The sequence below is a fragment of the Lonchura striata genome, chromosome 2, assembly GCF_050655825.1.
Source record: "Lonchura striata isolate lonStrDom1 chromosome 2, ASM5065582v1, whole genome shotgun sequence".
Lineage (NCBI taxonomy): Eukaryota > Metazoa > Chordata > Aves > Passeriformes > Estrildidae > Lonchura > Lonchura striata.
This window is the reverse complement of record NC_140704.1, coordinates 31,205,963-31,273,123: the sequence shown is the minus strand read 5'-3', so window position 1 is coordinate 31,273,123 and position 67,161 is coordinate 31,205,963. Positions and strand designations below refer to the sequence as shown.

At 38.0% G+C, this 67,161-nt stretch overlaps 1 protein-coding gene across 9 annotated transcripts; it reads right to left on the bottom strand.

Annotated features, from left to right (window-relative positions):
* Positions 1 to 6,904: 6,904 nt before the first annotated feature.
* On the bottom strand, positions 6,905 to 48,584 carry ABCB5 (ATP binding cassette subfamily B member 5). 9 transcript variants are annotated; one of them, XM_085567729.1, is made up of 29 exons: positions 48,398 to 48,564; positions 47,568 to 47,634; positions 46,453 to 46,540; positions 46,270 to 46,318; positions 45,251 to 45,395; positions 44,750 to 44,816; positions 44,344 to 44,535; positions 43,043 to 43,214; positions 41,934 to 42,058; positions 39,416 to 39,590; positions 39,007 to 39,120; positions 38,036 to 38,146; positions 35,571 to 35,696; positions 34,142 to 34,345; positions 32,727 to 32,897; positions 30,136 to 30,297; positions 29,462 to 29,686; positions 27,418 to 27,564; positions 26,788 to 26,892; positions 25,865 to 25,942; positions 25,296 to 25,379; positions 23,238 to 23,441; positions 22,465 to 22,565; positions 21,044 to 21,184; positions 20,407 to 20,563; positions 17,984 to 18,181; positions 16,894 to 17,100; positions 15,786 to 15,932; positions 6,905 to 15,276 (listed from the first exon to the last, which is right to left on the bottom strand). In XM_085567729.1, the coding sequence occupies exons 2-29, from the start codon at positions 47,614 to 47,616 to the stop codon at positions 15,079 to 15,081; spliced, it is 3,942 nt and encodes a 1,313-aa protein (XP_085423855.1). In that variant the 5' UTR covers positions 47,617 to 47,634; positions 48,398 to 48,564; the 3' UTR covers positions 6,905 to 15,078. The 9 variants fall into 9 exon arrangements, with proteins under 9 accessions (XP_085423855.1, XP_085423873.1, XP_085423866.1 ...); XM_085567747.1 differs by lacking the exon at positions 34,142 to 34,345 and having other exon boundaries at positions 48,398 to 48,569; XM_085567740.1 differs by lacking the exon at positions 44,344 to 44,535 and having other exon boundaries at positions 48,398 to 48,565.
* Positions 48,585 to 67,161: the final 18,577 nt, after the last annotated feature.

The window sequence follows — 67,161 nt, the reverse complement described above, 5'->3', positions numbered from 1 at the left end:
GTTAAATAAAGAGCATCTTCCAATATTTAGAAGGATTTTTGGTACAAATTTTCTGTGTTAGGCCAATGATGAATATGACCTGTAAATCCAGAAAAAAACCCCCATTTTAAGGGTGTAGAATAAAGACTGGCCACCATCACCAGAGTTCATAAAACATGACAAAATGAAATCTGTAACTCCTTTAAAGTCATTATATTATAGTCCATGAAGTTCCTATTTAAGGCTAGTAATTCATACTACTACTCTTGAATATAAAACAGATGCTCAGACCAGAAATTATTATTTCACTGGTGCCTTTATCTGGTATATCTGGTATTAGAGCACCTCTAGGATGGCTAATTAATATATAAATTTACATATATTCATACACATATATACATACATATATGTCTGTATGTATATATGTATATACATATACATATACATATACATATATCAATTTAGCTGCAAAATGTTTCCATTTGAAGTGGTGGAGCCACCATCCTGAAGTGTTCAAAATGTATGGATATGGCACTTGAGGACACAGTGTAATGGTGAATGTGGCAGTGTCACTAGACTGACAGTTAGACCTGATGATCTTAAAAATCTTTTCAATCTTAATGATTCTATGAAAATTCTGCAAATTAATTTAATTTTTATTTGCATTTGAAATGATGAACCTACTTACACACTTTTATGTATTTGCAATTACATAAATACTACCACATATTTATTATATACTTCTAATAATATATTAAATGAACTAAATTCATTGTTTCATATGATATATATGTATGTGTTATAAAATTAATATTTTCTTCTCTCTGAAGATATATATACATTTGTTTCTCCAGAAAGCGTACAGAGATTTGGGTCAGTATATGGTATTTTCTTAATTATTTAATTAAAATCCTTGACTTTAGAGTATAACTTGAGATTAGAGCTCTGATCTATTTTTTCATGCTGTATTTACAGGCTTGCTTTAGACTAATAAGCATGATTGTCTTTTTGCACTTTTCCTTTGAAATACCAGCAAATTACATTTATTTTCTGAATAGATTCCACACAGACCTTTCCTGTCCTTTCCCCAAGATTAATATTCTTGACTCCTAGAGCAATTCTGCCAACTCTCCAATTGATGTATTGAAAAGGTTTCCTTTTTAGTATCTTATCTGTGTTTCTTGGTGAGCCATTTGAACCTGAGTTGGCTAAAACATAAGTTCAGTGGGATGTCTCCTCAATTTTATACAGAAACTTTTTTGGATTAAAACTTTTTACTTTTTTTTCTTTTTCTTGCTTTTTTTTCCTTTTTTTTCCCTTTATTTTTCTTTTCTTTTTTTTTTTTTTTTTCTGGGTTAGTGAATTTACAAGAAAATTCTGATAGAAATAAACATTCTCATGCTGACAAAAGTGAATAAAATGTTCATGACCATACACCATGAAAATAAACTTCATATTTTGACAGTAAATTTGAAATGATAGAAGGAACATGCCTGAAGACAGCCTGGAGCCTGGATAAGAAAGATATTTTCTGAAACAATACAATTATTTTTAAATGACAAGCCCATTATTTTCCAGAATTGGGAAAGTTGCTGTACTTGGATAAAGGATAGATGTGATACATTTTGAAGATTTGTTATTTAGGATATTTCTCCTACAATTTTCTTTCATCTCAGCAAGACACATGGGTAAGCATGGCTAGAGGTGGACCCTGTGTTTCAATCCTATAAAACAACATTCTTTGCAGAACATATTGGAAAAATAAAGGAATTTAAAAAATACAAAAAGTTGCATGTCCATCTGTCCTTGCAATAATGCCCATCTTCAAGTACCCAGAGACCATTCCAGCTCTCCAAATTCATCACACATGTCAATACCTGTCAGGATTTCATTTTAGGGAAAAAACTAAAGATTAAGACTTCTTTCCATGCCCAGGCTCAGACTGGTAATGGGGAGGTCATGGGTTTGATCCTGTATGAGCCATTCACTTAAAACTCAATGATCCTTGTGGGTTCCTTCCAACTCAGAAAATTCTGTGATTCTGTAAATCACAGAAAACCCCAGGAAAAGCCACCAAGGTAAATTTGGAGCAAAGTAGAGAAGCTGTTGGACTACCCTTTAATTCTGTTGATTTTTTTCTCCTCACACTTGTCTCCATGCTAATATTTCTTTAACATTCATTTCACTGGCCGGTCCCCTTAATCCTCATGTGGCTGATGCAATGCTTTGCTTGATGCTCCCCAGGCAATGCTGTGCTGGAAAGCTTTATTATGGAAGGACCTGTGTCTAAAAAAGAAGCCAAGGAGGAAACAAGATGGGTTTTTCTGAACTCCAACAAGTTGCTTTTGCCTGCCAGATTTTGCTGGTTTTGCTGCAAAGATTTTTAAAAGCCAAACTTATCTGCATAATTGATGAAGAAAGTATTGCAATTTAATTAACATTTTATAAAAAAAATATAGGTCATTAACAAGATACCTTGCTGACTCTGGCTTCTTCCTTTGCTTTGTAATGGTGGATCATCTAATCTGTGTGTGCCATTGTAGCTCCTAAAACAATGACTCAGTTTACAGTGAGGATCAAGAGCCACATGCCTGGATTCGCAAATATAACCAGTTATGAGATGTGTAGAAAGCACTCAGATGAAAGCAATATTTTAATTTTAATAAGAAAAAGAAGAAGTGAATGAAGCTTTGTGAAAAACTGTGAATTTGCTCTCCCTTTCCTTTCTTTGGCTCTGGCTCCAGGGACTCCTTGGCAAGTTGTTACCTTGCAGAATGATTACTCATAGAAAGGGGGAAAAACTTGTCACCCAGGGAGTATTATCCTGTCCTGTATGCATAAAACTTTTCACTCAGGACAGCTCTGATGCCACTGACAGCCCTGACTGCTCAGTGAGAAGTTTCTTGCATTGCTACAAAGGAAAGCCAGTCTTCTTCTAAAGGCAGCATATGTCTCTGCTTGTGCTCCATTTTATTAGTCATTAGCAGTAAATGCATCAGTTATTGCTTCTCCTGAGAAAACAGCAATGGGAATCCCCACAGTCTCCCCACTGTGCTTGACTACTCTGCTTTTGATACAGAAGATTTCATGAGGCTGATGATGTGCAATCTTACTCAGGTTTCTTTACAGACAGCTGGCTTGAAGGTGAGAAACCTAAAATTCATTCATACAATAAAACTTGACAACACTTTATTACCAGAAACAGGTAAAATAGAAATTAATATCTACTTTAAAATCAGTTTTATAGAATCTCTTCTCTTTTCCCCCAGGTTTCTCTACTGACACAAGGAAAGCAAACCAATGTTTCTTGGTTAAAGTATATAATCCTTTAAGTTTTCCCAACATCTCTTCAGACCAACAGGGTAGTAGGTAAATTCCTTGCAAATGAGATAATCAGAAAATAATGTTACTGAAAGAAGTCTTAAAAAACTCTAAAAAACCTAGCAGAATAGGAGGTTTAAACTGACTTAATACTCCTGAAATACTAAAGCACACTTTATTCCAGGAACTCAGTTTATCTTCTTGCATTGAACTACACAGTTGGGATATAAATATGAGAAAAAAGAGGAAAGATAACCAGGAGTTAGTATCTATTAAACAATATACTCAGCTAAAACCATTATTTTCGTGACTCAGGAAGCAGGCAGCTTCAGTTAGAAGCAAACCTCTAAACACTCAAAGCATGCCACCCTAAATCAGAAAAGTTGAGACTACAATGATAAGCAAGGAATAAAACCACCTACTTATTGTCCCCAGCCAGGCAAGAAACAGCAGATAAAATCTCTAATGTCCATGTGCTAACTATTACCTTGACTAAGTCTCACTTGTTTTCTCAGTGAACAGCCTTATTGACAAATAGATGTAGCACAAGATTTGACTGCAAAATTCCCTGAGACTCTTCCTCAGGAAAGTTACTACTGCAGTGCAAATTTTGTTTTTTGAACATATGGGCATGACAAGTCAAGTGATCTAAAAATTCCAACCCAGGACTTTCAAAATTCATAAGCTAATAATTGCCTTTTGGGGTGGGTAATCTGAAGGTTGAAAAACACTGCAGTACCCTGTGGCTGGATTTGCACACAGCCTCTAGGATTTTACATCTAAAGGTAATAGTTTTACTAGCAGTCTTGTTTCTGACTTCTTGGCCCTTGGAGAAGCACTGGCTTTCCAAGAGAGGAGAGATTCTTGAAGTCTTTCCCCAGAATGCAGCATGTCGCAAGATAATGTTGTTGCTACAAATGAATGTTTACTCAAGTGGAAATCTCTTAAAAAACAAACCCATGCTGAAAAGAGGGGGCCCACTGTGAGCGGGGATTGCAGAAACACGGACTCTGCGGTTCATATTGTGCAAAGGGAATAGGCCATTCACAGCCTAGACTGAATTTGTCAGTGTCCTACTGGCAAGTTATCCCAGAGGCTCCTTACAGGGCAGCTCTGCCAGCTTGCGGGGCTGTGCCCTGGAGTGGCAGCGCGCTACTGCGGCAGCGTGCGCCGTGCGCTCACGCCTGAAAATACTGCCGCAAAATAAACCAGCAGAGACCAGGACACTGTTTGTGTGCCAACAGATGTCAGTGTTACATATCTTATGTAGCTTACAGCTCTGGCAAATGCTAGCTCTGCTGGGAAAGATCTGTGTATGTGTCCTGTTTAGTTTCACGGGCTCTTGTCTGTGCTTTTTTTTTTTGCATCTAAGCCTGTCCATATGACAAAGAGGAAGTAAGCTAGGGCATCTGCTGGCTAGTTCTTCATCATAGTTAGATAGTTATAAATAAGTTTTATCTGTCAAGTAACAGTAAAAGCAGACTTCTTTCATTGATTTGATTAAATTAGCAGGCCAGAAAATTAGCAATACCCTCTGCAATCCTGTTGCTAATCAGACTTCAGAGAGAGAACAGAGGTGAAATGGAGGAGCTGCAGAGCTGCACAGAGCATCCCACAGCTGCTCTGATGGCTCAGTTGATGCTGATACTATCTGCTCATGTGATGAGTTGTTGTGGGCACACATAACCAAGAGCAGGACTTGGCATGTATTTTTGGCAACCCCTGGGTCTGACTCATGCTCTAAGAGAAATGCCAGAGCACTCCTCTGCTAAAGCACTGGGAAAAGGTGCCTCTTCTGCACTGGACACGTCAGCGGGAGACTCCACTATGCAGGAAGGAGAATTTTTCAGGGGTTTTTGTTCTCTCAATAGGGGTTTGTTTTCCCTTACTTGCCACATCATTTGTTCTGGCCAATTCTTTTTCTACTGCAGCCCCCACTCATGCTCCTGCATCTGTGGTTACATAGCAGAAAATGTTACTATAATTGATGTGCCACTGCAGGATCCTGTCCTGCCTGTGCTCTCATTCTTGACTAGTGACTCAGCCTTTCTTCTATTCCCCCTTATGGCAATCAACATACATCAGTGCCTTTACCCCAAATGGAAATGTTTTGATAAAGGACAATTGGCATACCCCTTGCTCGGTGATGCCAGGTAGAACACAAGCAGCTTTGACACTACCACCACAGGAGAAAAATCAGACATTTTTTGGCCTCCTGAATTTCCTGTGTCTCATTAGACTGTCCAGTGCACATCTGTAACAGTTCACAACTGGGCCTGTCAGCACATGGTTCATTAAAAAGCCAGGGCTGGCAATTTCTTTTGGCTGAAATCCTTCCTTTCAGCAGTAATACAAACACTGCTCTGTGCACTGCATACCTTCCTGGGAGCTTGAAGGGAATGAAAGCAATCTCTTATCTGAAAGTTCACTTCGCTGTGGGGGGTCAGTGTGTGCTCATGTGCAATAGCCTCTGCTCTCAAGAGTGGGGAAGTTGAAAATCCCCAAAGATGAGACTCTGACCTGAGGAAGTTGCCTTGTAAATTACACAAAAATGCCCAATGGGTGAGAGGTTTTTTTCTCCTGAATTTTTTTTTTTTTGCTTTCCTTTTATTTCCTCCCCCAGTCATATTGTGTGTCATGCAACTCACAAGATATATACAAAGATAAAGATATATACAAGCTATATATAAAGATTAAAAAAAGGATAAAAACAGATGAGAATTTAAGTCAGGGCTATTATATCCAATTCTCCTTTTCTCTGTCCAAGTTAAAAAACCCTTCTGGTAAATTATTGGAATTTAATTCTTGGAGCATGTGAGCTACTAAACTTACATCAGAAGCCAGAATTCCTTAAGCTTAAACTGCCTTGAAACCTTTCTTATCCCAATAACAAAAACTGGACTTCTAGACTGAGAATCATTACCTTGCTCTGTTAATGCTGCTCCTCAAGAATCTCAGATATATCCTGCATTGGGGATCCAGAGAATTTCTCATGAAAATGTAGCTCAGGACCTATTTTGGCTAAAAACATTGATTTACAGGAACTTAAAAATATTTTACTATCTTCTGAAGCATTAAAATGCCCTGAGAGATTTTGGACCTGTGTTTAGAAAGGAGGAAAGGTGGCACTTTATCAATACGGGGAAGTTGGGTTTTTTAATAGTAAAAGTTGTTTTTTTTAATAGTAAAAGTGTTAAAATCAGATAATCAAATGAAATCAGGATGAAAACATAGATGACACTTTCTCCCTCCAGACCCAGGGGCAAGGCTTGCTCAGGAGGCCACACAGGGCACTGCCAGCAGCCCTGGACCTCAGTGGTCTTCCACGGGAGAATGGTGGGCAAGAAGCAGCACTGCAAGGGTTCCCTGGGATCGTGCAGGTGGTGGCTGTGCTGGGCAGGTTCAGAGTGGTACAGACATCCTCATCATGACAAAACCAGTTTTTGTGTGGCCAGCACTGGGAGAGGCATGCTGAGGGTTATTATTGTGTTTCTTGTGCTTGAAAGTATTCTGACAGGACTGAAGCTGGATGGTGCCAGTCATTTCACAAACAACTTGGGGAAATTCCTCCCCCTCTCTTGACATGCTTGCCATTTATTCTGAATCAAGATAGGACAAGAGAATATGATGAGCTGAAAGAAGGAAGGCCATGGAAAAGATGGATGGCTAATGTCCTTGTAGAACATAATTTACGCCTCATGCCTCATGAAATATTTCCAGAAAACACCCATGTCTGACTATCATTCAATTCAACCTTGAATGGTTGCCAAGTTTCTTGAAAGGTTAAAATAGTGGAGAGTCCTAAGAAAGATTTGAAGACACCTCTGTGTTTCTTTACTTATCCATGTATTTCAAGTGTTTAAGGTTTGGGGTTTTTTTCCTGTTTTATTTTTTGTTAGATTGATCTCACTTGGGACAGGATTTTCCTTGCTTCATCAGAACAAGGCTGGTACATTTTAGGGGTAATTGTCCAAATAATAAATATGGTAACAATTATAGTAAAGTCCCATCTGACTCTGACTTGCCATCAAATTAGGTTTACATGCAGTAACTGCATTTCAGTACTGGAAGTTCCCAGATATTTCCAGTTCTAACAGTTGATCAGGACATCTTTATCTCCCTGCACAGTAGATAAAACACAGCAAGCCAGTTTTTGTGTGTCTCTGTTTCCATAGAAAAAATTTCAAGTAACGTCTCACTAAATGGGGCCATGCTAGTCTTAATGAAGGATGAAGCTACCAGGATACCTTAGTTTCTTTCTGCATGGCAACTTTTGCCACTGAAGCATTGACTAAAACCTGGGGCAATCTGAGAAGAAATAGTGCAGATGAATGAAAATTCCATCAGATTTTGGGGAAAACAAATAGAGCTATTGGTATTAAAAAAAAACCCAACACCTATGTATGTAATGCAATAGATAGTTTTTAGCAATGTTCTGCTATTAACAAATCACTTGTAATCAAAGAACACAACCTTTTATATGCAATGTTTAAAAAAATCTATATTCTTGTGCTTTTGTGATTTTTTAATTAAAAACCTGAGATTCAGACAAACTATGACTAGTGTTAACACAAGTCTATTATAAACACCTGTGGATGTTTATGTGAACATGCCAGTCCTGGTGGCATTATGATTGAGTGTACTTAACATGAAAGATGATAAAATGCAGTTTTATGTGAACTATACTCTCCATAAAGATGAAAACAAGCAAAAGAAGTCACAGCAAAAGCTGAACTTTAATTAAATGCATTTTAAATATCACTACACAACCCATTTCTTCACTGGTGCTTGACAGCACTGTGTGATGATGCCTAGGGTGGGATAAGCTGTGCTGCCATTGGCTTGACACAGTTTTTAAGGACACTCAGTGTGAGGGTGTTGGCCATGGTGGGTGGCACTTCTGGGCTCTTTCTGCACTAAGCATTTTCTAACATTGAGTGGGGTCCTGAGCAGCAGCGGGGCATTTCTGTTCCCCATTTGTTCAAGAATGATGTGCAACTGTAGGATGGATGGGGAAGAATGAATTATGAAGCCTTCACAGGAAAGCTATGCTTTCTGGAAGAAAGGAAGCCTCTGGCAAAGCAGAGAGATGAAGAAAGGTTTCATTTTGCTGTAAATATTTTCAGATAAGCTGTTTTGAGTTGTGTAGGTTTTTCATAATACCATCTCTCATGAAAGCCAGGGGTAGTTGGACAGACCCTCTGCTGCTTTCATAGCCTGAGCTGTCTGGGCTTTTCAAGTGCAAGGATTTTAATCGCTTTCTCAGGAGGCACAGCTAAAAGGCCTAGACATAAAACTAACAATGGTTCTTCTACTGAAAAATTGAATAAATACGTGTGAGTCACTGGCATCATGTGGGCAAGTGCCGTATGTGAGTCAAGGGAGAACTTGAGTCTGACTAAGCTGAAAAGAGAAATTGCATCATCAAAGCTTGATGAGAGAGATTTGCAGGAGAAAAAAATAGTTTTGACTCTGCAAAATTGAACTAAAATGCTGACAGCAAATGGAATTTTCCCATTATTAATTTGATTTTTTTTCTTGGATTATTTTCAAACTTCTTATCATAAAGCAATCTACAATGTATATAAGTATACAGTAATATATATTTTATAAATATAGAACTATATAACCATTTAAATATGCTCTCATATATAGTTGAAAAATTTTTGCTCTCCTCTTTTCTATAAATGGTGCAGATTAGACATTTTCCTGTTAGAAAAAGTATATTCATAACTGTATTTATTTTTAAAATACAGTTATGAAGTGATACATCCAAAGATTAAATTATGGTGGTGGATGCAGACAAATTTAACAGAATCAAAATACAGCATCACAGTGTGCATCTAAATTTATGAGTATAAATATTTGCAGTGAGGCCCCAAGATATACCCTAAAAAAAAAAAAAAAAAAAAAAGAGAGAGAGAAGGAAAGAAAGAAAGAAAGAAAGAAAGACAGCAAGCAAGCATTAAAATATGACACTGGAAGAGTCCCAAAAGAATTGGCATCAATTAATGGAAAATGTTGTTCCAGGTCTCAAAATATGTGTGATATAGGAAATTGAAGAAAATAGTGTAAGTTTATATTGGGAATCCTATTTTTTCCAACTAAAACTACATTACTGAATATTGAAAAGAAAACCAAATTACATATATCTCTTCATATTGCTCTAGAATAAGAAAAGTCACCCATTATAACTTTGCTTCCATATTCAGTATTGCTGATATACACTTCATTTGTAGTAAACACGCATAGTGGATTTATAACCAAACCTATTAGTGCTGTATAAAGTGATAATTTTTTGGTTGAGTTTGAAGAAACACACACCCTGCATTGTCAGGGATATGTTCATATGAGTAACAGATGTGAAAATGGGAACTCTACTTATCATTTTTAGTATGATTTCAGAAAAGGCTTTATATGTAGATGCCAGAGACACCAACTATTTTGGTTCCTGAAAATGTTAACTCCTTCTTTAAAATTTTCCACATGCCATCCAAGAGGGGAAAAAAATGCAGATTGTCCAAATTCAGTCATGGTTAAAAGCTGGTTTGGGTTCTTCTACAATCTGTATGTTTACTTTCAATTTTTGCACATTCTGGATAAATATTTCCTGTTTCCTGAATGTTCTCCCTTCACTCCAAAGCTTCTTGCACAGTTAATATCTAGATGAAGAAAACTTGGCCTTCTTTACTGCATTGACCCTTCCTCTTCCTCAAAGCACTTGTCTGCAAGACTGGGCTCCCCAGTGCCTATCTGGAGAGGCCTGGAGGTCCCAGGTAAGGATCTCCAAGAATTATTTGTGGGACTGATAAATTAACCTAGCAATCTCTTTAAGAAAGGTAAAACATTCGGAGTTGAACTCCCATCCCCTGATGTAAATGTAAATGCATACTCTGAGTAAAAACTGATACTCTTCTTTTCAGTGGATGGTAAGAAATAAGCCCTTCCCTGATGTAGTTCACGGTCTGTTCAGGCAGACATTTGGAAACAGAAAAGTCATGTTCTAGAGCACTATAAAGGAATCTGATTGATTGCTTTGGACCCAAATGTCTGCAGTTGAGTGGTAAGCGCCCCACAGCCATGCCCCTTCCCCCTTGTTGCCCTCTTGGTAGAATAACGTGCATTCTCCATGAATGCTGCTCACAGTGGATCAAATACTGAGGATATCCTCTTCTCCTTGGGGTGAACTTGAACAATTATTTCCACAAAAATAACCATATTCATATAGTCATTCTTTCAGACTTCAAGGACCATAACAAAAGGGACTATTCCAGTGGTGATTGACTGCAAGTTGGTTTTGCCTTGGATAACATAGGAGAGAGAGGGCAGTAAAAACACATTCTGTTCATAAGGATTAGAAAGAAATGAGAATGTTACTGCTATGGAAAGAAGAAACATATATTGGTCAATTTTAACAAGTCCACAAAATCTATTTGTTGAACAAACATGACTTTAAAACATCTTTCTGTGAAAGCATTCAGAAAAGACTGGCATCTTCAGGAGAATTACAGGAAGGCTCTGCAAGTTTGCTTTGGAGCTTGTGATACTGATGTCACTGAGCAGACTGGGGATAACTCCAGCAGATGTGTGAGCTTCCCTAAGGGCAAGAAAAAAAAATATTTCCAAATAACATTTGGAAATATTAGCAAGATATGCTTCAGGAAATAGTTTCTGGACTTAACTGCTGATGAACCAGGTAGGCAGTAAAATGCTAAAATGAGCTAATTGCTAGGGTTTCAGGTAGATAGGAGCTGCCTGCACTCTGGATAACAAAGCACAGCACAGAGGCAGATGAAAGCAATCCAGTGTAAGTTATTAATTTACTGAATGCAGTGACCAGTTTTCTGCTGAGAAATTTTTGTTAATTTTAGAAAGTAATCCTTTAGCTTTGCTGTTGTTTTGTCACTTCCCCTCTCACCTCTGTTTTGCACCAGATCACATGGTGCAGCATCTGTTGTGTGTGCTAGGCAAGGTGCTTGAGGAGGAAAAGCAGTCCAGGCAACTGGAAGAGAACAGTCAGGGAGAGCCATAACCCTGGGAAATGTTAGGGCAATGGGCAACTGTGGTGAAACTTACATATAGGGCAGCTGGAAGGTGGTAAATGATAAGGCAGCTGGATTCTTCTACATTTGCATCTAAAACTACCAGTAATTTACACGTACCTAAGGATCAGGACTAAACAAACAGCCTTTCAATCGCATTTTGTAAGAAGAAACTACACAGATGCTGTTTGTGACCTTGTTGCCCAGCTGTTTCTCTTTACTACATTGATGGTAGAAACACTTTAATGTCTCAGACATGGAGAAAATGTATTTTACAGAAGTCTGGTTTGTCTACATGCAGCAGCAGGGATACACAGAAAGAGCTAAACCACAGGCTTTTATCCATTATTTTGTCCAGTTCATTCACAATTTGGATATAGTTCTAGTGATTGCCAGACCACATTCCTCTAATATTATTCAAATCCATTAAGAAACAGAAGAGTTTGGAAATGCCTTGGAAAAGCTGCCACTGTATTTCCTGTTTCAGTAAGATACAACCACACCTCTAGATAAACTGTGTGAATTTTTCTGCTCTCCATGGAATCACAGGTTGGTTTGGGTTGGAAGGGACATGCAAGATCATCCAGTCCCAGCCTCCCCACCATGGGCAGGAACACCTTCCACAGACCACTTTGTTCACAGCCCCATCCACTTTGGCCTTGAACACTTCCAGGGGTGGGACATACATTTTTCTCTGGGCAGCCCATGTCAGCACTTTAGCAGCCCATAGTAACAAATTTCTTCCTAATATCTGCTCTTAATCTACTTTCTCAGTTCAAAGCCTTGGCCTATCACTGCATGTCCTTGTAAAAAGTCCCTCTTGAGCTTTCTTGCTGGTCTCCCTAAGGTAAGTTTGTTTCTCCTTGGGCAGAGTGCCCATGGTTGCAGGCAGCAGATGAGCCCTAAATGGGGGCCAAGCTGGAGCATTGCTATAACAAAACCACACTTACTCAACCAAAAGAACCCCTTCTTCCCAGAAGAAACTCCATTTTCCCCACACCTGTCAAGGATGAGGTAGCACAGAATAACCTTTGGGTCCTGGCCAGGCCCCCTCCTTGCTACTGCAAGAACTAACCCTATCCTGGTCAGAGCCAAGACATGTTCATACTGACATTTTCATTTCCTGAAATGTTTGTTCTGTGCTGCTTTATATTCCAGGTGTCAGAGTTAAAAGTCTCCCCCAACCTTGCACAAGTCTTGGCGTTCTCCAAAGGTGCCCATAATATGGTGAGTCACTGCCGGTGTCACTGGGGATTTCACCCCTAAAATGACTGCCACAAGGATAGGGATGAAGGGAACATATTGGCCTATGCTTGTCAAGGAATACCAAAGGCCTCATTCATGTCTAGAAGAGAAGCACTTAGCTCAGAAACTTGCTTGATGCCAGCCCTGATCTAATCTTCTATGGAATTAAGATATGGCTTCCCAGAAAAGAGAGTGAAGACTTCAGAGAAGGCATTCAGAAAGCATTTTGAAGGAAAAATTGAGTGTTTACTTGGTGAAACCAATGAATTCTCAGGCTTGATTATTTTGATCTCTGTATCATATAGGGCTTAGTGCTGAAATAGGTGGTTTTGACATACATTACTTTCTTAATTTAGGTCTGCTTTTAATTAGAGCGTAGCTGGTTTGCAAGCTCTATGGGCATAGCCACCCAGGAAGGTGACTTGGATAGTCTGAGATAAACTATCAGAGCACAGAGTTTACTATTAGTGCCTACAAGCTGAACATATTTATATCTGATGGAGTCAGTGAAGTCATCCTGCTCAATCTGTGTGCTAGTGGGCAGGCACAGCAGTGTCGAGGGCCCAGGTGTTTGCATTGGTCCTGCACTAGGGACAGGGCTCCTTTCATAGCACCAAGGGTTCTCTGCTCATGGTGGCCCCAAGGCAGGACCAAAGAACTACCAAAGCAGTTTGCACCTCCCCGGCCATAGATGCAGCATTCTTGGATCCCTGAGGATCAGTCTGGCTGTTACAGAGGTTGAGGCTTGGTAAGATCCTCAGAGTGGGGAGTTGTTTCCAATGTCCACTACTAGAAAGCTCCAAAAAAATGGAGACTGGTAATGGGAAAGGGAAGAATTGGGCAAAAATTACTCACTGCTAAAAAAATAGTTGCTACTTTCCTTTATTTATTTTCAAAACTGAGAATCAAAATCTAGTGCTTGTAATTTTAACTGCAGTGCAGAAACAAAACAGGGAAAAGGGAATTAATTGAAGCCCACATTAGATAATTGGGAATGTAATAGGGGCAGCAGTTCCACAGTATGTGCCTATCACAAGAAAATTAAGAGATCACACAAGAGGGATGACTGAATGAAACAGTCTTGAAACAGTCTCTGAGAAAAAGCTTTGAGGGAGAGCAACTTTATTTATTTTGGCAAACCTGAGATCAGATTTGTTTAGTGTGTTTTATTCCCCTTGCAGATTCTGATACCGGAAAATAAGTGAAATGAGCAAAGGAGAAGGGAATTACTGTAAGTTTGTCTACTACAATCTGGAAATTATAAAGTACTGCAGGTTGCTCCAGGCTATAAATCCTAACCCAAAGCCACGTGCAAAGCCTTGGAAAATTGAAATGCTGCAATCGGGTTTAACCAGCCAAAAAACCCCAGCTGCTGAGTCACTCTGACTACACAGTCAACAGTTAAAGGATGTATTGTAGCACCCTGAGGAATATATCAGAGGAATAAAAAATTATTAAAGCACATGTATAAACAAGCTTTGACAACACTTTAAAAAATCTTTGAAATTCTTCATAGAATAATAAACTCATTTAGAATGGCAAAGACCCCCTTTAAATTATCAAGTCCAAATGTTAACCTAACACTATCAGGTCCACTACTACACCATCACCCTAAGTACTATGCCTATTGAAAATAAAGGAACTTATATTGAAAACAACTTTTCCTTTTTTCTTTATTTTAAAGAAAAGTTGTTTACATGGCTGACAGGAATTCACTCCAATAGATGCCATCCCAGCTCCCTACACAAATTATCTTGATGGATACAAAGAATGACTAAACTCTGAAAGGTCAGCATTTGAAAAATACTAAACAAAACAATGGTATTTTATGCAGTTTTTTTGATATGGAAAGGTTGTAACTATTATAATTATCATCTGAATTAGAGTATTGAATGTCCAAGAAATGTGTGAAACACAGTAATATGAGAAATGGGGCATAAAGTAGGGAAAAACCAAACCCATGCATCAACATCCTTCTTTTTAATGTAATTTTTTTGTAATCTCACTTTTCAGTGAGAATTGATAATAATCTTTAACTATAGAAGACTTTATGACTTCATCTGGCTGGTGAAGAAACCCAAAGAGCAATCACGAGCACCAGCATTTTGTTTAGCCATGATCCTTAACTGCTGTCGTACTCTGTTATCGCCTTGGTCTGTGGACCAGGGTCTGGGGGGACGCAAAGAGCAGGGTACCCACCTGAGCTGTGGGTGAGACTACAGCAGGTCTGACACTCTCCAGAGCATGTGACACACCAAACTGCTCAACACGTTCAGGCCCTAGGACTCCTCTGTGCACCTCCTGTGACCCAGCACCGGACATGCACTGCACATCCCCAAGGGCTGCAGTGGATACAGCAACCAGGCTGCAACACGGCTCCTGCTTGGTTAGCACAAACACAGCCAACAATAATCCTCTGTAGAGATTTTAATGTCTTCCCATAAAAAAACCAAAACAAAATTAAAAAACCCCAACAACTCGGCAAGTAGTACTAATTAGAGACTTGTGCATTTACAAGGGCATAGTAGTGTCCTTCCTTGGCCAGTAGCTGGCTGTGGGTGCCCTGCTCGACCACCCTTCCATTCTGGATCACTGCGATGATGTCGGCTGTCTGCACAGTGGACAGGCGATGAGCAATGACGATGCAGGTCCGACCTTGCCGGGCGTTATCCAGAGCTTTCTGGACAATCTGTCCACAGAGAACAGAGCAATACTGTTAGCACCTGAAAAGGCTTCCCTTGTCCTAAGAACTACCTTTGATTTCTCACTTTCTTATCACCTGAATACACGCCCCACAGATATATACATGTACTCAACAGGATTTCTCACTGAAGTCAGTGAGCCTGGTCAAACAAGTGTAAGACATGGAGAAGTGGTTTCTTGGGCACTCAGCTTAGGTCAGAACACAAATTCAGTATTTACCATCAAATACATCTGATAGGAAGACATTTGAGGAGTATCAGATCAATGTGGAATTTTATACTTAAAGTTCCTTTTTTTTCCTGCTTTTTATTCAGTAAATATAAATATCTTTCTAGGATAGTTCAATTCAAACCTTTCAGATAGAAAGGCTACTGTGATATACCTGACTTGTTTCACAATTGAACATTTCTAGTATGTTTACTTTAATTTTATTCTACAAAAAGCAACTAGCCATGTACACAGGCATAAGTATTTCACATCATAATCATTATTCACCTTTTCACTTTCCGTGTCAAGAGCAGAGGTAGCTTCATCCAGAAGAAGAACAGCAGGATTACGAACCAGAGCACGGGCAATTGCTATTCTTTGTTTTTGACCTCCAGAAAGTTGTGCTCCTTTCTCACCCACCCGGGTATTATATTTCTGGGTGTTAAAAGATAAAAAAGATCACCAGTGAATACTATTAGAGAAGGAAGATTAGAAAAGTAAAATTTATTCATGGTTCTAAAAGTTAAGAATTTTCATCCCGAAAGAAAGAATAGTGCAAGTGGTTTCAAGAAAGAGAAAGCTTTAGAAACATCTCTAATACAAGCAGTTATATATACAGCCACACATATTCATATCCAATCTGAAAATTTACTCCCTCAAAGGCTGGAATAGGTCTTGAATGGTACCAGCAGTGAGGCACCCAAAGAGCATATAATAATAAGATTAACTAACAATTTAATTCTTACTGACATATGCACAAAGAATTTGAAGTTACATTGCTTGTGAATTAAGAATCTCAAACATTATTAGTAGTAATGAAAATTAAATATTTTTCAACATTATTGCCTCAGTTTCAGGTACCCAGAACTACAGTGAAAACAAGCTATCAAAACATTTTTCCTTGTTAGAACCAAATTCTTTTCAGGCATGAAGGTCAAATGCCATGCCATTCTCTTTTGATTTACTGTCCCTTTGTATTTACTAAGAAATCCTTTGCATATCTATTCAATTAGAAATAGACTGCTTTCTTTTACTATTTATTTTAGAAAAATGTCTATCAGAGTTACTTGAAGAGTTTCTATTGTCAAAGGAAAAATAAATTAAAAAAAATATTATGAGCACTTACTTATACACAGAGCATTCTATCATTTCCCTCTCCCTACCTCCCCCCACCCCCCAAATATTCTGGGTTGTCTACCACTGTAATAATGAAAATATTGGCTTTTTTTTTTTTTTTTTGGAACAAAAAAGAAAGGATTTTAAGCTTGAAACACACTGACATTTTAAAACATAAAGACTATTATATTAGGGGAAACAAAAGTGAGCACTACCTTGATATCTCTATATCATTCCAAATATATGATCTCACTGTGAAGAGAACATCACTGTCTCTTACCTCTGGCAGTTTTTCAATGAAGGCATGAATATTTGCTGCTTTAGCTGCTTCTTCAATTTCCTCCTGACTAACCACCCTACTGTTGTCTCCATATTGGATATTTTCAGCAATGCTGCAGTCAAACAAAATGGGCTCCTGTGACACCAGGCCCAGCCTGGACCTCAGCCATTGTAAATGCAGTGATTTGGTATCAAATCCATCTGCTAGCTAGAAAAAGCAACAGAAACATGATGCCAAGCTTGCTACTGAACTCATGCACACATAGCTGCTATAAACAGGAAACGTGAATTCTAAGAGAAAGCCCATTATATGTTATTTTACCTGATGTAATCAAGTAATTTTTTGCATGCTAAATGGAAAAGAACCAACAGAATAGACAAATATTTTCCTGCATTGATATTTAATTTTTTGTTGCTTTGCTTCCAGTTGCTAGCAAGCAGAAACAACGTGCAGGTAACAGGTTGTTCTTGTGGTCCTTACAGCCCTACTGACCACAAGAAGCACCAGGAGGCTCATGGGATAGCCTGCCCCTTAAAAAGCTGAACACAACAATAAATATTCTCAGCTGTATGCCTTTTGATCTTACAACATCCACTTTCTATACCCATTAGCAAGCCCATTGGAACCTCCTGATGGTGAAAAAATATCTATGTGAGATTACATTTGTTATCTGAAGCATGCATCTGTGTCCCTAATGTGTTCACATGAGCAAGAAATTTTAAACAGTGACAAGCAAGGTACATTAGTGTTATTAGCCCTTGTCTGACCAGGGTGTGAGGAGCCTTGGGGTGGAAATCCAGTCAGACATGGTCATTCCTTTCCCAGGCAAGATCTGTGACCTGAGGAAGCACATTTTGCCAGCATGGATTCCACTGCTGGGACACGTGGGCAAATGCACAGGGCAGGCAATGACAGGGGTTTGGGGACTGTCTGCAGATCCACTGGAGGCACAGCCTCCGTAACTCACACCTCTAAAAAAAGGCTTCTCCACAGAGGGACTACCAGACTTGTCAAAAGCCTCTGAAACCTTGGCAGATAAAGGGTTCTGTAGATCTAATTACTATTAATAGCCACACAATTCTATTCTTACCACTTGTCCTTCCACAGGGTCATAAAATCTCTCCAAGAGCTGAATGGATGTGCTTTTGCCACAGCCGCTGCTTCCTACTAATGCCAGAGTCTGTCCCTTTTTAACTTTCACATTGAGTCCTTGCAAAACCTGAACTTCTGGCCTTGTTGGGTATACAAAATGGACATTTCTGAATTCAATGTTGCCTTCAAAATGGCTCTGAAAAGCAGAAGAGAGTTCACATGCTCATATTAATATTTATTAGGCTTTACTATAACAACACTTGTTAAGACTTGGTTATTAAAGTGAGAGAGCCAAGAAAGTTTGGGAAAGTGTTTTGAAAATATGCTTTTGAAATTCTTTTAAATAACATATTGGACTGAGCATAGTATCACTAGGTATAGGATGATCTGTAAGTCACTACATCCTTCTGGAGAAGTTTTCTGCATCTCTTGTGTCTATTTCTTACTTCATCTTTGAAAAGAGTATCACAGAAGCACAGAATAAGCTGAGATGGAAGGGACTCCTCAGGATCAGAGTCCAGCTCCTGGCCCTAGACAGCACCATCCCCAGGAATCACACCGTGTGCCTGAGAGCATTTTCCAAACACTTCTTGAACTCTGCCAGGCTTGGTGCTATGACAACTTCCCTGGGGAGCCTGTTCCAGCGTTCAACCACTGTCTTAAGAAAAGTAGAAAATATCCAGATTTTTAATTTCTAATACATTTGAGATACTTCTACTTGTGATATAAACTGTAACATTTTCTTTCCTGATCTTACCCTGCAGGTAGCACAATTTGAACAAATGTAACACAAGATAAAAATCAGAGATTAAGATAGCTGAGTTAAATTCTTCAGTAGGTTATCCACAAGCACAAATGACAAGCTGTGTTTAAAAAAGCAGTGATAATTAGACATCCTAGACAAGTTGACATTTAAGCACAAGTGGAAGAAAGGGGGAACATGCCAAGGCTGTCCTGTTCTTTGGGGTATGAGCCAGCTCTCTGTACATGCCAGCAGCACCACTAATACAATGCTCTCACAGGAGGTAAAAACCTGATTTGATGGACTCAAACATTTGCTTTGCTAAGTCATAGGCATCACTGGCAGTTAAGTCCAGTCCACACTAAAAATGTTTGCAAGTAAGTTTATTGGATACCTCCTGCCAAGTCTTTCAATGTCTGCATCAGAGAACCCTGGTTCAAGAAAATATGCAAGCATTCTCAGAACTTTAAAGGCTGAAAATCCTGTATATAAGCTTGAAGTTATAGAAAACTGGATTGCAGCTTCCTGAGAAGGAACTACCCTCTAAATCTACATGGGAAGTTAATTTTAAATTTAGATGAACTTGGATGTACCATTGTAATCCTTCCAGAATATGTAAATTGAAAGCATTACATGCATAAATTTGATAAGTGCTGAGGTCAGGCTCCTTAATGACAATTTTGATTTAGAAGCAAGGCTCTTTGGGGAATTTTGGAATGTTTTCTGATTTATACTTTTTATTGTTTTTTTTTTGCTTGTCATCTTTCCTCCCCCAACTTTAAAACAAACTAAATTATTCATTAAGCTTGTTTTGACTTCACAAGAGCCCATTTTTAATTGTAAAATTTCCACAGATGGAATAGGATGGCTTTTGGCAAAGTACCTGTCTGTAAAGGAATTAATCTCTTATTTACAAAAAAAAAATTAGAAAAATGCATTTTATTTTTCCTATAAACTCTTACAAAGACAACAAAAATTTTATTGGAAGTGACATTATCAGAGTTTTCCTAAAGCCATTTACACTGTGAGTCACTAGAATGAAAAGTATTTTTTTTTATAATTTAGAGAAAAAAAACTATCTGAAAGGCCATACAGTTTTGTCTGAAACTCAGAAATAATACAGTCCTTAAATAAGTCAGTATCACTATTTATATTGTTTGACAAAACCATGGAATAGTTTGGATTGGTTGGGGCCCTTAAGAACATTTAGTTCCAACACCCCTGCCATGGGCAGGGATGCCTTTCACTGGACCAGACTACTCAGAGATCCATCCAGCCTGGTCTTGAACACTTCCAGGCATGGGATATTCACAACTTCTCTGGGCAACTCATTCTATCCTCACAGGAAATATTTTTTTTTCTAGTATTTCATCTAAGTCTGCTCTCTTTCAGTTTTAAGCCATTCCCCCATGTCCCATCACTACATGCTCTTGTAACAAGTCCCTCTCCATCTTTCTTGTAGGCTCCCTTCAGGTCATCCTAATTCAGCATCCTTTTGTGACACCCTATGAAATAGACACCTGTGAATACACTTGCCAATAATAGATAATTACTAATTTAGTTTGTTACAACAATTTTTCCTGTGAAAAATTGAACACTCCTTCCAGAAAAATACACCCAAAACCCCAAAGAAACACATCTCCCGCCAAGCTCCCATACAAAATGACACCAACCCTTACCAATTTTTCACCTTGTTCACTGTAACTGTCAATTAGAGGTTTTCTATCCAAAAGATGAAAAATTCTTTGAGCTGATGTTCGAGCTTTGCCATAGTCTGGTGCCATGGAAGAAGACTGACCAACATTCATAGCTGCAAATATGACAGAAGAGAAGACTCTAAAAAGCAAAGGACAAAGTGTGATTCATTCCAGGTATGCAATGCAATGCATTCTTTTGTGAAATATACCTTCAGAATAAAGCTTTTTATCATCTTTAGGTTATGATGTTTCTGGAGCCCCTCACGCTCAAGATGTCATCCAGTACTAGGAAGGTCAGCTTGCTCCCATAGCTAGTTTACAGCTGAACATTATCACATCACTTCTCCATTTAACATCTTCTGCCTGGAAGGGACATCAAAGGGCAAAGGCTTCTCCAGAGTAGATGTACTGAGTATGCTGCTCACTTTTGCTGTTTCACCACCCAAGATGAACCTTCCCCTAAAAAAGCCCTTATGCCTAAAGAAAACTTCCAAGCAGACTGAATTCCTGGATTCCCAAGACCATTACCTCCGTAATTTGATACGGAATTTGTATGCATTGAAATCACTACACTGTGTACTAATTTTGATCTTTTTTATACTTTATAAGTTATACTCACATAAATACATTTTCAAAGTTGCTCAGACAATTAACAATGAGCCATGCTCCAAATCTGAAGACTGCTGCATTAATAAAGTACTCTGAACATTGAGCTATTCCATAGGTAAATCCATAGAAAGGGGCTTTTCTCAGAGATTTTCTGATAAAAGAAGAGACTTTCCTTAAATTACTTGTAAAAGAGAAACAACAGACACTGGTTAGGGGATAGCCAGACTTCTGGAATAGAATTTTCAAGCAATCCAGCTCATCCCCAAAACCACAACAAATCAGCCCACAACACACATGCTCACAAATTATACGTGCCAGACCGTACAAGCCCCATGCTTCATGACATAGAAAACTCTTAGGACAGAAAGCCATGAAAACCTTAATCCCCAGTTATGTTAAATTCAATCCCCTTCCATTGCTTTTATAGCAGGACAGGTCACTAGAGTAGTTAGTTAAAATTAAATAAGTTAATCATTACCCCATATGACCTATTTTATTAAGAAAACAAGCAGGCTCAAGCCTGGTTTGAGAGCTGCCTGCAGGCTTCCACTAGCTCATCCCAACTGAGCAGAGAGTGGACTCATTGCTGGGTAGCCCTACTAGAATTCACACTATACCACTATTGCTCAATCTGTCCCTCTGGAAGGGTTTCATTTTGTGTAGCTAATTAAAACACACACCAAATAAGAATCTGGTGAACTCTGTCCTCATTGTTTAGGATGCTCTCTGAGGAAGAGAAAATCTCCTTTCTAGTTTGAGCTGTAAATCAGACCTGTGACAGTCCAAGCAAGCATTCTGCCCAAATCTAGGCTCTTAGCAGTTCACCAGACATTGAATTTTAACACTATTTTTGCTGAGGATAAATTGTGCAATACATAATTTTCAATTCCGTCCTTTACATTAGAAGCAATTTAGATTTTGGGATATTTTATTTAAATAAAATGGAGCTAGAAACATCTGGCAACTGTAGTGATTCAAATGTATTTCAGTGGAGAAAAGTCAGTGGGATGCAGTGGATCAAATAAGGGAAATGTATGAAGCTCTTTTTAAGGTTTCAAAGTCATATGGGGGAAATAAAACTGTTTTACGTTATAAAGGGTGTGGTGGAACTGGCAGTTAAGTAGCATCACTGCAGTACACTGACATGGAGTGAACATATATCCTATATTGTAGGTAAATACAATATTCTGTAACACATATGCAAAGAATGCAGTTTCTAAAGTGTTTGCATAATAAAAGACAAATCCTGCCAAAGTTTTTTTCACTCTACACTTAATAATGTATATTAAAATATAGAGACTATACAAATTCAAAAGCTATATGAACAGCTATTGATATTCTTCCCAGTCTTTAGCATATTGGCTAGGTTTCAAGAAATGTATTCACAGTAAATCTTAAATACTAAGGTGCAATGTAAAGAAAAAACCCCACCTATATGTATGATTCAAACAAGCAGCATATCTTTCATAAAATTCTTCTTCCTTGGTCAGTGAAGCTACAGTTCTTATGTTTTCAACGGCTTCTGTTGAAATCTAAACAAAGAGATAAAGCAAATTAGAGGTAATCTCTTACAACTGCAATCTGCAAGATATCTTCTGAACACTTGATTTCTTCTCTAGCATTTATTATTTTAGATCAGAATGTGCTTATTTAAGAATAGGGATGAAGTGAAGAAAAGTCCTAAGCAATGAAATTATTCATCAGCAGTGTCTTCCCTAACTCATGGGTTGTGGCCCTCATGAATTAAATCAAATTTAATAAAATAGGGACAAGCACAAGTAATCTGGACACAGTTTACTCTTTTGCATGGACTGCTGTCTCCTGGAAGAGCACTATCAGGTGAGTGAAGGCAGTAAGCACCCTGAAACTCTTGAGCACATTAATGGCCTGCCTTTATAACAGAAGAGAAAGGCATCAAAGGAGTGCAGAGCCAGGTTGCTCACCCTAGGCACCAGCACTGGGGCTGCTTCTGCTGCAGCTGCTACTGCCCAGAAATCCACTATGGAGGCTTTCAAATGCATTTTTATATTCTAATTTGCAGATGGTTTGTGTTAGCAGTGTTTTGCTTTTCTTGAAGATATATAAATATTCTTCTCAGCACCCTTCATTAATCTTGGACAATTGAGTCAGCTACAATATAAATACAGTGTTGTCCTTAAAAGTGATTTCACACAGAACTCTGTAGTTAAAACTGAAGAACTTACTCTTCCAGCCTCTTCCAAAGCTTTTTGATCTTCTGCAGCATGACCAGACATAGAGCTGGCATTCACAGCATTTGCACCAACAATAAAAGGAATGCAGGCCAGGATAAGCAAAGTTAGCTGCCAGCCATATACAAATGCAATGATGATGGCAGTCACAAGGGTAAAGACAGTCATAGTCATCAGCGCAAGTCGGCTTCCAGTTGCCTAAGAAAATCCCAGAAAACCCCAAAATATATGCAATTATTTTTAATTTTTAATTTTTGTTGCTTAAATTACCACTTCAAATTGCTGTATTCAAGGCCAAAGGTTTGGCTGGAAAATGAAACCATGTGCAATCATATGTATGGGCATTATGCACCAACTTCTGTAACCATTCCTAGAGATTCCTCACACCTGCCAGCATTCAGGCCTTCAAGAGGTATTAATGTAGTCTAGAGAGTTGGACATGACAGTTGTTTAATGAAATGCATCTAGAACTTCATACACTACCCAAGGTAAATTGTGACCACTGTGACAGTAGGGCAAGGTGGCAAGTTCTAACAGCAGCCAACCATTGAGACCCTCCACACTAACAATGGTGAAAAATATTAATCCTTAGCTTCTTCCATTGCTGCACTTGAGATTGTCTTCTTAGAGAAAAGAACTCTGCATTTGGCCACCCTGCAGAAATGTTTTATCTCAGTGGGATAATGAGTAGGAAAGACTAACTCTGAAGAATTTTCACCTCCTCCCAGCCTGTATAATCTTTTCACCAAAAACGTTTTAAAATGAGAGTTGATTAGCATCCAGAATCAGGGTGGGGTCTGATCTGCAGAATGAACTTCTACAAATAATCCTGTGGAAATAGTTCATTTTTCCAGATCTTAGCATGATGGTAAAAACAAAAACTCTTGGGTGGAAAGCAAATGTTCTTTCTTTTGCCAAAGGGTTTCCTGCCCTGAAGAGACTTTTCTTGTTCAATAAATTTAAAATATTAACAATTAAACCAATGCCAAGGTGAATTGTTGCCATATGTTCTAGGGTTTGCACATAAAGATGGATTTGGAAACTTCAACCTGTGCAGCATGAGGCCTTGTACTGACTTACTGGTGTCTGGTACTCCAGACATCACAATAACTCTGGACATCCATTCATGACTTAGCTGTTTTTTGTAGTTAGTCAACTGTGTGCACCCTTCCTTTTTACTGCCCTGACAGTGTGATAGACTTCATTGCCACTGAAGCAAGCAAACTTTAAAATATTAAGATGACTAAATTCTGTCAAAGACTATTTCATCCCTGAAGCCTGCAATGAAGAAGGGCTGGAGAGAAACAAAACCTTTGGAGATGGAAAAATGTAGGGATTAAAGAATTAGTGATGTACAAATATGAAGGGGAAAAAACACATTAGTAAACCTTTCCTCACACGTCCTGCAGTAATTTGCTTTTCCCTGCAACGAGACAGAAAGAAACAGAAATGTTTGACAGATTGTCAGGCTGTGCGGATGAGGCGAGAAGCTGAAGGAATTGTGCAGAATTTGCCATATTCTCTCACCAGTGTCCAGTGACCACTTCTCTTATACCAGCTTCTTGAGTAGTTTTCTTCCTTGGCCATTGTCCTCTGTGGCACTTTTTAATTGTGGTGGTCTATTTCTTACTGTTTGTGAAGCACGTTTCGTGGCAATTCTCTTCACTGAGGTCAGTAAGGGTTGCAAATGCAACCTCTTTGTGGCATTCAGGTGACACCCATAACACAGTGTAAAAACCTAGGGTTCAGTGACTGTGGTCCAAGCATATATACAGATTTCACTTTGCATGGTCCACAGTTACATATTTAGCTTAAAGACTTGCAGGGTACTTGAAAGGTGCGTGAATATCTGCTGGATTTTTTATAGTTGTAAATGATCAGCTGAGAAACCATTTCCAATGTGTAGTTAGCATGCTATGTAAAGATATCTACCAGTCTATGGGGTAGAATTCCTACTTTGTTTTCTGAAATAACCTTGCAATTCCTTGCCAATTGCAATTACTATTTTTAAGGAAAAATATTTGAAAAATATACATAAAAGAATCAACATACGCCTTTAACTTGGGAAGCATCTGTAGCAAGACGAGTTAGCAGAACACCAACAGCATTTTTCTGGTCATCATACCATCCAATCTCCTGCAAGAAAATATACTGATTTTTCTTTCAAAAAATTACATGGGAGTACAAAACAGGATGTCTGACTGAATATTGTCTCTGTGTAGTCAGCATTTCTAAGTAAACTAAAAGAAAAAGCTTAAAAAATATTGTTCTTTTGTGGACATCTAATTGTTTGTAATCAAAGTGTTCTTGGCTGTGATGTTTTCCTGAAAACATTTAGAAACTTTTATAATAGCCCCCATTCAGAGGTTAATTATTCTCTTGCAAATTACTTATCCCATCAGCTACAGAATCATAGAATATCCTGAATCAGAAGGGACCCACAAGGATTTGTAAATACAGAAACGAAACTAAGATTTTTATTTGCAAAGGCTATGGTAGTGTTCTTTCTACTACCAATAACCACTTTACTGTCCTCTGGTCCCTTTCAAAGGTTTCTACAAACACACAAGTTCTTGTCCACATCCATCTCTCCCTTGGTATCCTAACTACCTAATTCATACCTGCTGAAGTAATGCTCTGAAGGACAAAGAGCGCAGTCTCATTGTTAGGGTCTCCCCAGACTTCCCAAACATGAATCCCTGGAGGAGGAAAACCAGTCACATTTTCTCATCTGATGCTGTAACTCTGTTTATAAATCTGCACAATAAAAGCAATCACACCAAGAAGCTCAACAAAAGCTATTGCACCTACAGCCCCCAGTGAATATATATGTCCTGGGAAAAGCATCATTCACATTCCTGAACCTGAAACTTGATTTTCTCACAGAAAGGAAACAACATAACAAAGAAGGCATCTATATATAATATATTTGTATCACCCAAGCACCCAAGCAAAGGGAGATTAAACTTTTCTGGTCAATCTTGAGCATACAGATAGCAGCATTACAAAATAAATCAACTTGTCTAGTGAGTGGCCTCCCTACCCTGACTGTGATCAGAAGCATTCACTCACAGCAGTCATACCAATGGATTGGTATGATGTGGACATCAGTGAGCACGCAGTGCTTTCTGCAAACTGTAAGAGCACAGGAAATTATGGAATGTACTTGATGGTATGAAAAGCACTGTCTGCAATGGAAAGAGTGAGTCTGCCTTATACTTACTTTGGCAAGAGCCTATAGACTAGTCAGTGAGAAATATCACTATTAAATTTGACTTTTAAGGCTGGACCCTCAACTTTGATTTCAATCATGTTGAATTAACATTTCCTTCAGCGGATTCTTTAAACCAAGAGCAAATATAGAAATATGTCTTTAGCTAAGCATTAACATTAAACCTACGTATATCAGGAAAACCCTGGCACTTGTGCATATTTTTGTCAGCTCTGACTGGTTTTTTACTTCTCATATTGTGTTGATATGAGCTATACCTGCAGCCTGCTGGAGAGTTCAGAGCTGTTAAGGTTTCAGTGTAGTGACACTTACTTGGATTATGTACGCTGCTAAGATAATCACTCCAAGTAAAAGAAATATTAAAGAAAGCAACACAGTGTTTTTACTCCTTTTTTCTGGATCTCTTTCTTGAAAAGCCTATGAAAAGAAAAAAACCCACAAAAATGAGTACATAGACAAGCATCTATTATATAAGCCAGCCTTCACCTCAAGAAGCTTGTCTACTTTAATTTCTTTTAGCAAGTATCCTGGATCCTAAAATCAGTTTGCAGTCACCTTTCTGTTGAGGACTCAGCAGATAGTTCAACTTTCTGTTTAACCTACATAGCAGTAATTTGTTCTCCCAGATCCATCAATGTCCCTCCTTTTGTCCACTAGTCAGATGCAGTTCCACCATCCTCTGCTTCTAGAGAGTCTCTTCAACATTTTTCAATGGATGTATTTATACGAGTTAATCCCACTCAGAGACTTACATGGAAAGAAATGAGTGGTTAAGCATGAAGAAAGCTCAGGACTGCAACTTCCAGTTGCAAAAAAAACCCCCACCCAAACAAAACAAAAAACCAAACTCCCCCCCACCAAAAACCCCCAAAGAAAGAAAACCCATAAACAAAAACAACACCCCAGAAAAAAAAAAAAGAAAAAAAAAAACAAAAAACATACCCCAATGATTTTTCCAAATATAACAGCAAATGCAGGATGGACTGCACCTATGACAGCAGCAGCAATCACTCCCAGCAGTACATAGAACCACTCAGGTTTGTTCAGAGCCAGGATTTTTAAGTAAGGCACAGCAGGGAGATTTTCTTCCTTCAGGAAAAAGTTGTAAGTAAGTTTTCCTTGGAAAGTTGAAGAACATAAAATTCTCCAGACAGTGTATGTTCATTAGGCCTTGAGCAGTGAAGTGTCTTGGTAAAATGCTGAAAGCCCTCTCTGTGCAGTCAGATCAAGCAAACATTCTGGACATTTGCTGCTTTGCTGTTTCATGTCCTAGAACATCAACTGCACTGTAAAAATTTGCAGGCAAAAACTTAACAAAAGGCTAAGTCATGAGGAGACGGGTCAGGACAGTTCACTGAAAGTCAGATAGGACTGGTCACCATGAATGGCAACTAACATTTCAATCACTATAAAGAACTGAAAGTCTCACAGTTCAGAGGATAGAAGAGATCCCCCCGACCTAAATGCCAGTGGGCTGGCAATAGAACAATTGGGTAGAGAGGTCATTTTTCTCTTTGGCAAACTATATGCAATGAATCATTACCAAAGCCAGGAACGAGGCATATGTTAGAGTCAGTTAGCCTGTTTGTGCTTCCAAGGCACAAAAAATGTTCTGTCTTGCTTTACACTTTATTTAAGTGCCTGTGCCTCCAAAGGGATATTTCTGGAAAAGTAAATAATGAAAGCATCAGAAATGAGCATCAAAAATATTAGTCAGGATTATAAACCAGTTGCTCTTGCTTCCTTGTTATTTTATCCTGTGTTTTAGATGCTGAATGGTGGGCTGATTTTTTCTGAAATAATTACAACTACTGAATGTTCAACTTCATTTTTCCTGAATGTGATGGATATTGTATTTTTGAGCATGAACACCCACTACTTCCTCTAAGGTCTTAAGCAGTATTAATATACAGCCAAAAAGTATCTTTTGAAATTATATGACATTTTACATGATAATGGGAATGGGCCCAGCTTGTTCATGCTATTTGAAATATTCATTAGCTGGAAGACGTATTTTAGAGAGGAGGAAAAACTACAGATAAAATCATACTACAGATTTCATAATTATTTAAAATATTTATTATAGATGAGATCCTAACTTCCACAGACTTAGAAGACTTAATGGTTTTACTTTGGAATTTATATTTTAGTTCTTCACTACAAAGATCTTGAAATTAGGCAAAACCCCCCAAAAACTAAACAAAAACTCAAGCAACTTTAATATACCAAACCACTCTTCCAATATGTTTCATGAAAAAGTACTACAAAATAGAAAACAAAATCAAGTTTCTGCTGAGCTGTTCATCCCAAGTCTGTTCCAGAATGCACTAGAAATCTGCTCTTTTTGATGCTATGAGCAAGTTTTATTCAACTTTGATGAAACAATATAATTTTTCTTAACTCCAAACTTCCCATGTGACTTTTATTGATGTATGACATATGTCAACTAAGTTGTTTTACCTGTAAAGGCCCTGCAAGGCTGAAGCATATACTAAAACATAAAGACCAAATGGCTCTTTTAATGAAAATGCTCTTCAAAATATCAGGGGTTTGATTAATTGTTTTTGCTTGATATAAATGTAGTATGATACCCCAAAGTGCCTTCAATTTGGGTACACACACTCCAGGGATTATATTATCCAGCAACATTTACAACATTAAGTACCAGGAAGTAAAGTAACTTGCAAATGAAATCTCATAACTAGCTTAAATTAGAATATCTCTACCACTGAAATAATTCTCCTAAATTTTATAAAGTAATGTGACAAATGAATAGCAATTTTTATTCCAGTTCTACATTAAATCAGTAGTGTTAAAATGAAGATCTTTGTTAAGACAAATTGTCCTCAGACACTCAGTCTGGTGAGTACTGACTACAATAGCATCTGAGTAAAAGACAGCCATCTAAAAATACTCCAAATTATGTGGTTTTTGTTTATGCTTACATCTTATAATCAAAATTCTAAACTGCAGTTCTAATACCAACCTCCACCTCCTTTTGTTTCTTTTTCCCAAAGGGATTTTTAGATGAACTCCTCTTGCTCTTATATCTGCTGGATCTTCTTCTTATGCTGCCTGGTATCACAGGGGTTTCAAAATTATTTTGAAGAGTCAGCTTTTCCACAGGATTTATGTTTTCCTCATATTCTTCAGATTCTGTGCCTTCACTATCTTCTGATGAGGCATTATCTTGAACATCACTGGTACAACCCTAGTGAGAATTCAGGATATACATTTACAAGGCATTTTGACTAGAAAGACTTTTTTCCTCCTGAATACTGCAGTTTCAATTGTGTAACTGTAGTTGTCTATAGGGCACAGATATTTCAGTCTGCAATTGCAGAGCAGTAGACTATTTGATTATGATTTTGTCCCCCTCTTTTCCTTTATCCACCTGGAATCTAACACCTCTATGGCTACACCATAACAATGCAGTCTGTGCCTTAAACTCACTTATGTTTTTTGTCAAATTGGATTGCATAAATAGGAACAGCTTATGGATAAAACCCCCAAGAATTCCAAGCCTGTGTCTGTGCCCAGACTAGAATAACTGAGCAGCTGCCAGCTGGATACCAAGCAGGAACTAGAGAGAAAATAGCTCCACCAACCATTTGACAACTTTGTGAAATGGAGAAAGAAAGCAAATAAATTTGCCCTTACCTGCTGCATTACAAGGGAATAGTAGACTCCTTTCTGCAGCATCAGTTCACTGTGTGTCCCTTGCTCAACCACGACACCTTTCTCAAATCCAGCAATAGTGTCAGCAGTCCTGATGGTAGACAGTCTGTGAGCAATCACAATGGTGGTACGTCCTGCCCGAGCCTTACAGAAACACGAAAAACCCAGTTACAGTTAAGATGTGCAAGAAAATAGTACATAAGTTATCTTAGCCACCTGTAATATATAATAAACCAAAACCTTAGAAATATTTTTCTTTCTTTTAAAATCAAATATTATTATTTTTTCCTGGTTTAGTGTCCTTGCTTAGCAGTCCAAGGACAGTTTCATTTGACTAATTTAGGTAGAGAAAGCCACATTAATCTTTTAGACAGGCAACAAGTATTAAAGACCATAATTAATGCTTATTTATTATTTGACTTCTATAACATCTGAACTGTTTGAGCTAAAGTTGCTCACAACATGTTTCCATGTGCACCTAAGCATGATGGGGAAATGTCATGAGAATAGTGAGATCTTTCTGAAAACAAAGCTAGGACAGCAAATATATAAAGAGCAGATATTTTCTTCATATACTGTCCTTGCAAATTTTTGGAAGTACATCAGCATAATTGCTGACAAGACTTAGCAGGAAAGCACAGAGGAGCAAATTTGCATAAAAAATGGGTTTGAGCCACTCCCTTCAGAAACAAATTTATTTGACAATAATCCTATTGGATTATAAATTTGCAGAAAGAGCTGCTGAAGTCTCAGTCAGCAGGTTACATGTTCTACCCCTCTCCAGCTCTCTCACACAGACCAGAGGCACACACAGCCCCCGTGCAGCAAATGAACACATTTGTGTTCCTTGTGACTGCTGGAGAGGCTGGCTTCCCTCCACCCTGATGGCTGCAGCAGATGCCAGCTTGGCAGGAGGAGAGATCCAAGGGAACCTCATGCAACAAGTATGTTCTGTGAACCTGAAACCTGCTGGAAGTTTCTTGCTACAGAAGTTGTACATCATATGGGCACAGGAGCAGGGGCATGAGGAAGGTGAGGCTGTCTGCAGTAGAGGACTGCTTCCATGGAAATTAGAATTCTTCTTCTTACGCCTGTCATTCTCATGGACCCGAGGCAAGTCACTCACAGCAAGTCTGCCACAGGGTGGTTTTTATGCCTCTGGCCTAACACACAAAGCCCTCACCACTGCAGCTGGGAGCTGTGATCAGAATTAGCAAAATGCTTTATAGGGTGGAAAGTGATCTAAAAACAGCTGGCTACAAGGAACTGCATGCCCAGAAACAGTGAGCGTTCATGAGGTTATCATCTCTGCTCCTCAGCTGTAAAAATAATGAACAATAGTAGCACCACTTTTTCCACTCAGGGATGTTGAAATCTGGAAATTTCATTAGGCGATTACACTGATGGACATCAAAATGCTGTGAAAATATGAGTAAGTTATGATTCAGGGCTCATTTTGATGTGTTCTGAGAACAACACGAAGAAGGATGAGAAAGAGTCCACTTAATTGATTGACCTCCCTCTGTTATACACTAAATGAAACAATAAGCTTCTGGAAAAGCTAAGTACTTGATTACAAAATAAAAAAAACCAACCCAAAACCAAAACACATAAAAGAAAGATTATATGAATATTATTTTTGCATCTACATGCTACCTCAATACTAATATCACCAGAATTACATTACTATAACAAAGATCTGCACTTTTCCTCAGATTTAAACTCACTAGCAAGTGAAAATGACAAATTCTGTATCTCCCTTGAGCTGTAATGGTAATTCGTATTTCTCTGCATAACTACTGAAATTAAAGACAGGATTTTTCACCTCATTTTAAAAATACATTAAAATAAATATTAGACAAAAGAAAAAACATTCAAGCCAAACCATGAAGTTCTTTTTCAATCAAAGCCTATGGGTTCTACTGTATGTTGATGGAAACTGCTGCTGAAGGTGGGCTGTGAGAAAGGTATTTTGTGCTGATCAGAGACAAGATCTGTGCTGATCAGGTACAAGATCTGACAGCTCTGCTCTGCAGCAGCACCCACCCTAGCACTGTGGGACTGATAAAAGCAGGAAAATAATGAAAATAGCTAAATTTCAAGATCTTTCTGAAAATTATGAAGCAATTATTCAATAAAGAACAAATACTAGGGATATCAGTATCAATACTTTGCTATTAATCCACCTGAAAAAGGCCATTCTGTCCTCCTACCTTTCCTTGATGAGATGCCCTCAATGTTTTACCAGAAAATGAAAAATTATGATTTGGGAAAGAGTGCAGGAGACCTGAGTTACATTTCCACATGACTGTCTTCATAATTATTAATAATCCAAAGCCAAAACGCCTAAAAAATTAAACCTGACTTTCCAATAAATTTTTGATGGTTCAAACTCTGTTAAAACAAACACTGAAATTGAGCATCCATCCAAATGTTATTTTCCAATGCTCTTGATTCTGATGGAAGTCTTGCTCTTGATTCTGATGGAAGTCTGTGCTGAAAGTTGTACATTATGTTTTCTTAAGTGCTTGTTGCACTTTTTCATGGCAGCTGCCAGCTTCAGTGAGTCCTACCTTATCAAGAGCTGCTTGTACTATGGATTCACTCTGAGTATCTAATGCAGATGTAGCTTCATCCAGAAGAAGAATCTTGGGATTTCTTGCAAGGGCACGGGCAATAGCTATTCGTTGCTTCTGTCCTCCACTCAGCTGAGCCCCTCTTTCACCCACCATGGTGTTAAATTTCTGATAAAGGAGAGAACAGAAGAGAAATTATGTGAGAGTTCTGTGAGTGAGACATCTCAAATCCTCACTTCTCAGTGCAACCCCAAGTACTCATCTGCTAGAAGATGTAGCTTCTTCCAGCTGACTTGAGCACAGGCAGAACAAACATGGAAGAACGTCCATCCAACTGGTCCTTAGCCAAACCCTCCTACCCCCACATATTGTGTCTGCCTAACTTTGAATTTATGGTTCTTTAAAGATCTTTATTTCTCACTCAGTGCTCCAAACCCTGGGGTTTCTCAAGGCAAGCCTGTAAATAGGATAGCTATATTTTCTGAGGACTGCCTACCTTTCCAAAAGCTTTGGAATTATAGGGATGCACCAATAGTGTGCCTCCTTTGAATCTGAGACACTCCCCCTTGGAGCCATGGTTTGGTTCCTACTGACCATATCACGTACTGCAAAGTCACAGGTCTCAAAGTCCACTGTAGTTTTTTATTATATAGCTATTAAGGAGTAAATATGAACAAACCACTCTTCCTGAGAAGAAGGATTCCTGGAACAGATTGACATGCTTGAAATGGCACATGCTTGAGAGATGGGGCCAAGCTCTCTAAAGTAGTAAAAGGATTTGAAATCAAATCCCAGGTGGGCAATTTTCCCACATTTTTTTACTTCAGAAGTAAAGGCAAGGATATATTATCCATTTATGAGGATGTGTTTAGAATGCTTGACCCATCTTGAATTCTTAGCCCCATCTTGAAGGGAGCTAGGCACCTACTGCTAAGAGAGGGCTCAGAGTTGTGAATCTCAGGCAGAGAAAGAGCTTTGTAACATGCCCTGCTAAAAGGGCATAATTATTTCCTTCAGGGAATACTTATTTACCTCCACCCACTCCCCCCATTTCCTGTGAATGTACAGACAGCTCCTGACAAAGAGCTTGGGATTTCTGGTTCTTCTTTTTAAAAGCCAACTCTTCTATGCCTCATGAGATGGGTAGGGATGGTAATACAGCTGTGAAGCTTCCTTTCTCCTGACTTAAGGCATTGACATTTTTTCCCATACTCCAGCACAGGTCCTTTGAGAGCAACCAAAGGCACAATATCTAGTTGAAAAACTCTCTAAACTGAAAGCTAGTGGAGACAAAAAGTATATTTTAAGAAGTTATACTACAACTTCAATTCCCATGCTCTGCCTCTCAGAAACAGGACATCAGCCTAAATGGACCTTTTATTCTTACACTCAAAGTAAGTTCATGAACTTACATCAGGCAGTCTAGATATAAAGTCAAAAGCATTGGCTTCCTTGGCTGCTTGCTCAATTTCAGCATCAGAAATGTCTTTTCTGCCATAGCGAATGTTCTCAGCTATTGTGGTTGCAAACAAAACAGGCTCTTGGCTCACAATGCCAATATTTTCTCGTAGCCACTTTGTATTAAGGGTCCGAATATCCCGACCATCTAAGGTAATCTGAGAGGAAAAGAGTGTGTCAAAGAAATCAAGGAAATGCACTCTGTTCATAATAAAGCAATTAATTACTCTTACTTGAATGAAGTATCAGCCAGAAGGTCCAGGAAAAAAAATTATTGTCTTTAATAGAAAACTATGTTGGGGGAGAAGCTACAACTGCAGTTTTCCTATTCCTTGCACAAGATGGAAAATGATGATGAGCAGCATAAACAGAGAAGATATTAGGGGCCTTTTTTCCCCCCATTTGTTATCCCCCAATAACCATCGTGTCTGAGTTGGCTTAAGAATTTTACATCTCCCTTGCACAATTTTTACATGATTCTCATGCCCATGTGCCAGTTTGATATCCTCACATTTGCAGCTACAAAATCATCTCTGTGGGTGTGCTTAACATCAGATCAAAGAGAGTTCAAGTTGACTAAAAGGAAAGGGAAAATTATTTTTATCTAGGTAATTTGCAGTGTGGTCCTTTGAACACTGGCATTGGCACAGCAAAATGAGGCATGGGGGCAGGAATGAACAGCCACAGGAAAACCAAGTTTAAGAAAGAACTATGATGAAAACAGCTGCCTTGATACCTTATATAGTGACAGTTCAATTTTTTGTATTTGAAATGCTTACCTACTTTCAACTAGCAGCAACAACTATTAAATAAGATCCTTCAACTATCAAGAATAAAAATCAAATTTCCTTAAAAATACATTGTTTAATTTTTCTTATTTTTTCCTTTGGAAATTTCATGTGGCAAGTATGGCAACATTTACCAAGTGGATTTAGTGTTTAGTGGTAGAACACATATCATGCATAATGATGGAAACTTCTGCTGTGAGTTAGCAGATAGTGAAAAACAAGCCAAGAAATCAACCATTTAAAATAGGAAAACTCTGGCCAGGTTTTAGCTTACAATCAATGAAAATGAATGTAAGCAGGACTTTGTTGGATTATGCTTTGCCTAAAAATGTTTAGGAAATTTTAAAAATGAACAGTTGATAATTATTTTAAATTCAGATCTTGTAAGTCTACTCCAAGACTTGTAGCATTGGCTATTTGAGATGTAGTACTGTAAGAAGGAGCAGAATAATGAAGTCAAGCCATGTGGAAATATGAACTATACAGATATATGGTGAAATTCAGTCAAAATGGACAAGAAGGTTCAGGTCAATATGGGAAACTTATGCATGTCCTAATAGCTCTGACTTTTTATAATTCCTTTGCAAACACTCACTTCTCCCTGGTCAGGATCATAGAATCTCTGCAGCAACTGAACAGTAGTGCTTTTTCCACAGCCACTGGCACCAACTAAAGCAATGGTCTTGCCAGTCTGGACTTTCAAGTTTAGACCTTTGAGGATCTGTGAATAAATAAATAAATAAAATATATCTTAATTTAACAAGTTTGAGTAGAGAACAGTCTGTCAAGGTAAGTGAAGCTGTTGCTATCAAGGCAGTAGTGAGGGCTGCAGTTTGAAAGTATGACAACATTAATAATACAATTGTATAATTGTATTGTATTATTTGCAACAATAATATAATAATTGTACCTGGGAATATCCTGGAGTGCTGATAGGAAAACACCTTTCACCTATGCTTGTGAAATGTACTAGCCTTTGAAACAGGATGGCTGCATGCAACCTGCCTTTTGGGAATGGCCCCTAGATCCTTCTGGCTACCAAAACAAGCCTGGGAATTTTTTGAGAAGATTGATAACTGGAACAGGCCAAGTTCATGCCAGGAAACATTTTAAGAGTTCCCTTGCATAGACCATTGCATTCCATTGCCTGGGAAAATTCCCCAGCACACTCAAACTAGTATAGACACAGCCACACTACTCTGAACTTCATAGCTAATTTTCTCTGATTTGTGTGATCTGGTAGCAGTCTTGGGTCTTAAATTATCCTGCTATCCTCCATTTTTCCAGAGCATAGTGATTATGAATCTTAGAGAAAATAATTTTCAGGTACTAAAAGATATCAGTGAAAACCAAGCCTGCTTTCTTCTATTTTTAAAATATAAATGGCTGTTTTGACAAAGTAATTGTTGGGAAGCCCTTAATAAATCCCATTCCTTATTGTTAACAGCCTCAAAAACCTGGGGAGTAGCTGCAGCTAAAGATATCATTTTTGCTATTTTCACATTTAGAGAACATTTTACCTCAAAAGATGGCCATGTCATTACAAGTAATGCTGTGTAGTTGCCAAAATATTTGGCTGCTATGGGAACTCTCTTGTTTATACTAGGCTGATTTATAAGTTTGCCTACACATGTTTTTGCAATGAGAGATTAAAATAGTTGCAATATTCCTCTCCTCTCCCTGTATTACATCCACCCAGTTTTATATTCCCAGGAAGCTGATATCTTGGTGCCTGCATTATCAAGAATTAACTTTATTCTAGGTACCAGAATATCTCCAGATGCAAATAATTACTCCCACACATTAGGCTAATTCTAACTCTCTTTCATCAAGCAATGCATTGCCAAGATTAAAACTAATAGTAACTGTACTCCTTAGATCTCTGATTTAGTTTAATCTGGACAGGTAAGATTATACTGTGTTGTATCAACTGCTTGAGAGATTGTGGGTAACTTCTGCACAGCTTTGCTGATTCCTTTTGGCCCTACTAAATAACATTGACGCTCTTAGTAGGGAGAGATGCTGACTCAGATTTGGGAAGGATGAGAAATATTTCTTATTTCCCTCCCATTTGGTGTGCTGGCCCACAACATAGTGCAGCAGTCTGAACAGGATTTTTAGAAAGAAGAACGAAGACTCTGCTCTGTCCCTTCATATTTCTGAGCCGAGAGGGATAAAGCATGCATTGTACAAAATTCAGTTAAGGAGAAAGCCCAGCTCTGAATCTGCCCTCCAGATATCCCACTGTTCGGGAAGGGGATTTGATGCACAATGGGACAGACCTTAGAAGACTGAGTTGGGAAAAGCCACCTGAAGAAACAGCCAGAGAAGTATAAACATTCCCATGCTCAGCACTAAATCAGCATATCAAGGTTTTAATTGTTGACATTTAAAATATCTATTCCACCTTGTTCTTCACCAAGGAAGAAACAACAGCAGCAAATTTCTTTTCACCTTCATCAAGGTGTTTAAAAGATTGTAAACAAATATGGCAGAGAGGTCAAACCAACTGTGTCACCACAAAAGTAATCACCATGACATGATGTACACAGGTCACTAATGCAAACTGAACAAGCAAAGAGCAGGCTAGTTTCTTGAACAGCAATTTTAACATATGCCCGAACAATGTTTGACTTCCAAATGTACATTTAGGATATGTTCACAACAATATGCAATCAATGCATTGAAAGTCTATCTCCGATTATTTTTCACATGGGATGTCGTAACTCCAAGGAGTCAAGGAACTGGAAAAAAAAAAATTCTGTTTTAACTGCTCAAAGTCTGGAAGCCTTAATGAAAGATTTTGAAAAATCTTGTTTGATTTATCAAAACTCTTTTTCATAGAAATTCAGACTAGGTGCAACACATATTAGATTTGTCCTGCAGAAGAGAATGACATACACAATGACAATAGATCTAGAGCTTTTCTTTGTGCATCAGTGGGGGGAAAGTTATGCCCCATCCCCCAAAACAGGAATGCATTTGGCATTCAAGAACAAAATTAGACAAACAACATGGCCACAGGCTGAGTAAGTTCAGTAGTCTAAACAGAACACTTACTTTAACATCAGGTCTGGAAGGGTAACTGAAATGAATGTTTCTGAATTCAATTTCTCCTATGATCTTGTCTGGCTTGTAACCTTCCTTAGAACTGCTATCTATGAGCCGCTTCTGGAAAGAGGTTTGTAAAATAAATTGGTGGTTATTTCACTTTTGGAACTGTTATTTCTGCTACATGCATTGTTCTTTACTTTCTCAAATGCTTGTTTATATTGCAGTACATAGTTGCAGAGCTGCAGCATTTTACCTGAAGAATGCTGAATATGGGGGAACATAAAATTGTGAATACTACCTGCCAAATATAGTACATTTTCAAAAGCAACAAAATCCATAGCAGGAAATCTATAATTGCAGAATTTAACTGCACTGTCTTGCAACCAAAACATGGGCCTCAGTGATCTGTATAGGAGGGTTTTATACTCATATCAAAAAGAATGATGTAGCCATTTCTCCATGAACTTTTGAGTCCTACTTTAAAATATTTTATATACACAGATATGCAATTGCTGCATACCACTGCAAAATCAAGATAATGACATGGAAAAGCTTTCTTTTATAGCAACATCAGCATTACAGATTATTATCCTTATAACTTTCAATAGTGATATTAACCCCTTCTTCACCAATTCCCCTCTGCAGTAAACCCCATCTCAGCTGAATTGTGCATACATGCATTTTTAAAAATTAGTATAGTGCCATGCTACTTTCCTTCTGGAGCTGGAAGTCTAATATTAGAGAAAAAACCTCAATCATATATCTCAGACACACATGCCAGGTTTTCCAGTTCTCACTGTAACAAAGACGCTGGTTTTTTTTTAGATCAATAAAAATATTATAGGTTTCTGTAGTAAATATCTATAGAGTTGGGGCTTTAGGCCACTTTTGTTACATTTCTCAAGGGAAAAAAAAAAAAAGAGGAGTGGAAGCTAAGTTGGTTGAAAGGCTTCTATCCTATCCAGTTAGGTGTTTACCTTATTGATAATCTTATATACTTCATAGGCAGCCCCACGTGCATTGGCCATACTCTCCAGGTTAGGAGCTGCCTGGCCCAGGGAGAAAGCTCCAACAAGCACAGAGAAGAACACCTGTGGGAGATGGAGAGGAGCGCTGCAATCAATGATTACAGTGCCACCAGTGCCTACATGGGCACTAGAAAGACTTCAGCATCAGCTCTAGGTTATTCATCCCACCTTACAAATAAAATCCAAGACAATCAAACTTGTTTTATTAAAAGCTAGGCAAGATTAATACCATTCATTTGTTTTATACTGAGTCTCTAACTGCTAATTTAGCAAGCATATGGCAGAAAACAGAGACACCACTTGCATAACTTTCCCTGAAGATACAGAACATTTTTCAAAGCTGCATTGCTGTACTTACAATTAACACACGGCCAATGTCATAATGTGGATCCTCAGCAGTGAGCTTGGTCCCATACCAAAATGCAAGGGCATAGGATCCAAAGATAAAAAATTGTGAAAGACCTAGGCATGTGTTAGTGGTAATGGATTTTTTCATTCCAACACGTTTAGCCATCTCCAAGTTAGCATCATATCTGAAAGTGAGTAAGGAAACCATTAATTTGATAGGTACCACATGCCATTCTGGTTAATACTTCCAGTGCTCTTTTCTTAATTAAAAGGATTTATGTAAGAAAACTAATTATAATCTCAGAATATAGGTTATTTTTTGAGTTTTTTACAGAGGACTATTAGGGGGGTAATTAATTTGAATAAATCTACTCTGACATATGCCAACAATATTGGCATACTGTTATGGAAGACATTCAGAAAACAATTAAGCACCACAACTTTGTTATCATAATGGAAGACACAATAGCACTCTTGAACTCATTGTTTACATTGATGCTGAAAGGAAACCTTGAAAAGGTTTTAGCAGCATTGTTTATCACAAAGGTAAAGGTTATCTGGCCACATTTAAAACAAGCAAAATAAAAATAAAATCCTCCTAAAACCCCAGGCAATAGGGAAGAAGATAAATAAGAGCTCCCTCCAAATGCAAAGTTGTTCTCTTACTGGCCATTTTGGGATGTTAAGTATTTTTCCCTTTGTTCAGTTTACTTATTAACATATATAACCAGTAGATGCAGAAGATCAGTATGGAGACTAAGAAGTTCAACAAGAGAATTATTTTTTCTAAGGATGGTTCAAATTCATGCACTCATCCATAGTTTTCAGCAAATAGGTTTCATTTACTCAAGCTCATTATGCAAACTGTAGCCTAGGAATAGTGTAACTTTCTAGCTGTTATCATCATGGTCAGTAGCTTGCACTCTTTTCCCAATAAAGTACAACCCCATCATAGGAAGACATGCAATTCATTCAGCTGAGAAGCAATCTTAAAAAAAACTGCATTAATTTTGTTAATGTAAATTTCTAAGATGCCACCAGTGCAGTATTTGTTAGTCAAACATTGAAATATTTTGACTTGATTGTGCTCTTAAAACCTAAATTTGAGTCAGCAGCATCATAGGTCTTCCAGGGAAATGGGTACTGTATTTAAGTAGTGTAATTAATACAGGTAGGTGATCACTCAAATACTGAGGAAAAGCCAAGCCACTGCCAGAAACTAAAGGTGACTGAAGATCTCTTGCAAGAGTAAATTTTGCTGTCAGTGGAAGCACTGTGCAGTGAAAGAATGTTTTTCCTGGCTCTGAGGTCAGCATTCAAGAGCTACGTAGGAGTCACAATCCACTATCTGAAAAAATGCACTCCCTGTTAGGAGTTTGTCCCTAGTAGAAGATATTCCTGGGGGAGCCACTATGTTTGGTTTGGGTTTTTATATTAAATGGAAGTAGAACAGTGGAAGAGAATGACCGATTAATCATAAAAAGGAAAGGCTTTACTTAACTCAGATATCAATTATTTTGTCTTTAGTCAAAGTATTTTGAATTAATATTGACAGCTCCTGTCATTCAATTTTCAGATACTGGTAATTACAGAAGACTGGGAGGGGCAGGGAGGGGCAACTTGTCTAGGTCATTTTAGGGCTTTTTTTGCCTTTACTCTACAAACAGGAACAGTCCAAATACTGTTGCATCTTAAAAACAAATTCCAATAAGCAGAAGACAGTGCTATAAGACAGTCAGAGCTCAGTCCCTGGAAGCAAATGCAGGAACAGGCTGTAGGATCCTAAGCTAGGGTTGACACTACCTTAAAAATTCTGCACAAGACAAAGGCAAACATGAGTTGAAAAAGATAGAAAAATTTCAAGGGGCATATGGATCAGGTCTTCTGCTTTGCCTTTCCCAACTGCAGGGAATCAGTGATGCCTTGTATTTGTATAAAAAATGTATTGCTTATGCTTGTTGAGTTATCTGATATGCATGTCCAAGTTTGTGGCCAGCCACAATAATTTTGCCTTCTATGTGTGAGTAGGGCCAATACTGGAAAACTACAGATGTTGTTTGCAAATCATTAAAGCTGCAAATCATTGTAAAAGCCAGTAACCTGATTTTACCCAAGGCTGTTATACAGTGTAGTTTAAAAATAAGCTCAGTAATCAAAGACCAGAACACTAGCAGAAGAAGATAAGCAACTGATTGCATGCTTTATTGCATCTTACTCAGGGGTCACCACTTTCCACCACTTTCACATTCAGTTCAACTCCAGATCTTAGTCAAAGGAAAAATCTTCATCTCTGCTGCAGTGACAGCACCAAGTATCCTATACTCACTGACTAGGTCTATTTGCACACCTTTGTTTTCACCCGATTCATCCACTTATAGAAAGACAAAATGACACAAAGGAAAATCTCATCCTTGTGCCCCTCCACAAAAAAAACCAAAAACAACAACAACAAAAAAAAAACATAAACCAAACCCACAATTAAAATTCCTTGCCATATTTTAAATACGAGTATTAATTAAAAAACTTACTTCTCTAATGCCTTCTGCTGTCCATTGAAAGCCACAACAGTCCTGATTGCTGTCAAAATTTCTTCTGCCACAGCTCCTGCTTTGGCATAAGCAGACAGCTCTTTAGCAGTAAGCGATGCCAGGAGCTAAAGTTGGAAAACAAATGTTATTGCAGCCTACTGAAGGAATACACACACCGTCTTGGTGAATAACAACAATCACACAAGGTGCACAAGATCAGACTTTAGCAACGTGAGGGTCAGCTCCTTCCCATACCCTGAATTTCCCTCAAATAGAGTTCAATTTATCACTGTCTCCTCATTACAATCAAAGGCTACACAAACATCAGGTGAGCTTCCTGATCGATCCACATTCCTCCCAAGCCTACAAACTACACTAGGAAAAGTGATGGAGGGTGTGCTGCAGCTGCTCTGAGTGTGAGATGTTCAGACACTAGAGCACCGGCAGATATTGAAGTAAGCAAGACAATCACATTGTAGCCATTAACATTCATTTTCTTAGCTTGTGATGCTTCAGGTAGGAAAAACCCCATAAAATTATATAAATAGCCCTTCAGGGGTATGAGCCATGCACATTAATGTGGTTAAACATTGCATAAGGGGAAAGTTTTCCTATCTGAAAGGGAAACCTCTCCAGCCATTTCACTGATTCATATAACTTCAGTTTTCAGCAGCTGTATGTATCTGCATAGCTGTATAGGTTTATTCTGTAAACAGCATGAAACTTGGTAAATTATTTGCAAGAGATGTAGTACATGCATGTGCAGATGGAAAGAGGTTGAAAGGCATTTGTGCTGGGAGGCAAAAGCGAGGGCTTCCCCAGTGTTTGCCATGAGGAAAATGCTGTGCCAGAAAGATGCTCTGATGCAGATTATCCTCCTGCAACATGGCATTGAGGACAGGATATGCAGGCAGAAGGAACACAACTTACAAGAGTGCGCTTGGGAGCCCAGAGAAAGGCTGCAGGAGGAGTAGAAATCAAAGTAAGAGTGGGACCAACCTCCCAACTTATAAACCACATTAGGTTTCTCTCATTCTCTGCCCCTTTTCTGTGCATAAGAATTGTAAGGTTTTTCTGGTTTCTTTGTTTAAAAATCCCAACACACTTACAGTTGACCAGACTGCTGCTGATGCAGCAAGTAGTGGGCTGACTGACATAACCACCAGTGTCAGCTTCCACCCATAGATGAATCCTATAATAAGCCCTGACACAAATGTGGAAAAAAACTGCAGAAATATACTGATCTTGTCTCCGATGCCTTCACGAATGGTGTTGATGTCACTTTAAATAACAATAATAAAAAAAAGATTTGTTAGTTTAGAATGATTCTCATTTTGACTCCCTCCCCCCTTTTCTTGTTGTGTGGCCTCATGTCAGGAGCTTTGCCATTTCCTAACTGGCAAAAGAAAACTCCTAACCACAGCTACTGAGGTCTACCATTAAGCTCTTCTGTAGTCTAAATGCAGCAGAAACCTCCTGTTTTTTTGACTAATTTTCTGTACCCTCAACATTCTCTGCTGTTTCTGTGCCATGTCACTAGGTCACCAATGACCTAGTTTCCTCATCTGGCATCCAGATGGAGCAGTATAAGTAAACAGTCAAGCAGCCTCTTCACCCATCTTGACCATCTCTAAATGACTTCTGCTCAGCCCTCCGATGCATTTTATGTTGGTAATTTTGGCCACTGACTCAGGTGAAGAGCTACCTCTATTCCATCATACCATTATTTGGAATAACCTCCATTTTTCTCACAAATTTTCTTCCCTGAACATACAGATATTAGAGTTGAGAGTTGTTTCATTTAAGCTTCTCATACACTTTTGAGGACAGATCTGTGTCCAAAGCTACTATAAAATCTAGAAAAAAAAAGAATTTTAAAAAAAGTAGTGGTCACACATATAATCCCATAGCACATGGGCACTACAGTCCTCACCCTTAAATCTACTGAAGTTTATGGAACAACTCCAAAGACTTTAACTGGCTGTTTAGACTCTGCTTGAGATAAAAGTACAGGCGATACTTGTACGAGTACTGATACTGAAGTACAGGCTCATTTCCATTCAATTAAGTGTTAGCTCTTGGTGTTTATAAACTAGGTGGAGACAGCAGAGCTGTTTGTTTAGCAGTGGCTGAATAAGTACTTCAATGACTTCAGAAAGCCAGTGTCAGGCATTTCATGGAAACCACCTTCTAATGCACATATCACAAACTGCACAAATGAAGCTGAAAAGGATAATGAATTTCTCACTTTGATCTGTAATATTTCACACTTTAGGTTTGGTAGATTTTTTTTTTTTTTTAACTCTCTATAGTCTATTCTCTGCAGAGATAAATGTCAATTTTCTTTTAAGTGCCATACTTGGTGGTGTGTGTATGTGTGTAAAAAAAAAAGCCAAAACAGAACCCTCACTCTGTCAGTCTGGTGTTCAGTGTTCCTATCTGTGTGGTATCAAACCAAGCCATCTCCTGATGGAGCACTGAGAAAAAGAACTTCTGCCGGATCCTTGCAGTTTGCCTTGTAGCAGTAACCAAAAATGTCCACACTTGGATGATGCTCAGGATCAACACAGCAAAGCCAATTCCCACATAGTAGTAAGCAAACCTGGCATAAGGGAACAAAAGCCCATGTGATACCATGTTGCTCATGAGAGAAGTTAGACACACAGAGCAGCAACTAGTTCATTAATCACACCAAAGTAAATACTGATGCTTGTGATGCATTATTGGGAAGGCAAACATGGCTTCTGCTCAAACAGAAAACACAGTAAAAGAAAAACCTCCAATACATTATTAATGGGATAACTACAGATACGTACTTTGTCATTTCACCTTCTATATCCACACCTGGATCTGACAGGCAGCTGGAACTGTTTACTGAAGTATCTGTGAAGAGTAAATAAGAAGTAGGAATATTTGTGGAAGTGTTATATAGAGGAATTGGTTCAGGGCAATAAGACGTCATTATGTTTGGGAATGTTTTGTATTTTCCAAGTGGAGTCTTAAAATACAAACTTAAATACAAAATTATTTGGCAAATACACATTTTTTAAAGCAATTAGTGATAACTGAGGTTAACTGTACTCCCTACTATCTCAATAAAGTGAAAGTACATTCATAAAGTGCAAATCCAATGCTTTGGTTTTGCCCTGGTCTAGTCATTAAAGATGGATTGAAATGACTGGGTTATTTCCATCAGGATGAGTGTTGCTCACAATATACTTCTTTAGATATGTAACAGTGTATAGTCTGGGGGAAAAAAGAATCTTAGCCTCAGTAGCAAAGCACAGCCAAGATGTAGATTAATTTAAACTTTTTACCATTGTATTGCATGCCACTTAGCACAAAGCTGTTTGTCATCTCTCCAAAGATAATGATCATAAGTGGCATTCCAGTGCCATTTGCAGCCGCTGCAACCAAACCAACTATCATCAACAGGATATCCACCCCATCAGCATAGCGAAACTATGTAAGCATTAGAAGAAAAAAAAAAAGAGAAAAAAGTGACATTACACTGACAGTTCATGCATTTGCTACAGTACGGCAGACTTGCAGAACATGCATCACCCACATATTCTAAGTAGCAGCACTCCAACTGAAAGTAAACTGAGTACATAAAGATTTTGTAGCAGTGCAACACATCTTTAAATTAATACCCAAAATCTTTAAATCAAGTCAATCAATAGTACAAATCTTTAAATTAGGCTGCTAAGAGAACACTGGTAGGACACAATTCTCAGTCTGGAAAAAAAAAATACATTCCTGCAAGTGATGATGACCTTTGTAGAATATATTGTATTTTGTGTTCCATTGAGCTACATATTAACTAAGATAATGCCTCTACTATGTAAACAAGAGTGAGTTATTGACCAGCACCTGGTTTATACCTACCAGTAGAAAATGTTTTCAGCAGAGATAGATTGTATCTTAAGACTTGTCTATCCCTGAAGCTTTGTTTTGTTAGAGGAAGGGTGTGAATTTAAACTGCTATAGATATCCCAGGGTGTGGTTAATCTGAAATCAGAGCATTTTATTCTTTATGAGATGGCCTAACCATCTCATAAAGTGTAAACATACGTGGAATAAACCACAGAAGAATAACACTTCTCTTGTTTCAGGGTAATCAAGTCCACGTGCAAGAGCTATGCTTCTTTGGGCACAGCTGTCCTACAAAAATCTGCCACAAAACCATTATCACTGGCTCTCAGCAGGTCTAGAATCAGTAGTCCTCAGGCTTCTCCTCCAGTTTTTTGTTGCCTATGAATTGTAATAATAAACAACTCACAATGCCAAATAAAGAAAAGAAAGTATAAAGCAGACTATCAGATAGGACACTAACCAATTCAAGAATGCCAACCATTTGTTTCTCTGGCTTCTTATCTTCCTTCCTAGAGTAGAGTACAAAAGACTAATTAAGATGAGGGTTTTTTTTAGCAAACCTGTATTAACTTCTTCTTCTCTTTCCCCTGCCACTCTGACATCCCTGTACACCCAGTTAACTTTAAGTTAAAAAAATACCTACACTTCCTTCCTGGGCTTTAATTGGTCTATTTGTTCTACATGTTCTTCATGCTGGAAAGAAGTATCATCACAGCCCTTGCTTCCAGATTCTGTGAAATAAAAATACTTTTTAGCATAACAATCCATCTATTGTACTACCTTTTTGTGTCTTTCACTGCTGGTTCTTTTGCATTTAAAGATTAGTATTTTTGTGTGTTCTTGGGAGGAAGTTTCAAGAGAAATTCACAAGTCTCTTTCTCGTTAGTTCATCTTTATTCCCAGAAGAATCTTCCATGTCCCTTTCTGAGATGGAAACTTCATTTTTATAATTGCAATGTATTTATACAGAAAGATTATCAAAGACTAAAAGAAAGAATTAATTATTCCTTCAAATACCTGCACAACTCAATGCAAATTAGGAGAAGTCCTCACAAAATGAGTGGAGTTGCTTATAGTGAAGGCTATAATTGCTGTAGGTAACACAGAATAGATAGCAGTTAACTAAAAAATCATGTCCATAACTCTAATAACCATATTCACTATTCTATTGCAATAGTCCCATTTCCTTTGTGCTGGGTGGGAGCTTCAGAAAGTTAGATGAAAGCATAGTCCTACCCAGGAATCTCATAGTTCTAGATGCATAAAATAAGACATAAATATATATATATAAGGAAACAGATTAGTAACCACAGTGGGGAGCCAGCAGTAAAACAAAAGAAGACAAGTTGCTCCCCATACCAGCCACTCCCAATTTACACTTACTTTAACTTTTGCTGGTGACTCACAATGAATAGAATTTTTTACCTACTGTTTTAAGGTTAGTTGGCCTCCAATGGCTGTTTGAGACAACCATTCAAAAGGGATAATGGTTTTCCAGATTACCTCAGGAGAATTTTCATGCCCAGGCTAGGACCTTCCTGAACAGTTTTACAAATGCCAATTAATTTTGTTGAACTTGATGGAATGATTCACTAAAAAAATATTGTATAGGTGTAGCTTTAATTGACTCATTCATAGGAAACTCATTATTTTATCACCTACAAAATCACTATGTCAATCAGGAGGGCTTTATAACATTCTTTAGATTCAAATCTGTAGAACATATTCTTCAAACACACATGTGGTGTTCCTTCTTACCAGGATTGAAGAGGTTCTGTTCTGTGGAATTTGCAGAATAGTCCTTCATTGTTCTTTTTGGTGTATGCTTATGAGAGAGTCACATTAATTAGAACCTGCAATTAACCTCCCCCCTCCCCCCCCAAAACAAAACACTTTGATTTAGCAAATATTTAAAGACTTCACATCTGTGGGTTTTTCCATGACTTATCACATTTTGGACTCAACATTATTCTACTTAAATAGAAAGACTTAAAAAAAAAAAAGTAACAGCATGAAAAAATAAGTACTATTAATGAGATATTAAGAACAGTGAATATTATTGCTAGGCGACTTAGGTCAGTAGCTTGTTTCAGTAGTCTTTTATGATAAATCCTGAAATCATTAATATAAAAGTTACTGTAAACCATCTCTTACAGAATAGATGATTTCCCTCATTACCTTATATTTGATTAGAACTAAACAAACAGCGTTAACATGGACATGAGTACAATGATAAGACACGCACTTGTTATGCCATGTGGTACTAGGATGCATTTAGAGACAGTAAATAACTGATGAACTTAGTCTCCTGAGGCTTTTATTCTTGATCTATCAAGTATACTGGTTAAAAAAAACAAACAAACAAACAAAAAACAAAAACAACAAAATCCCTAGCAGAAAAACCGAACATGAATCTGATGAAACCTAAAGTAAAACTGATAAGAGAATGCCTAAACAAAATCAGAGAAAGAGAAAAAAATGAAAAAAAACAAAAAACAAAAAAACAAAACAAAACCAAACAACCAAAACCAAAGACCTCTTCGATTTCTGACGGTGCTTTTCCCTCCCCTCTCGTTATTCCAGCTCACCTCCACAGCCCACGCAGACTCCCGCAGGTGTGGGTGGCGGTGGCCCCGGCGGCGCGGTCCCCGCTCCGCAGCGCCCGCCCGGGTTTATAGCGGCGGCACCGCCCGCCCGCCGCTCGGGCTGCGCATCAAGGTCGGGCAGAGCCGCCCAGGATAAGGGACCTGCTGCGGGATGCAGGCTGGCTCCTGCCCTCTGTCGCCCTTCAGATAAGGGATGCAGGCTGGCTCCTGCCCTCTGTCACCCTTCAGAAGCCACCTGAGGGTGTCCAAGCCTGCAAAGCGCACAGGGAGAGCCCATCAGCCCCTCACCAGAGTGCCGCTTCTGTCCTGACTCTCACAGAATAGTTAATATTAGAAGGGGACCACTGGATGTCATCTGGCCCATCTGGCTCCAGTGGAGTCATGCAGAGCACATAACATAGGATTGATTAACATATTTTGGGTATTCCCAGGGATGGAGGACTCCACAGCCTCTCTGGGAAACCTGTTAGAGTGCTTGGTCACCTGCACAATGTAGAAGTTCTTCCACATGGAAGTTCAGGTGGAATTTTGTGTTCCAGTTTCTGCTTGTTGCCCTTTACCCTATTGCCTGGCATCACTGAGAAGAGATGCTCTGTCCTCTTGCCACCAGATACTTTCAGGCATTGATGAGATCCCTCTCGGGCCAAACAGGACCAGCTCCCCCAGCCTTTCCTTATCCATGAGGTGCCCCAGCATCCTCATCATCCTCATAGCCTTACACTGGACCTGCACCAGAAGCTCCATGTCTCTCCTGCTGAGAAGCCCAGAACTGGACACAGAGTCTCACCATTACTAAAACTAGATGAATTTAAATCTAGAAAACTCAGCTGCTAAGCAGAGATGCAGGGGTATTTAGAGAGTTGTTTGTCCAGAGAAACATTCAGATTTGGGAAAGTTATCTGCAAGGTCCTGTCACATTTGGGAAATTGCATCACTGCATTTAGAGAATTTAAAATAAGACTGAAGATATGCTGTTAAATTTAAACTAAGAATTGTTATTAAGTAAAGACTTTTCTGTTCCACTTATAAATTACATAACAACTGAAGCCAGCTAGATTCAAAATTGTTTTTAGAGAAGCTAAGCAATATGTCTTGCTCATTTGGTTCTCACCTCTTCCTCACAATTTGTGTGGGATTTTGTTTGTTTGGTTTTTTCTTTTTTTTCTTTTTTTTTTTTTTTTTTTTTTTCCCCAGAAATAAGACTATTTCATGGTTTGGATTAGGTGAGAGGGTGGTGGTTGGTTTTGTTGATGTCTTTTTTTTTCTCCCTTCTGAAGAAATCAGGTAAACAAATAAAGTTCTCTGCACAAGCCTAGAAAATAACAGTTCTTCTGCTCCCCCACTGGCACATATTATAATCTACATAATTTGCTTTCAGTAATGCCTCTAGGGTTTATGACATATAAACTCCTAGTTCTTCCATTTGCCAAATGCTGGTATCCCAGAGAAGACTCACAGATATTTAAATTAATTACTCAGCTGAAATTTAAATTAGTTACTCAGCTGAAATATTTCTCAAGTAACAAGTTCAAGACTTGGACTAATTTATGCTTCTCTTGTCCACCTCCCACTCAGTATTCAGATTATGTTTGTGTTACATTCATTGGTCACGATGCTTTGAAAGAACCTCAGAAGAAAATGCATTATTGGGTATTACTGTCTCCTGCCCACTGGAACCCTGTATGTTCAGGTAGAGTCAAACTCCTGCATGGTCTGACCTGCATGGTCAGACTGTTTTAGTACTTTCTTATCTCATTAGCATTACCTAGGATTTATATTACTTATAGTTTATATTACTTGTATGTATATATAGGTAATTTATATTAGCCTGGAGAAAAGGAAGTGCAGGGGAGCCTTGTCTTTCTCTACAACTACCTGAAAGGAGGTTGTGGCAAGGTGTACATCTGCCTCTTTTCCCAAATAACAAGTGACAGGATGAGGAAGTGGCCTTCAGTGTTGCCAGAGGAGGTTTAGTTTGGATATTACGAGAAAAGATCTTCACCAATGTTGTCAAGCATTGGAACAGGCTGCCCAGGGAAGTTGTTTTGTCACCATCCCCAAAGGCATTTAAGATGTGTGCAGCTGTAGGAACATGGTTTTGTGGTGGACTTGACATTGCTGGGTTAATAGTCTGACTCAATGATCTTAGAAATCTTTACATCTTTTCAAACCTAAATGGTTCTGTGATCCTGTGGCTCAGTGTTAAACCTATATTATGCATATACACATCTGTTCTCTGTTTCAAAAAATTTAGAAGGCCTTTGGCTTCTGCTGCCATGAAGAATATGAATTTACAGATTTTTAGAAGAGACAGAAACACCAAGGTGAAATTACTTTGCTGTCCCAGCCTCAGGCTTCACAATTTTATGGAGTATTTCCTTCACCAAAGGTAACAAGTTTTCTTCTTACTCACCTTAACTAGAATGAGAAATCTTCTTATCACATCTCAGTTTTTTATTTAAACTGGTCATAAACTATTAATTTCAGAAGAAACTATCTTTGCATATAAAATTTTAGACAGATGGACATCCCACCTGGAAAGCAAACGCCTGTTGTGGGATTGAGAGCACATAGATAGCAAAGTAGATGAATAGAGGCAGCATGAACCCACAAATGTTGCTAGGACTCTATTTCAGAGCTATGAAATACTCACATATGGTACTCAGCATCACTGACAGCTAGGGAGTGTTTAATACCTCCAAAACACAGACACTTTCACTTTTCAAAGTATCTTTCACTTCATTATTAGTTATTCACACACAGTAACAACTAAGTTGTTACAATTACAGTTCTGATCCATTGCTCTGCACTCCACAGGCCTGGCAAGAAAGAGCCTGAGTTCCCCTGCATAGAAAAGTTGGTCCAAAAAGGGTGTGGGAGAAGAGCGAAGAACTGATCATGCAGAAAAAAGAGCTACAGGGTGCTGAGTACTAATTTGTTTCCTTCTCTCTCCCTCCTTTTCCTATTGCTTCCTTTGGAAGGGATGATATGCTCTATGCAAGATAATGAGCAACTTCAAAGAGGGAAAAACTCAACCAAGCTATAAACAAAGAGATTAAATAGAAAATTAAAAAAGAAGGAATAACAAATGATCTCCTGGAAAAATATTTCCCATCAAATTTACTGAGAAACACAATCTTGTAGTCTAGTTACAGCTAACCACTCTATCCTTAAGTAAAAAATAAATCAGCGTGTTCTGATACTTTTGTAGAAGCAAAAATTCTGGACTAAAATACATGTATAAAACAGAGAAGACTCCCATCAATAGAAGGGAGAGGAGCAACACAAAAAACTGTTCTTTACAATTTTGCATTTGTAATTTTGGGATGAACACATTATGTTAAAAGTATCATAATGCAATTTGGAGAAGAAATACTATTCTTCCTTTATCAAAAAATATTTTCTATCTTTGGAAAATAATATATGCATCTGAAAATGATTCTATTCCAAATAGCCAATATACACCTATGTTTCTATGTGTTTGGTTAATCTGTCCAAATATTGTCACTGACAGGAAGAGTAATGTTAAACACAACTAAATATCATTAATTAACACCAGCCATAACAAACTAGAAAATATATCTATTTTTAAAAACTATTATCTATAAGCACATTATTAAAAACAAGCAACCCAAACACCCTAAACAGAAACACCCTGTTACACAAGCTGAAAATGAGGACTTGTTTCCCCAAGAAAACCATTAATGCTGAAAAGAATGCAATTCATGGTGTGTAAAACCAGGTGACACCCAGCTTTGCTGAAACATTTCCTCAAAGTGACAGTCAAATACAAAGAAGGTGTACTGTATTATACAGGTATTATACAGGTATGATAGCACCTTACCACTTTTTGATTTCTCCAACAGACCAGCCATACACCCCTCTGCATTCAGAAACCACATGTGAGAAGTTAGGGCTAGTATTTGATCCATTACCTTAATTATAGCTGATCACCTGCATATTTCATGCTGGCTTGTAATTCATGGGCAGGACCTATAAAAGACCATGTTGCACTTTGGTTTTTGTTGCTTTGTGATTTTTGCTTATGTGACCTGAGATTCAGACAGAAAGGACTTGACAGAATCACTTTAAGATAAAAAAGTCCTGGTTTCTCATTTGTTTGTTGGCAATCAGACTAAAAATGGACAATTTCTATTGTAGGGTTTGGGCCCCATTAGTTATAATCCTCTCCCACATATTCTCAGCAGTACAGTGATATATGTACTGCACTGAAGCTCAACAGTAAAATTGTTAGTAATCACTGGGAGTAGCTGTAGTCATGGCACAGTGCTTGGAATTAGGGGACTGAATTTTGGTGGGCATAAAAGCTGCTTAATAAAGGAAGCAGCCAGTGAAATATTGTAATTCTCCAAACTGAAACAATGATGCAGTTATTCTGCTGTAACATTGGCAACTGCAGAGCTATTGGAGATTTGATGCTTTGAATGGAGAATGTCTGGGTAGAGGTGAATATTGGAAGAGTGAAAAATCAGATAAAATATTGGAAGAGTGAAAAATCAGATAAAGAAATATGTCCCAACTTGAACTTTCTGAGCAAATCTCTCTTGTCCAAAAGCCCTAATCGTGTAACCAAGTAAAACTATTATTTGTGGTTTCCCAGAAACTGGGGAGCCAGAACACATCTGATTCTTTTAACTAAACATTAACATCAAAGATAGCTATTTATTTGTAACAGTTCTAAACAGAACAACTTGAAAGAATTAATTAATGCTGAAATAGTTTTACAAGTTCTCTAGTACACATTTTCTCAAAGAATGAAAACAAGGAAATGCATTTTATTTTTGCCTGTGAAGTTTGTAGGTCCGCTCTGGGTGACACTTAAGTGATAAGTGTGAAGAATTTGCCAAGATTACTATAATTCCTCTTGCTTTAAAAAGAAAGTCAAGCCAGAGTGATTAATTGTTTTTTTATAAAATAGAGTTTTTTATTCTTTTTCCTTCTAAGTAATAGCATGAGATAAGTAGTAACATCATATCAAGCAAAGAAGGCAGTCATTCTGCTGAAAACTTTGTATGCTCTGACCAAGAAAATTTCATACATTATGGAAATGGTGACTTAAGTCAGTAAAGATCTATAGAGATAGTTGAGGGGATTGGATGTGGTTATACCCATATTTCAGAAAGACAAGGAGGAAAGAAAGGGAAAGGGAGGAGGAACTGCCTTATGTAAGCAGGTAATTAATTCTAGGGCCTTCCATCCTGTATCAGGAGAAAGAACAATGAGTTTTCAGCTATCAATTCAGGAGCATTAAGTGGGCAACAGAGACAAGAGGTAATAAAATGCCCCTTAAATTCTTGGAAAGTGACAGAACAGAATTTTCTTTCAAGAGTCAAAAGAAGTAACTGGAGATGGGCATGTCTACATTTCATCCTGAGAAATGGGATAATATCAAAGAAGGGGATTTCCATAAAAGAGATGGTGATATTCTGTAGTTCAGTAGTAGTAGTAGTATTAGTAGTAGTATTTAGAGAGTGGTAGTTCATATTTAGAGAAAAAGACAGGAATAATAACAGAATAAATGAAAGCTTGAATATAAGATTATATTTACTCAATAGGATTATTGTTACTCATAGAAAGGCAGCCTAAGGACAAAAGGGATAAAAAGAGTTGGTAATTAATAGAAACTTGTTAACTTGTTATGAACTTGAAACACAAATAAGAGAACATTTCATGCAGAAGCATGAGATTTTAGTGTAGGAATAATCTACTAATAAGCAGAAGCTGGGGAGGACTTTACAGGAAGCTTTTCTACAAAATTGCATGGGAGATGTACTGGAAGGAAAGCTGAATAGAAGCCAATGCTGTCAAACTGGGATGAAAAAAACAAAATTGACAAAAGCACAGAAGAGTCACATGTGAAACACATGGAGTAGTCTTTTCTCTGTGTAGCACTGTCACTACACTCTGTGTAGTCCTGAGCTGGATTGCTGTGTCTAATTTTGGTTGTTCCAAGAGAGATGTGGGTGATAGGAATTAAGGAAGAAAGTGAAACTGAAGGCATATGAAAGATATGACCCTTGAGGAAAGACAGTTGGAACTGGGTTTCGTATAGTGGAAAATATGCAATCAATTATAGAAAAATCTGAAAGTCTATTGCAAAACCAGTATAATCCAGTGTTTTATATATCTACTCTGTTACTGAATTACAATAAGAAAGAAAAAAAAATTAAAATGCACTGGGCCAGATAACTGATGAAACTCTTGGTGTCTAGACTTTTGATTTATTTCTTTTTGGTGTTTCTTTTTCTTTTAAGCTCAAGCTATTTTGTCTATGAGGAAAAAATTGGTATAGATTATTTTGTCTTGAAGATTGGGAAAAGATGAGATTGTCTTTTGAGATCTTCATCGGCTTCATTTTCTCTGTGGTGCTGATAAACATAATGAAGGGTAAAACAAAATGAAAGTGGTTTAATCACAAACAATTTGCATTGTGATTAAAGACATGAGTTTAGCAATAAACTGAGTCTGTGAAACAGCTGGCAGCAGTTTTGTTGAAGGTTTCCACTGGTGAAAGACGGGAAAGTGGACAAATGGCAGTGACTTCACAACCCAGGGGAGGGTCATTGACATGGACCATTGACATTAATACAGATTGTCTTCTTTTTGGAGTGCATCAGTTATTTCACTTTCATATGAAAAGTGGGGTTTGGTTTTGGAAATATTTATTTCTGAGTTTACTCCCAAGAGCTTGTTTCTGTAGAACACTCTTTGTTCTTTTCATCTTTTGCCATCGTGGAACATTGTCCTTGTGGCTTTGTTTCTACACTGACACGATACATTCTAGAGAATGAAATGTATATCCTTAGCTTTAGCCAACAAAAATGTTTCTCTGTGTTTTTTTCTTTCCATATAACATCACTGCCAAGATGCCAAGGAAACTCAGGCTAAGTGGTATTCCATAGAAATGTGGCCATCCAGAGGGACTATTTCTGAGCAAAATTGATAAAAGCTGTTAAAACCATGAAGTCCATGGACCTCTTCTGCACATAATGGATGTATTTTCAGCAGTGTAGACATAATTCCTGATACAATTGTTTCATGAATGCAAGTGTTTCATGAATATAACCCCAGGATGAACAAAGCTGTGTGAAATGAAACCTTTCTGGGTCTGAAATGTCTTACTCAAACACTCTATACCATCTCACATCAAAAAGTTAGGTGATAGTGAATTATAATCAGTTCATAATACAAACATGTGGAGAAAATATCAGATGTCTTTACTACAAGGATGGCACCAATCAAGCTGCTGTCTTTGAACTGAACAACATTTTGAATGCGCTGCATAATTCTGGGCAGGATGAGCAGCACAGAGAAAGTTCACTTTTTAGTCTCAGACTCTCAAAGGGAATTACCAAGTGACAATTACTTTCTTTTAAATATTTTTATTTCTCAACATAATGCCAAATCTTGAGGGCGAGGATCTCTCTCTTTTACTTTACCGTCTCACTTCCAACAATAGAGTATTTTGTACATATATATATCTGAGATTGAAAGACAAGATGTTTTCTAGTACCATCTGTGTAGCAGTTGCTCTTTGGGCAGTTTTCCTTATCTCCTATTAATGGGCCCATCAATGTCTTACCACATGACTCAAAGATAACACTTTCCAGGAGCCAGTTCTGTAATCAAAGACACACCTCATGACTCAGAATAACATCAGCCCATTGTAAGATACTCTACCCAGTGGGGAGGAGCTAAGCATTCCCACCTAGATATATCCTGAAATTTCTAGACAGAGAAGCAGCCTTCCCACAAGTTTCCAAGAAGACACTGTGGGGGGAAAAAACCCTAGACAGCTGGGGTTTTTCCACTAGACCAACTACACCTCTTCTACAAGACCACTACACAAATAAAAACCACATCTACTGCTCCAAAAAGCTACAGCCTCTCCAATTTATACTGCTACCAACACGATAGCCAAAAGAGTTTCAAGTTGTAATCTTCCTTTTGTATCATTGCATATATTTTGTCTCTTTTCCCTTTTCCCAATAAATTATATTTCTGACTTAGGGTCTCTCACTAGTTTTGCTTTCAAACAAAAATAATATAATTTAAATAACATGAGTGAATCAAATGGATGTCCTTGATACATGTCCCATGTGTTTACTACTGGAATGTGTTCTGATTAAATGTTTATATGCTCCCAAGGGTCAGCAAATGTGGTAATTTTCATCTAAAGGAATTAGTGTAAACATCTCTTCTCTCTGAGCATGCTCTTCATGACTCATGAGCACATCACCGAATCTTTCCCTTGTCAGGACCTGCCATGATAAAAATTAAGGTTTAAAAAAAAAAAATTAAAGATGTGTGCAGAGTGACCTCCCACTGATACTATTTAATCTAGGAAAAAGAAAGTTAAAATGTAGAGGCAGAAAAAATGTAATGAATACACACATAAAACATTTAACCCTACCTAAAATAAAACTCTTAAGACAAACAACTGTGGGCTTCATATTTAAATAACATATATGGGCAAGTCCTGAGTGCCTGTCCCTGGATTGAACTGGTGCTGATGTTCAGGAGCATAGTTTTCCCTAAATCATAGTTTTTCCTATCTGCTCCCCCACCCAGCTCTGCACCCTACCTGTCCCCTCTTCTGAGAGACACAACACCTGCCTGTGCAGCTGGTATCATCACTTCCCTCATTTCAAACCCACATTTTTCCTTTGTTTAAAAGTTCCCATTTCTTTTGGCATGCCTCAGATGTTGAAAATCTCAGCTATCCCCTAGTTTTACATCTTATAGTTACCTCCAAGATATATGATCCCTGAGGTCATGAATGGGAAAAGCATCCTAGAAGTAATAACAAATTGTCTCAGAACAGAGAAGATGGGGGAAATTTCTGAAGGCATCTGCCTTGTACTACTTGCATGCAAATTAAAAATTGCTCACCAAAATAAATTACCCTCATTATAGACTTGGCTTAAATCTCAGATTAGAGAAGTTATTGCTTCTGCTCATAAAGTTGTGTTATGTGGTCACAATACTGCTTTGCCTTGGGGTAGTTAGGTTTTTTCCATGGCAGACCATTCACATGTACTTGGCTGCATTCTCTTCTGAGGAAAAATGTTTTGGCATTTTAGAAAAAAACAGTAGGATTTGTGCCAGCTGGTGGTTCCTGCATTTCAAACTGCAGTGTCTGCTGGCTAGCTTTGATGCTGGCTATGATGGCAGTGATTTCTGGTTCAGAGGTAACAACACTGACAGGGCTGAGGGGAAGAGCAAGGTATCACACCTGTCTGTCCCATAGGTAGATAAATTGTGGTGAGAGGCAGAGTGAGAACTCCATGTCCCAAAGCTGCCTTAGCCAAACTCTGGTGCTTAAAAGGATGATGCTGTCATCTTCTAAATTTCCTTTCATTTTGAGAAGGTAGTCTCTCAGGTATCAGTACAATCTCCCTTTTCTACTTTTTGCTCCTTCCACTTTGAGGAATAATAGTATTCACTGACCTTGGTTATTTGCATACTCTGAAAATGGGGTCTAAAACTACATCTGTTTCCCATAAGTTCCTGATCCAGTCCTTCAGCTGGTGAACAGGGTTTAGGAGTATGTTTTGTCCAGTATAATCTTTAACTATTTACACTCCAGAGAGTGAAGGAAGCCCTTTACATGGACTGAGGAGTCCTCAGGTGACTGAAGGAGCTAGTGAGATACAGATCCTGCTTCCTGTTGTGATGTAAACTCTAGATCAGGACTCTGTACTGTTTTCATGCAGGGCTGAACTTTTAGCTCTAAATGTGTTCAAAATATTAAAGTAGTTATGTAAGTGTACATTTTTGTATGCATCACTGCACAGTCATGCCTGGGCTCTCACTAAACTTTCCTTCTGTTGTACCACTTTCTAAACAGACTACAAGAACTCTAAAGAGCTTCTGGTTGGACCAAAATTAACATGGCTGACAAAAAGGTCTGATGAAAGATATTTCCTTTAAAGTAGAATTTGATGCATCCAAGGTATGCACAAGGAGATGCCTGAATAGCTCTCAAAGATTCAGGAAATGGTTAGCCTTTTCAAATTAGCAACAGCATAATTCAGTTTTAATATGGTTGTTACTCAAATATTGCTTTGATTTATTTAGGGATATAAATTTGTTTAGGTAAACAAAAAAAAAAAGAAAAAAAACTTTTTCCTCTTGTTCCTCCTTATAATAATGTGTGTCATTCACTATGACCCAGTTGTACTATTCTGATGAACTGATACTTATGGAAATAATTAGAAGATCCCAGCAGTACCCACTACCCATTACCAAATATCCCTCAAATCAATATGCACTGTTTTCCTTTTTAAAGTAATTCAGAAAAGCTCTTAATGAATTGCAAGTAAATTCTTACCATATGTCCAAGAGAGGAATCAGGAGGAACTTTCAGCCAGTAACACTGTAAAAGCATTGGATTATTTTTTTCTGTTTGTATTGGATGCTATCCTATTACTAATAAGAACACACAATCTGAACGTTCATCACTTTTACACCTCCAAGGCATTTGTACTGTAATGCCATGGAATACAACATTCTGCAATGTTGCTCTAGTTATACACGTGATCAAAATGAATAAGCTCAGAACCCAGATATTTCTCCTGAGATCTTAAATATTTATGTATTTTTTAATCAAGAAAACTATTATTGTGTCTTTTCCAGCCAAAGACCCCAGAATAACTTATCATAGCCTTAACCAGAATCCAGCAGGGAATACCTTTCTTGCCAAAAGCACATAAAAGTTCAACCATGGAACAAGACAAAGCCAAAAATTACTGAAGTGCTAAAACAATAAAGAGTGAGGGCAAGAAGCTCTTATCTACCAGAAGCTCAGCATCCTGTGGGATGCACAACATTTGAATTGCTGCTCTGCTGGATGTGGGTCACGAGTGTGGCTCTGGGAGTAGGACATCTCTGCAAGCAGACACTGGATGTGTCTGAAGGTGGGAGCTGTGTCCCTTGGTGAATGTAAGTGAAGATCACTGAGTTTTTGCAAGTGTTAATACATTTTTCTCCAGGGGAAAGCTTGGAAAGATGATGGTACAGGATGGTCAAAATTTTCAATAAGCATGATTTTTTGTTTAAATAAACCAAGCCCATAATCCATTCTGCTCTACCATCCCCTTGAAATGTTATTCTGGAGGAATCACAGTTGTCGCTCTCTTGGAGAGCAAAAATTTAAGTTTAGCTTAGGATAACTGTGTCTCTTGCTGTCTGAGACTCAGTACATAAGGCTCACTCTTTCAGAAAGAAAGAACATCTAACTTTGTTAAACCTTCCATTATAAAAAGCTGTGCTTGTGGGGGCTTCCTTCTGATGATTTTCATTTTATGTGCCAACAGGTGTTTTGAAAATAATGTGAGTCTAAAGTAATCAACAACATTGAAAAAGACTTGTGGCATGGGTAAATATTATGGACTTGCATTTAGTGATTTGAGTATTTACATGCAGAAAAATCATGTAGCTTGTTGTGAAAATGGTCATAGACATGAAAAGAGATTAGCTAAATCCACAGTTAAAAATAAATAATTAAATTGCCTGCTTTGATGGCCTCTTTTATAAAAATTCAGAAATGTTACTCTTTTGGATAAAACTTGCTGTCTTCAATAAAATATCCTGACGGAAAAAGAAAGACTGCACTATTACAGTCAAGACTTATCCATCCTACCCATTAAGGTAGATTTAACACAAGAAATAAAATAATTAAATTTATCTATACCAATATAGCATAATATTTCCACTGTAACTGCCAAGAGAGTTAGTAGTTGAGTAGAGTCAGGGAGAATGGTGTATCTTGCTTTTCTTTGCTTTATTCTAAGTATCACAGGGACAGTATAAAGCATGATGTATCTTTAAAATTCCATATAGGTGAATTGCAGGAGTGAGAATCCATGAAGTGTTTCTAAAAGATGCTGTAATGGCAAACTCAATATTTCTATAGTGTTGAATAGTGTTTAGGTTATTTCCTGATGGTTGTCACTTTTTGAAGAAGGAATCTCTTCCTATGGATTTCGGTCGGAAGAACACCTTGCACTAAATGCAGAATTCAGGGAAATTTTCAAAATGTATTTAAAATTAGTGCGTGGGTAAATTAATTTTTCATATAGCTACAAAAGGCAACATTTTTTAAAAAGAATATTCTCCAAGTGGCTGGATTATTTTTATGCTCTTCAAATTACCCCATCCAAAAAGCTTTCCTAAAAATATTGCAAAACAGAGGTTCAAAGTAGCTTCCTTAAGATAGTATTTTAAACTTTGGGTATTGAGGATGCATGAACATGTAAATTAAGAAGTGCTATTTTATTACCAGCCATCTGCTTTTATGTGCATAACCTGAATTAACGTTCTGTCACCATGAAGCCAGAAGGTTCACAAGAGAGGCAAATCAGAGATTGAAGTGGTTGATTAAGCCTTGATTCAAGAACACCAATGTGGGGAATTAAACTGGAGCTCCATAGAAAACTTTCCTTATGTGATATCCCTTATTCCTATAATGATATAAGTCCCCTGGGCTTATAACAATAAGAACTTTGTTCTAAATATTTAGGAAAATAATTCTTAGACATGTGATTGTCCAACAAGCGGTGATTTGTTTGCTTTTTTAACTCTTCAAACTCTAATTTGTGTGATCTTGGGCAGATAATTTTCTTGTATTTACTTTAAAAAAAAGCAGAGATTTTACTGAAGTTTTGATTATTTATGAAATTTATTATTTATGAAATACACTTTTCCTGATCCACAGAAGTGCTCTGAGAATACAAAGAAAGGGTGAAATGCCCAAATTCTACAGACAGAAAAGCTAGATATGTACACAGTACTAAACATCAATCAACAGATGAAAAACAAAATCCAATAAAATTTTATTTTCTTCTGAGAGGATGAACTGTGTGGGCTAGATTTCAAAAATGCAAGTTTTAAATTGGGAATAGCATTTACCCACAAAAGAGGAGCTAGAATTTCTGTGGTATTAACAGACATGTTAAAGCCAAGGTTTTAATTTTTCAGAAGAACTTATTAATATGAGTCACATCTGTTCATATTTTGCTTATTGTTATAGTATAAGAAAGAAACTCTTAACTTTTCTTAAGGAAGAACAGAACTGTACCAGGCTGGTCAGGAGATCTTTGCAAATCTGGAAGGCCACAGCAGGACATACCTTCTGTTTAAAGCTCAGGTATTTTGTAAAGCATTGTGTGGGCTGTAAACTGCAGAAGAGCTACTACTGCATTTTATGAAAACATCACCTTCTGTTTTTTATTTACTCTCCTGCATCATTTATTTAAAAGAGAGGAAAAATATCTCAGTAGCTGAAGCTGCGTCTTAGCTTGGTAATGTCATAAACAGTAAGGGAGGGAAGATCGTGAGAAACAGCTGAAGAAGTTGGTGAATTATCAGTATGCAGGGTCATGCACATGTACAAGCCTGCCCAGCCAGCATTTGCAGGCTGGGCCCTTGCTGGAGCATGTGATAGAAAAGTGAAGGGCAATGTAATTAAAAACTTGAAATGCTGTGCTGAGGCCCTTTCTGTTTACTACAAAAGACGTGCCCTCTGTTGCGTGCTACACAGTAATAAACAACCCTATAGAAAGGCACTGTGGCAAACAGGATACCTCCTGCTCTAGTTCCTAGGGCTGTTCTTTCTCCCCTTTGTCCTTGACCTTAAGTAACTCCTGCTTTCCTCCACCACTGGCCCCACCAGCCCTCCTGGGCACTCCTGGCCGGGCTCAGGTGTGCCCGTCCCTGCCACGTGCCTCCCAAAGGTCACCAAGGACTGGTGCCCTGCCACTGCTCTGTGCCCTGCCCTGCCAGTGTGTAAAGGCAGCAAAGTCCCAGTCCTGGCTCTGTAAGAACTTGCAGAACTAAATGAAGAATCCCTGGGCATCAAAGATATTTTCCTCCTATCTCTGGTCGTGCTTAGGGGTCACCCATTACCAACTCACAGCAGGAACAATTTTATTCTTGGAGCAGTTATTACTTAACACCCCTAAATTAGTAATATCTTGAGTTTGATAGTGACTGTCATCTGAGACTAAGGATGTTTTGCAACAATATTACAGCATTATCTTGCTTTCAGCTTCCTAGTGAAACAGCAAGACCTTTTATCTTCTGTAATTTTTTTTTAAAAGGGAAACACATTTGCATAAATGATCAGTTGAGTTAATCATAGTAAAGCAAACCTAGCCAAGACAGGCTGACTGTTAGCACTGAGCTCCAACTACAAAACCAGGCATTAAAATCTGAAACACTGTGGTAAAAACATAATTTCCAAGAGACAAGCAAAATGTTGGGACATGATGCCCCTCACAAAGCCCTTTTGAATGTTATAGAAGAGATATAATTGTTGGTCAGTTCAACCAATTTTTAGTTTGAACTTTGCTACTAAATCTGGTCTCCATTTAACGTGAGGGTTATCAGAATGAAATGATGCTTAAAGCTTTTGGCAACAAATGACTAGCAAATAGGCCAGAGATTTATGCAGTGGCAAGCAGATAACTGGATGTAACCACAATCAGAGAGATTTAAAATGCCTTCCCTCACCAAAGGGACCATAAATAGCCAGGAAGCGCTAGTGACTTGTTGCATGGGTCAGAAAACATTGAAATAAAAACACCAGTTCCTGTTACTTCTCATCACTTATGGTTTGTAATTATTCAAGAGCTGTAGTACCCCTCACACCTTCAGCTGGTTACTGTTCTCTCCCCCACAGACCCATTTGGTATGCAGGGAACAGGAAATTCCCTTGAGCCAGAGGGGAAATTTTAAGTCAAGTTTCTCAACTGCCTTATCTGTGTTACAACTCCTTCACAAAATGCACTATCACTGCTTATCAGCAGGTGGTTTATGTTTAATACTTTCAAAGAGATAAAAGGTTATGAACCAGGAACCTGGCCCTGATGTTCATGCAAGGTGACAGAAAGGGAGTGATGTTCCTTTCATCTTACCTTTCAGTACAGAGAAGCTGCCTCTTGCCATGCACATACATCCCTGTGATGAGTAGGACACACCTCTTTCCCTGTTAATTTGTTAATTCAAGCAAACATCACTGGCACAAGGCAATCTGCTCAGCTGCTTTGCTGTGCAGAAGGTAGGAGTTGCCCTGGTGCAAAAGATCAATATTTAGAAACAAATCATTCCTGGGTACAGCTCAGTAGATCTTTTATTGTACCAGGCTAATGTATGCCACAGGCAGAGAGCTCCAAGAACAATCCCCACATTGTGCTGGATTTTTTGTATGGTAAATCAGCCCAGGTAAAAGTCCAATTGCCTCCATGTGAGCAGGAGTCTGTAACAGCGCAAGGGCATGTAAGAATGCAAAAGGAGACAGAGGGATATGAGATATTTACAGGTGTATGTTTTTCTATTGTCTCAGTTGCTTTCTTTCCAAGAATTTTTAGGCACTTTTCTAAATTTCTGCCCATCAGAGCCCAAAGTTTTAACTGTCACAGACATAGTCTTGGGCAGCAACAGGCAAAGGGAAATGCTTCGGGAGCTGGGGAGATCAACATTTCAAACTGAGGTAACATGTCAAAAATAAAACAAAATCTCTAAATTTACCAATTAATAAGGATGAGGTTTCTTCAGACCAGAAACATGTTTTTTTCAGAAAGGTCATGCATGATATCAGAAAGCTGCTACCCATTTCATAAAAAAAAAAAATCTTTACAATATGGAATATTTCCAGCTTTAGTGATAGTGTGTGTTTTTTTGGGCATAAATATAATGAAGATTATAAATTAATTTCTGATAAAAAGACCTGGCACAGAATTTAAGTTTTTGTTGTATAATTTACTATCTGTAAGGAAAATAATTATTGTTTACTTCTTTATGATCAAGTCTTACTGATTTTCTGACATGCCTATGTTTAAGAAATCAGTCTCAAACACAAAATAAAAAAAGAATTTTCTATCACTTCCTCCAGTATCTGGGCAAACCATGCCCAGGAAAACAGAAATTGTTTCATGTTTCCTTAGAAGAGGTCCACAAATCTATGCTCTTCTCTGAACAAGATTTCAGTCAAATTTGACATCTGCTTTATAACACTTGAAACATTGTTCCTATCAGAATGGCACTTGATCTGGAATTTTCCAAAAGTCATTTAAAATTTTTAAATTCCTACTTCAAATTATCCCCATGGCTAATTTCCTTGATATTTCCAGTGTCTGGACTGGCAAGATCTTACCTTTAAGGCAGTGAGGTTTAGTTTCAAAACAACTTTAAAATGACAGGGCTCCTAGACATAGGATTTCTGAAAGGCATGCAACTTCCTGAAAAAATTTAATATCAACAAGGGTAAGGTTTATTATTTTCATCTGATAAAATTTAGGTATTTTCAAAAAATAAATCTATGAGCTACTGATACATCTTTTATTCCATTTCATAAATATATGTAAAATATATTATTTAAATTATTCTATTACATGTATTTCAGATCTTTCTTCAGAGGTATGGAAGAACCAGTCCTTTAATATTTGCTTTTTATAGGATATGTAATGATGAAAGACATAAAGAAGAAGAGGACAGCTGAAGGCTATGAAGGAGTTTTCACAGGTCTCACAGACAAATGTTTGTTAGAACCAGATTTTACGGTGGGGTTACATGAACTTTGAATACAACAAATACTTTGGCAAAGGGAAAGCAGAAAAAAATGCAGTGAGATATTTTTTAAAATTAATGACTTTTATTGATTAGACCACTGGTATCTTATGTAGAGGGAGATGTGTTAATTCCAGTGTACCTGCCATTCCTTAATGCATTTGCTTACTGCATGGAGAAATGCAAGTAAAACTGAAACAAGTTTGCAGAACTATTATGACACAAACACTGGCCAAGCAGAGGGGATCAGTATAAATCTTTGTCCAAGGAAAATAATCTAATGCAAAGTGAAAATTTGCTCCATGATCTGTTTTGCTTTGTGGAGGAGGCTGTTCCCCAAAACTATTATCCTGCCCTAAACAGAGCAGGTTTGCAAATTGACTTAACACAAGCTTGACTTTACACCGCACAAAGTTTGGGGGAATGTTTCCCTGCTGGTCAGAGACATTCTTATTCTTCAAGATCCTTTTCCAGGTGGATCTTATGCTCCAAAGCAAAATTCTTACAGATAACTGTGACTTTAGCTGTAACTTGTACCAGTAGTTATTGGATGCACTGTGAGAAATCTGAACCTAAGTGCTACTTGGTAATTCAATCACCTCCTGATCCAGTTTATTGCATTAAATAAGGTGGAGTTATTATGTAAATGAAACAGAATGGCCCAGCTTTTTAGGTAAGCTTGAAACTCATGTAGTTGACTTTAAGAAGAGCAGAACTGTATGCCTTTTTCTTCCCCACATATGTAGTTTACTTAATTTTTGACCATAAGCTGTTATCAGTAATCAGCATTAGTGTATTTATCTCTTTCAATATATCAACCAAAAATAATAAAATATTCTTTTACCCTCAGGGAAACAAAGCAGAACCAAACATTCATATAAAACATTAAGCCATGATTTCCTTCATTTATTTTGTGCAGTTCCTGTCTTTTGGAACATTTGTTTCTTAGTATTTTATGCTTTACTCAGTGGGTTAATCACATGAGACCTAACTGGCACTGCAAAAATCTTAAGGCTCTCTCACTTTGTATTTATTATATGTTTAATACCTGAAAGAAGATAAAAAATGTGGAAAACAGACTCCATGGTGTAAGCCATGTGATGGGAAGATAGCCAATTCAGAGAACTTGCAGACACACTGCACATTTTCAGGAATCTAATAAAAACATTCATATCCAAGAAACGGGAAAAAGCCCAACCCCAAACAAATCAAAACCAATGGCCCAGAAATATTAAAGGAGATAATGCTTTTCCTGAAAGTAAGCTATTTACTGCTGTTACTTTTATTGTAATAGGGATTTCTTTCTGATGCACCAATCAAATGTTAGATAATGGAACTGGATGACACAAAATAATGTATTTGAGTTTACCCCAGACTTAGGATCCAGTATTTTTGGAGGCTTGATCAAGTTGGCTCTATTTTTAGCAAAGTTAATTTTTTTGTATCTGCTTATCTCAAATCTGAAGGACACAGCTGGGACTGCAAGTAGAAAAGGCAAAATATTGTTGGAAAAATTTTGCTTTTAGTATTTCTAAATCACTGAGCAGAGTTAACTCTCTGAAGAAAGATTGTTTTGGAGAAGCATAGACTCTGTTTTCAACCTGGTGATGTCCATTTACAAGTGCTTTCCAGCTTTCACTACAGCTCAGGTTAAACTTTGGCAATAATAGTATTTCAGAGAGATTTTCCTTGTGGCAACATTAATTGATGTGGAACAGAAAAATATGGAATATTCCTAAGAAAAAGGTTTTCCTTCATAATTTAAATGATCCAAGATTCTAAAGTCCATATAATAGTACATTTCAGCCAAATCCCAATGTCTCCCACAACACCAGAGAAAAAACTGTTGAACATACTTGCACCTGCAGAGTGGTCCACCTGACAGAAGTTGAGGTATTAGGGGATCTATGTGATTAATTAATGAGGCTGAGGTTATTAATACCGTGAAAAACATTCTACTAGTTAATGAGCATACATGAAAATTTCTTAAGTACTTTGTCATATTTGGACTGACACTTCTGTAAATTATTTTTTTGGGCAGTTTTTAAAAAGGCAGACCACATAACTCAGACACCCTCTAGAAAGCTAGTACCAGGAAGAGGTGGGCTTTACAGCTGAAGGAAAGAGGAGTGGAACAGTGCTGGCATGCAGAGAGA

Coding starts and splice junctions, on each gene's coding strand:
- ABCB5 (XM_085567729.1), bottom strand. CDS start 47,616: ATGAAGGACTATTCTGCAAATTCCACAGAACAGAACCTCTTCAATCCT. Junction 34,346..35,570: donor ATGATCCTGACCAGGGAGAA/GTGAGTGTTTGC, acceptor TTTTCCTCTCAG/ATTACCTTAGATGGTCGGGA. Junction 17,101..17,983: donor ACCCTGTGGAAGGACAAGTG/GTAAGAATAGAA, acceptor TGCTTTTTCTAG/CTAGCAGATGGATTTGATAC.